At 41.8% G+C, this 66783-nt stretch overlaps 1 protein-coding gene across 1 annotated transcript; it reads left to right on the top strand.

The window, feature by feature from the left end:
• The first annotated feature begins 6075 nt into the window (after window positions 1-6075).
• Window positions 6076-37428, top strand: ACTR3 (actin related protein 3). Its single transcript, XM_075028879.1, has 12 exons — window positions 6076-6266; window positions 22981-23036; window positions 27232-27356; window positions 27875-27985; window positions 29558-29653; window positions 30222-30329; window positions 31492-31635; window positions 32367-32540; window positions 33359-33451; window positions 33924-34049; window positions 36031-36114; window positions 36517-37428. The coding sequence occupies exons 1-12, from the start codon at window positions 6223-6225 to the stop codon at window positions 36610-36612; spliced, it is 1257 nt and encodes a 418-aa protein (XP_074884980.1). The 5' UTR covers window positions 6076-6222; the 3' UTR covers window positions 36613-37428.
• Window positions 37429-66783: the final 29355 nt, after the last annotated feature.

The raw sequence follows: 66783 nt of genomic DNA, 5'->3' as shown, positions 1-66783 counted from the left end.
TAGTCCAAGGATATAAACAAGCCCCAGTTTATAAGTTTCTCTCTCTCCTTACATAACTTGTTTTAGTGTACAAAGAATCATAATTGTTTTTTTTTAATTTGTTATTTAAAAAAATAAATATGGTTGGACTAATTATATTTTGGAAGTTAATGGTTTTAGTTCCTCTAAGTCAGAACTCTTGGAGAGTAGCCACATCAAATGAGATCCTGGTAATTTGCCATGACTTCACCATGTGCAGCTCCATGAAATTACATGCCTCCCATATGGCTGTTGCTATAGCTATGCCAAAATCAACCAATAACACTATCATTTCGCTTGTGGCCCTTCCTGGAAGAAATCTACATACAACTTTTATCAGGGTAACATTTTCTTCCTTAGCTCTCTGTAGTATTCCACCAACTATTGGTAAAACTTACTTATATTGAAACACTCAGAAGATGATGGTTAAATGATGAAGCAATGTACTTTATAATAAATACTTACATTAAAGTGAATATTGTCTAACGGGTAACCTAGACCTGATTTTCCTTGGCTGTTTCTCTAGCTTTCATTGTCAGCTATACCTGGGCTTAAGGGATGTTCATTGTCACGTACTGGATATTAACCTGCCTTTAAATTCAGTTTATACCAACCTAAATGGCAACATGCCGACCTGGGCAAGACTGGATTCTCAGCCATCATGGGCATTTCCAAAATCCCTTCTGTGAGAGACTGAAAGAGTTAATGTCTCAAACATTGTGGTGAGGCAAGTTCTGCTTAAAGACAAACCCTGCACAGCAAGGAACCAAGGTGAAAAGCCCCTCAGCTCAGACACCAGCAACGGGAGGGGGAGGGCGTGCTGGAGGGTGCACAGCTCCCTGTTCTAAGCTGTTCTGATACAAAGATCAAACAATGGCTGTGTCTGCAGGGAAGGAGAAGATACTCCACAAACGACCCCCAAGCCCAAAGGCTCACAAACTGCTCATTAACCTGATGAGTTCGGGTGCCCAATGAAGGAGGGGCAAGGATGATAAAAGGACACAAACTGAAGCCCCGGGTGCGCAAGCCCACCGGGACTGGACCCCTCGGCTGACTGGACCCCTCGGCTGACTGAACCAACGCTGGACCCAGGACCGGTGAAATCTTTCTCTCTTCCTTTCTCTCTCTCTGTCTTCTTCTCTCTTTCCTTTTCCTTTTCCACAATCCCTACACCTCATCTGTTTCAAGATATAAACCATTGACCAAGTCTGAGACTAAGAGTAGATCCAGCCGCCCCTGGGCCCTTCTCTGAGGAGGACTCTGTAAAGCAAGGGGGGCTGCTCTGAACCTCCTGACTCAACGGGAGGGATCTCCTTATTCCCTGAATCAATGCCTATGGTTACCACAGGTTACCAGATTTACTGAGGTAGTTTCAAGACATAAACCATTGACCAAGTCTGAGACTAAGAGTGGATCCAGCCACCCCTAAACCCTTCTCTGAGGAGGAGTCTGGAAAGCAAGGGGGTCTGCTCTGAACCTCGTGACTCAACTTTATTCCCTGAATTGATGTATATGGTTACCCTGGGCTACACAGTTTACAGAAGTAGTCTTATGCCAATTCCTGTTGTGAGAAAACCCTGCCACCTACTACCATGCCTCCCCAGTTCAGCTTGCTTCTGTCATGAATAAAATCTTTAACTGATCGTTTGGTGTCATTTCACCTTAATTTAGCCCGAGTGACTTTCGAATTAAACATGACTCCCTGATCTGTCCAGTCTGGGTCACGACACCTTCTCCCCTGCAGCTTCTACTTCCTTTTGTTTTTTCTTGTTCCTTGCACTTTACTGTGTTTCCCAGGCCTTGATCTATATATGGATTCACAGAGTTCTTTCTGCATGCTCAAGGGCAGGCTATTAACTGCATGAAAACAATCCAGAATGAGCAGGATGCTGAAAAGCTTCCCACATAGCTTAGCAAGTGATTTGTAATGCTTTTATCTAGGTATGCACTTGTTCAGGCTGAAGGACTTGTGAAATTTTAATATGTAGTATAGCTGGAGCTAGTAAATCATACCTCCATCACAGAAAAGTTTGGAGCCCCAAGACTTATTTATATAAAAATTGTGGAAAGTTGTCTGAAAATTCCCTCCATCCGAATCAAACTGTTAGACTGCTCCTGTATTTATTTGTTGACTGATAGAAATACTTTCCTTCTGAACTTTTATCTTCTCATACCTTATGCATTTGTATTCATCTGCATTCTCTTGTTTTATATTTACATTGTAAACTGCCTGGAGGCAGACAGCAACAGAAGGAGGATGCTCTGCAATGGTAATTACTTCTGTTATCATGGATATTCAGGAAAAGATCACCTGCAACCCAACTGTGTTTATAAATGCTGGACTGTGATGCATCTTAGAATGATGATATTGCTGGATTATGTGTGCTGTATAGGATGGTACCAGATAAAGGCAATTTAGGGTTTTATTCACTCGCATTCCATTGAGAACATGCAAAGACACTGCCTCTACACATTAGAAATTTGATTTCTGCTACACCCTGAAACAGTGAAAAGCTTTGCATAAGTTTGGAACTGAGATCTGGCCAAATGAGGATAAAAAGATTCAGAAGATTACACTATGAAAACAGACTAGGCTTTTCCTACTGTTCCTGTACTGAAGAAGTAAGGAAGGGTTGGAAAACATCTGAATGCAAGAAAGTTTTGAAATATATCAATCAGCACTGCAATCCTGCTGGATCTAGCTGAATTTTAGCTTTATAAGCTCAATTTTGTAATTTGAGTACAAGACTTCTACACTAAAAATATCCATCAGGATAATCTAGATGTCAATGCATGAAACTACAAAGGGTCTATTGAGGAAGCAGTATGGAAATTTAGATTGATCTATTTGAATTTTGATGAGTAATATGCCAAACTTGTGTTTATGGTACAACAACGTGAGATAATATTGCTTAAAGAGGAATCTTGCACCTTCATTTTATTGGACTGATGCCTGGGTCCACAGCCATCTGAAAAACTGCATCTGGCAAGACTAATAAAATGAAACATGAGATCTCATGGCCAGGGAGTTCAGTCTTTCAACTCCTTCCCTTGCAAAACTGTGATTGACTTGGCACCTTGATATTGACAGAAATCCTATGCTTTTTGGTCCTGAAATGTAAATTCCACTGTAATTCAGTAAAACAAAATGCACCAGCACTGCTCTTTTTCAATGTCATTCTTAATGCAGACTCAGGAAGAACACAAACGGATAGCAAGAGATCACGATGGAGTTAGTTACTTAACAGATTTGTTTCACTTTCCATATGAACTGCAGTTTTGTTTTTTTCCTGCTCAGTGTCCTACCATTTCGCAGAAAACACTAGTACTCACAAGGAGGAAAAAAATAAATCCAGCTATGGGATATTTTCTGTAGAGTGCATTACAGTAAGTGCTTGTGGGTATGATTTAATGTTTTATAGTGAAGTGATGCTTCTATTAGCAGAGTCATCCGCATACTTTTATAGCAGTTCTACTATCTGTCTTTTGAGTTTGCTATTAAATCTTAGCTAGACTAATCAGGAGCATTATTTGGAAATATTAGGTAATAAAGAAAAATCAGCTATGGTACAGTACCGATTACACTCTTCAAACCTCATTGCCTGCTGGACATACTAACTTGGTGGTGCTGATCCCCTCTGTGCCAGCTCTATGAGCTGTGTAGCCAGGACAAGACCTGCCAGCTCCATGCTTTCTGCATGCCACAGTTTTTTGGCCCTTCTCTCACGGTCCTCTGGGGGGTTACTTCGACGCCTGCAACTGGAGTGCTAAGCCACTCTCTCATTCCAGGACTCCATCTGCCAGATGCAGCAGTTGAACCTGCTGCATGTATAACCCCGAATACCAGGTAATATAACCAAGAGGAAAGTGAAAAGTCCACATGCTACTTTATATACTAACTGTATTTATTTTAGATAAATATGTACCTATGTACACACACGGGCATGTGCATTAAAAAAAGTTTCTCTGAGAAGCTTTTAGAGATACTTATCTTTCATATTCTAGCACAGCACGTCTCACAGGCTACACAATATCCTGCAGAAATTCCTTTCATTATCTGTAAACTGCCTCGTAATGTTCTATTCATAATTTGCTTTGACATTAAAATAAAAATGTTAATATTTTCAGTATCTGCTTTCCTTATGTTCCTCAGGAGGATCTGGCAGTCCCCAGAAGCCAGATGGTGGCTCGAACTTCACAACTGAACTGTCTAGCTGCTGCTACAAAAAGGGATGTTTTTGCTCCCTTGCATCTCAACCTGAAGGGCGTGTACCTAGCCCTTCCTTTGCACTGACACTGACCCTTGTCTAACCTTACAGTGAACTCAGGAATGAACCTATTAATCAGAGATAGCTTAAATTAAGTGAGGAGGACTAATGCTTGAAGAAGGAAGCAAGACCACCGTGAGGATACCTTGAGGGCTGGCGGCTCCTTATCTTGACCCACAAGCCTTTTGTTATATTTTCTCTCCCCTGTCCAGCTGAGAGGGGGAGTCATAGAGCAGCTGCGCAGTGCTTAGTTGCTGGCTGGGGTTAAACTACAACAGTGGTGAAAGAGGTCCAAGGTGAAGCCAGAATGTCAGTCTGCAGACCAGGACTAGGGCCACTGATGGTAACCAAGGAGGCCCATAGCGACAAGGCAAGTCTAATATTAAGCCAGAAAGCAAGGCTAAGACAACACACACCTACAGCATAATTTAGACAAAAACTGAGGGCCCAGGGCTGAGCTTAAATGGGTCTCCTGTGTCCTTGGTCAGGGAGTGTGGGGTGGAGGCCCCAGGTGAGGCTGATTATGGCCATTAAGGCCCATTAGTGCAGGCTGAACCCTGGCAATTACTCTTTTTGATGGACTACCAAATTTGTCCTCAGCGTGACATTGGATTATACCACAAAGCTTTCATCCTCACATTGCTAAAGCATAGCGGCAAGCAAAGGACTGAAAATACCTGAAAGCTCCAATACCAGGACTGTTAAGACATCAAAATGCTTTGAAAACAAAGAAAAAATAGCGTGTGGCTACAGTACACCATGGGGCAAGAACTGGGCCAGGCCTGGGGGACACAGCAATCTGTCCTTCAAAGTCTGAAGGGCTGTGAAAAGCGGAAAGAGAGAGAAAGAAAAGAGCAAGCCCTTGAACAGTTTTTTTTTTTTTACTTTATCCAGCTGAATGCCAGAGCCCCAACAGCACACACCCTCGCCCCCTTTGGAAGCAAAAATCCTCCAAAAGGAGGATGGGGGCCTACGGCTAAACCCAAGCAGCGATGGATGCCACCGATCCCATCGGTGGGTGTGCTGGGACAGCTGATCGGGGCAGGGCCACACGGGTTTTCTCCATTTATGTGGGAGTGTGGCACAGAGATGGCGGCACAGGCAGCGCTTGGGTGGGCGGCCAGCGCTGGCGGGAGGCTGGGAAAAGCCGTTTGCTCGGCTGGCCTGGCAGCAGCACACCACCCCGCCTCAGGCTGCAGGATTTTAAAGGATGGGGAGCGTGGGGTGGGGGTTTGGTGCTCCCGTGGAGGTCTATGGCTGAGACGGGCTGGAGGATTTCCCTTGAACGCAGCTGAGGGGAACCAGGTTTCCAGGGAGGCTGGGCTGCCCAGGGCTGGTGCTGTGGGGTGCCTTCCCCAGCAGGCGTTTCGTTCGCCAGCTCAACTAGCGTCTGGCAAAGCCAACGAGCACCAGGAGCAGCGCGGCCTCCTGCATTTCCCCCTCGGTGACACGTTTTCTGGAGAGGGCTTTCGGCCCCTCAGCGGCAGGGCCTGCAGGAAGTCGTCCCCTCGTCACGTCCAGCACCCTCCCGGCACCTCACAACCCCTCGCCCCGTCTTCCCTCAGGTTTTCAGCGTTACGGTACCACCTCGGCCAGCCGCGCCCGCCCGCCCGCCGCCCCTGAGGAGGCCGGCGGCTGGCGGGGCGGGGGTTGGGCAGGAACCCGCCCTCCCGCCCGCTCCGCTTCGCACCGCCTCGCAGGGGCGAGGCCGCGAGATCGGACGTCACCGAGGGCCGGGGTTGTCGCGCCCGCCCTCGCCGCCGCGCGCAGGGAGGGGCGGGTCAGCCATCTTGGGCTCGCCGGGCCGTGCCTGCGAGGGAGCGGGCGGGGGAGGGAGCGCCCGCCTTGCGGAAGTGCCCTCACTCCCCGCCGCCGAGCCCAGCCGGAGCGCGCCCAGGGCTGCCCGCCGTCCCCAGCACCGCCGCTACCGAGGAGCATGGCAGGGCGGCTTCCGGCCTGTGTGGTGGACTGCGGCACGGGGTGAGCGACGGCCGGGGCGGCCGCTGACAGCTCGGTGCCGCCCGGGGCGGGGCCGGGCCGGGCCGGGCGGGTTCCGCTGCTGCAGATGGCGGCGGGGGTCGCGCTGCCCGCGGCGGGGCCGGAGCCGGGCAGGGCAGGGCAGCCGCGCCCGGCTCGCCGCGGTGCCGGTAGCGGGAGGGCCGGGCCGGGTGGCGGGGAGCAGCCGGCAGCCTTGCCTTCCCCTCCCCTCGCTCTCTCCGTCGGGCCCTTCGCGGCCGCCCGGCGGGGCGGGGTGTCCCGGCGCGGCCCCGCTCCCCCGCCGTCAGGTCCGCGCCTCCGGTAGCCGGGTCGCACCGGGGCCGCGCCGGTCGCTTCCCCCCCCCCCCCCCCCCCCGCTCGCCCTCGCCGAGCCCTCGGGCCGCCCCGCCGGCCGGGGCCGCTCGGAGCAGCCGCCTTCGGTTCGTCGGCCGGTGCCCGCCGGGGGCGCGGGGGGACCCTGAGCGGCTGCCGGAGCCGGGGGAGGCGATCGTGCGGCTGCCCTGTGAGGCTGCCGGCGAGCTCCTGAAATGCCCTCGCGTGGAGGAGTCACCGCTCCGCCGGGTGCCGTCTCGGGGGGCTCTTAGGCGTTTATTTTTTTTTAATATGCGGATAATGTCATTTATTCTGTGTTACTTCTCTCTGTGGAAGGAAAAAACCCCTCCCCCTCCATGGAGCAAGCGCAGAGGAACTTCCTTAGTTTTGTCAAAGCCTCTTCCTGCTTTCGGGCTTTTATACCTTATAAGGCAGTTTTCAGTGTCAAACCTGAACCAAATCCGTTTTAGAAACTCTTCTTTTTATTTAGCAGCTACCAGATGATGAAGAGAATGCGGTGCCAGTGGTACAGGGCATAAGAAGTGATTCGGGAGGAGGCCCTCGGGATTCAGACTCCCTTTTCCACCGTGGCATGGCTCCTGGGGGCTTTGGGCTGGGGAGCGAGCCCTTAGAGGCGTCTGTGGGAAGCCGACCTGGAAGGGTTACGTGGTACCGCTTGCAGGAGCACACTCAGGAAGCGAAAACCGCTCTGTGACCTGCTGTCTGCGGTGCGATTTTTAAGACGGAATATTTCATTTTAGGCATTATGTATCAGTTTTTCATTGGAAAGTACTGGTATATTTTCAAGGCTCTTCCTCTTTAGCTACTGCTGATGGCATGCAGATTCTTTAACTCATCTTTTGGTTTCACTTCTTGTCCATCTTGCTAAAAGTAATCAAAGAAATCTGTCAATGAATGCGCTACATGTACAGATATTTACAGTGCTCTTCTGAAACGGCATGTTCTTTTGAAAGCCAGGCACTTGTTTTTTTGGAAGCACATGCTCATCTTCCCTTCAAGAGAATCTATTTGGTGTAGAACATTAATAAATTGGTCTTTCAGAAGAGCAGGTATATATGTGTCTATAACGTCTGCATGTTTAACAGTTGTATGGAGAAGTCATACCTGTAGTTAGAGCAAGAACTAAAACCTTGAATTTTGTGGGATGAAGGAAGGTTAGCACAGCAGGAGTGAGAGTGCGTAGCTGAGTGTAATGGAAGCATACGTGAGTTTAACATGATGTGTATATGCACTGTTAATCTTTCAAAACAAAAGATCTGTAATGCAATCTGCTGCATGCCACTAGAGGCTTTTTCCCATCCCACATGTTTGTGCATTGCAGGTAGTCCCATTAAAGACATAATTACTGACTTTATAGGTTTGCAAAATATAGGTTGTGACCACTGGAGTAGAGAGATTCATTTAGAGCCTTCAGTGATGCCAAGCAGGAACAGCATGCTAGCATGTAGCTGTGTAAGAAACAACTTAGTCTTTTTAGTGTGAGAGGTATACAGAGGGACCTGAGTGTTAAATGTTCTTGGGGGAGATCTGTGTGTAAGTTCTCCATTAATCAACTTCAGTGCACAGGGCATACTCTGTAAGGTTCTTGAATATGATGTTAACCAAGTCTTGCTCCCGTTTTATTTATTTATTTCCCTCCCGTCTTCAAAGATCTCTCTAAGATACTGTTTTATTGTGCACCTGTTGGTTTTTTTTTTTTTTTTTTTTTATTTAAACACAGTCCAACCTATTCTGCTCTCCAGGCTTGTCCTTTCCGTGCACTTCATAGTCCAAGGCTGTTCTTCCCTGAAGTTCTGCTTCAGGAAACTGAGGGCAAAGATTTTTAGCATTGGAAACATTACAGAGCGTTGGGGTTGGAATTCCTCGATTTCAGTAGGCAAAAGTATAAAGTGGTGAATTTACAAAGGGGAAAACCTAATACTTGAGATAAGGAACAGGTGGGTAGTCATGCAGTGGGATGTGATAGCATAATCATGCTCATAGCTGCTTTTTTTTTTTTTTTTAGTTGGTGCAGCGCTGCCAGCCCATCTCATTTTGTGTATATAAGTGAGAACATGGCACATAAACTATGTCAGCCGTGTGCTCCGTGCAGATCAGTTGAGGTCTCACCTAGGGTACTCTCTTGTCTACCAAGATGAAAGCAAGCAGACAAATTAAAGATAGCCCCTGAAAAGAGGAAAAGAGAGGTTTTGAAAATACAGCCAAAGCAGAAAGCTTGAAAGGAACTGCCTTGTTTAGAACAGGCAAGGCTTTAAAACTGCACAAACTTTCCAGTAAGTAGGGTTTTTTTAGAGGGAGAGGATGATAATTAATTTACAGTCCAAGGAGAATTTACCTTAATCAGCAAAAGGGCAGATGTAGGAGAGGTATTAAGGGTGTCTTCCTACATGTCTTGTGCCTGTAGCCACAGGTTCAGTTTGTTGATCTGAGTGGGGTTTTTTTTGTGTGTGTGTGTGTGTGTCCCTTTTTGCCAGCTAAGATCGAGGGGAAAGAGATGGGCGGGAAAGGTGGCGGAGTTGTGCTTTTTCAGCATCAACCTGCACAGATTAGATAAATATTAAGAACCCCTTTCAAAGCATAAAGAGACCAAAGCACAGAAGAGGTTTGGGACATCATGTGATCCCTGTCATTTGAGGTTTTAACAGGTTAGTCAAACATTTTTGGGGTCATCCAGGTACCTGTCATACAGCTGGAGCGGGCAAATGGGTGAAGTCAGTGACATGGCAATCAGATTATGGGTGCAGCAAAAATTCTTCCAGTGTTACATTTGTTATCTTGAAATTTGAATTCTTTGCTTAAGCAAACCTGGTATCTAGAAAGTAAGGTAACTGATACCTAGTAAGAGCAGGTAGATACTTAATTGTGGTTTAAAAAAGCTACTTGTCTGAAATAGTGTCCTCTTAACTACACTACACACATGGAAATGAAAAATCTGAAGACCTCAGTTAATTTAACACAATTGTTAAAAACAGGATTATTTCTTTTTCTAATTAATAGCATTGTTTGGTTTAGTTTTAAGTATGTTGTTGTTTTGTTGGGAAATTTATAAAACAACATTGTGGACCTTATTGTCAGGAAATCTCCATCTATGTTAATACTGAATTCGATTTCACTTGGCTGCTGAGCCCCTTTCCTTCCCTTCTTTCCAGAAAATATGGGTACCATGTCCCTCACCAATGAGCTATGAAGTAGCACCTGTGTGCTGTTTCCTTCATATCTTTCAAACACTGGTAGATTTTTATGATGTTCACTAACTTAGTGTGTCTGCTGTGAATGAGACTTACTTCGGACTGTGGTGTATCTAAGGATTACATGCATTTAAAAATAAAAATACAAAAAATAAAAATAACATGGAATTATTTCCATAAAGTATATGAACAATAGACCAAAGAAAGAAAAATGCCCTTACTCACTTTTTAATCTCCGTAGGCTGCAGTCTTTTGCTCTGTGCCTTTTGGGTATTTGAATAGTTCTTGCTGCCTGTTCTACAGGCGAGCACAGTACAGCCTGCAAGTCATGATTAAAAGCTCTTCCTACGCCACTTCAGAATTTAGCTTGATTAGGTTGACAAGTAGATTTTAGCTGTGTCTTTCTGTGTGGATGCGTTTTTTTTTTTTTTCCTTAGTAGAAACTTGTATAACACTGAATTAATTCTTTTGGGATGGCACATAATTGCAAGTGTTCAAATTAATGGCTCTTCAGCTGAGCTGAAGTAAGTGGCTGTGTAACCTACTGCAGTTCCAAAATGAGAACTTAATTTTAGCGATGAAAGTGATTTAAAGAAAATTATTTATATATTCTACACCTAAGCTTTCTGTTTCTATAGGCTTGCGTGCCATTTTTCTGTGGCTTTCAGGTGGATCCGTTCAATACTTGAGTGTCACTGGTGATGAGGTTCTCTGAGTCTTGGTAGGATCATGTATGTTGGTTAGCCTTTTCTTGAGTAAATTGGTTATGTGATTGTGTGGAAAAACTGTTGTCTCGCATCTTGCTTTCTTATATCTCCTCTCATATGCCAAGCTAGGCCCCTTTTTCACTTCCCTTACACAGGTTACAAAAATGGATGTGTTTGGGTGTTTTGGTTTTTTTTCTTTTACTTCTTCTTTCCTGAATACTAGGGGAGAATTAAGGGTTTCACAGCTGGCTGGAGAAAGACTTGCTGTTTGTGATGGGAGCACAAGAGTCCCTCGACACCTTCTGGCAGTCTGGGTTTCCTCTGAGCTGAGAGCCTGGAAAATTGAGGCTGCTCAGGATTTCCAAGCTTTCTCGACATGAAGTTGCAAGCTGGACTCTTTGGAATGAGTCACATGTATGTCTGGGAGTTTCTTGGCTGTTCAATTTCTATAACCAGTTCTGCTGTAAAAGAAGGAAGGATAAACTTGGGCACGTGAAACCTCTGGAGAAGCTGAAGTTGGCTGGTGCTCAGGTGGTGTGCACAGTGGAGCGAGCTTTGTGTTCGGGGACTTCTTTACAAACCCTACTGCTCTAGTTAATCTTCATGCGACACCTTTATAGCTTCATGCTCTTAAGTACAGCAAAGTATTGATGGGTTGAGTGTCTTCTGATGTGAGAAGTTATGACAGGATTACGTTGTTCTGTTTCTCTTGTGGGTTTTGACGTGTAGTGTAAATAAGTACAAGATCCATGAAAAGCTAATAGTTTTCAATAGACAGCAAAGATATGTGAGATGAGAAATGCAGTGCTATAAAAACAAGGTAAGGGGAAGTAACAGCCTGTATTTTGTTTGCTCTGCAACTTTTTAGTATCTTATACTGGACCTTGAAATAATTTTTCTTTCCTAATGTTCCAGACATGGGTTATTTCCACAGATTTTCAAATCATAACTTCCATTTAGTATAAATATTTCAGCCCTGTGATGTTCTTGCAGTTAATATTTAAACTGGATATCTTGTCGTGACCTTTTCTGGGTTCCAGCGTTCATGAAAATGTTCTCTTTTGGGATGAATTTCCTCTATGTTGTGTCATCCCAGAAGTAATTTTTCAGTATGGAAAGCATGAACAAAATAATTCCTTGATGGAATATGGAAAAAATACTCTTCCAGGATTTTGAGAGTATCTTTTGCTTGCCAGTAGCTGAATTGGTTAGGGAGGGAGGGGGAAATACTTCATTCTTAACATGGAAAAAGGAGTTGTGATAGATTGAGAATTGTGGTTTACTAAATTTTTAAAATCGCTGCAAATAGTTTCTGAAGACCCATGATGGTCTGTGGTATCTTGTGTCTTTTAAATGATGCTAATACATCACAGTCCATGTTGCAACACTAAATGCACAAAGCATACAATATAATGAGGAATAATAGGAATTCAGTTAGGAATATATATATATTCCTATGCACACACACACATATATGTGTATTTTGGAATTCCACTATAGGAATCAGTTCATATCTTATTTGAATGCATCTCAGAAGCCATCCAAGATGCACGGCACCTTCCAGTCCTTTTGTTTCTGCTTTTCTTTTCCCGTGTCCCACTTACACTTGACGTAAGTTCCTGCTGATGTGTGCATGGGAAGCTTGCGCAGTCACTGAGGCCAGGGACCAGCCTTGGTAGTGAGGAAAGGTTTGAGGGAGGGTAGGGGTTGTGGGTGTGCGTGGGTGGGACAGGGCAGGTTCCCTTCTTGTTTCTTGGTCGGCGTTAAGTACCTGGCTTGAACGTTCTGCCCAGAAAGTACGTTGATTGCACGAGTCTGGTGGACTTTTGCTTGTCTAAATTAGTTGAAAATACAGTTTCTAGGAGTTCAGAAATACTGTACGAGCTCCTGTGTAGTAATCCATCCTCTGTATTATTTTATAGGCACATGTAAGAAACTTTGCAGTTGGTCTTTTAGTTTATGCAATTTAAAAGTTTCAACATGATGTTTCAACATTTAGTTTCATCATTGTAGTCTTTCTTTGGGAAATGCAAAAAAGGCTTTGACAATTTCAAACAAACTTTTTTTAGCTTTAATTTTGGACAAACATTCTTAATTTAAAGACTTTAGGGAGAAAACATTAAATTCAAAGGTGAAATAATGAAAAACATATTTCAGTTTGTCCCTAATGAAATTCACGAGTTCTTTTCTGCTCTGTGTAGGAAAAGGAATCTCTGTTACTTTGATTTTTAATTTTTAGTTTTAGTCACTGAACTAAAATATATTTAGGTGTACCAATCTAACAAAAATCATCCTTGGGTAGATGCTTAAAAATACCAAGTTAACTGCAACCTTGTTAGTGTCCGTAGCAGGATTATTTTAACCATCAAGATGAAGCATCTGACCTTTCCAAGTGCTAGTACTGATGTACTGCTTGCTTTTTTTTTTTTTTAATCAGTTGTCAAGGAGGATTATATCCAAAATGGAAAAAGTCATCATTTCATCCACTGACTTAATGTAGGCTATAACATAATTAATTTTTTTCTCTTTTTGTTCAGATTGTGAGTTTGCATTTTTGAGACTAGGCATGGAAAAACTCTGGATAAATTTAGGTTTTTTTTTTCTTTTTTCTTTTTTTTCCCTGGTGTTTCCTTTTTCTCTTTATTATTCTCTTGTGGTCATTGCAAGTGGTTGCAGCTGTGCACAGGATGTGTTTCGGCATGCTCAGTCTGTAGAGAGCAAGATGCAGACAGGAGGTTGTCTGTTGATACTTTATTTTGATTGTACCCTGCTATCAATGAATGAATCCAAATTTTAATTCTTTAGTTGATGCAGTGTCTGTTACCTATTTTTTCAGTATTAGCATTTTATTCGTCATGACTTGCCTTAGATTTATCATGCTGTTTATCATCAGCAAGAACTTTCACAATATGACTGCTTGCATATTTGTAGTCAGACTTCAAAATCTTTGTGATCTTATTAAATGAGACCTGCTTTTTATACTAAACAAAATTCAGTGGTATGGTTTTGTCCACAGCTTTGTGGGGCATTTTTTTTCTACAAGACAACTGTTTCTAATTGGAAGCTGTCTTTTATTAGAAACATGGTGTAAAATGATAAATATGTAAACTGGTGTTTTAATGCAAGCCTGTTCTTGATGGAAGACGTTTGGTTACCTACTGAACTGCTGGAGTGGTAACCAGTGTGCTGGGCAGATTGGAATTGTGCTGAGAGTCTCCTGCAGTGCCTGCTGTGTGCTCCTTCTCTCCTGTCCATGCTCTGTCTATTCAGTTTTGTCTTACTCTCTGCTCGGATTGGTGTGGTTGGGATGATAGCATACTAGCTATTGGTTCAGAGCTGGAGCTCTCAAGTGCTGAAACTGCGCAAATAGTAAGCGCAAACGCTCAACTTTTTTTTTTTTATGTGGAATAACTTACAGTTTTAGCCACTGTATTGCATTTGTTTGGAAAAACTTCCAAGTTAAGTCACGTTTATATCAACTATGGCTCTGCATCATATGACTCAGATTTTGCCTATTTAATTTCTCCAATTGAAAGATTTTGTTTATTTGGAAATTATGTATTTGTTGATTCAATTGATCCCTCCTTGTTTTATCTGTTGAAATGTAGGTACAGTTAATCTATTCTCCTGGTTTTTTTCTTCCTGTTAAATGTCTGTGCAATGTTCACCTTATTTTGGGCAAATGATGTAGAAAGTTGCCAGATTAATCTCCCCCTCATAATAAGTAATTTATACTATTAAATAATTGGCCATGCAGACTTCCAAACTTTTGGGGCATTCTTTTCTCATTATTTGGAAATATCACATGGAGTAGTCAGGATGTGGAAAATGCTCAGAAAACTTGCATAAAAATTAAATATAAATTTATTAAAAAAAACTAGCAGTGTAGGTTAGTATTGTGTGGGTGTGGTGTAACACAGAGGCACTGTTAAGACACTTGTTAAAAGGAATTAGTCTAGAAGTCTCAAAGGAAGCAGTAAGTAAAAGGAGAGCATTCTGCTTTTGCCAACACAAACTACTTTTCATTATACAAAGATAATATCCAAAGCCATTTGCTCTTCTTACTTTGAGGAAAATGTAGTCAAAGGAAGGCTAACTTTATTTTCTGTGTTAAAGTACGTCAGCATTAAATATTTGAAATGGATTTTACAAATATAAAATTGACTAGGATTACAAATTTAGATGGTAATATAATCAGGATGCCTGAACTGGATTTTGTTAGTCTTAAACCCTTAAACATGGGCTGGTTTTCAAGTACGCTTTTCATGACTCAATCATATGCTAGAGTCTTTTGGTAATAAATGCATCTTATCTTCCTGTTTACTTATAGGAGAAGAGAACTTTACCAGAGTAAAGCTATCAGTGCTGCTGTTTGTTTGTTTATTTTTTTAAGTTTTGATGCAAGTAAACAGAGCAAAATTGAAAGTAGATTTTCTTCTACTCCATCCAGATGTTAGTAAACTTAGAAGCTGCACAATGTGGTTGCTTCCTCTGTTCTCCAGACTGGTGTAAAAACTGTCACCTGGAGACTGTTATTACAATGCGTGTTAATTTCTTCTGAATGCTGTGTAGCAGAGGCTGCTATTGCCTCTATGTTCCTCTTAGTCGCACATTTCGAGGGTTCTGGTCTGACTATTTGTGACCATGACTTTGCGTTTTTTTGCTACCCATTTTAGCTAGATTTTAGTAGCAAGCATTAGTCATGTCTGTGCTTTGAGTTGTAGATGTAGCTGCTGATAAAAAGCAGCACTGGATAAATATTCTAGAGAACAATATAGATACTTTTAAAGATAAGTTAACCTTTTATAGAGGGATTTTTTTTCCCTATTTGGGAAATAAATGTTAGAAGCATTTGTCTTTCAAGCTGCTTTTGAGCTCACTTTTCAAATTGCATGGCTTATGGTTTGTTTCACTGTGACAGTTATAGTATGTGGCAAAGAAGTATTTGTTGTCAAGGTGAAAGTTCTTGTTGGAGTGGACTGATATTTTGGGGGGAAAATATTGTAAGAAAATCGTTTCAGGTACATAGTAATGCAGTTAATTCCAAGGCCAAGGTTGCAGACTGCCAGATTTGTAACATCTCTGGTGTCTAGGGGTCCCGTATGTCATTGAAATATTCGCTTTGTACCATCCCTTCATGTGTTTCATCTACAGTTTAACAAGATTCTTCATCTGAGACCACTTCTAATCTTGTGTGCTTTTTCCATTTATAGAGCTAATTCTTTGACTTTCACTATTGATGACTTAAAACATTTTCGATCAACAAGTGTTTTAAAACTTGACAGAAGCAGTTGCTATTTAAAAATGCAAACTAGTGATGGGTAAAAGGTAATATATATATATTAGCTAAAGATAGAAAAATATGAAAAGCATGACTCATTTCAAAGTCTTTTGCTGTCTTACGTTTTATCAAGGACGTTTGAAAAGAGATAGTAAACTGATTTATTAATACAAGTCCCATTTTCCTAATATAATCAGTTCCTTTGGGGACTTCTGCTGCTGCTTAACCAGTTTGCACCTGATGCTAGAGCTGGGACCTTTTTTAAAGGGGCAGGATGACTTTCCTCTTTCACCATTTTCTTATTATTTCACTTTATGGGGATTTGAAAAGTAAACACTCCCTAGGCTTTTCAGTCTCATCTGTTGTACAAGAAAGATGATAGAAGAAAAGCAACAAATAAAAACAAAGGCCTGTTCAGATTTTCAGTAACATGAGGCTCTGTGTGAAGACTAAGGGCTCATCCATGTTTCAGAAGTTTTCCACTTCTTTTTAAAGCAGTTTTATTATCTTATGACATCAGACAGTAAAACCACTGTATATATCTTATAAATTTTGTCTATGTAGAGTTTATTCAGTTAAAACAGGAAAGGATATTAAGCGCTTTTTGATGAAGCATTTGATGGACAGACCATCTGTAAGGAGCTGGGAATTTAAGAGCAGAATCCCTTTCCATTCTGTTTAAAAACTTGAAGTTTTTCCCATTTGATTTATTTCATGCCCTTTTGAATATATTACCACATGTGTGTGTCCTCCTTAGAATCTTCCTACTTTCTGAGCTTCTCTGTAGTGCCTTCTACAACCTGCTCACTTAATTACAATTTTCCTAGAGTTAAGGTAGCTTAGCCAGCAATGAATTTTGCTGCTGTATGCACACCTGTAACAAAGAATTTACATGCTTCAACGAACTTAAGTTGCATCTGCACTACCTTGCATGCCTTCACACAGTGGCCTGCTGTGAAACTGTGAAATTGTGAAATTGTAAAATAACCTTTCTTGGTTTTGTATCTCCTGTCTTGAGCCATTTGTAATAATGCTACTTACTTAGTAATTTATAAGTAATGCTTGAAATGTCATAAATTGAAATATTAAAGAGAAGTACGCTTTTGTGCAATCATTTTAACTGTTTCTCTGTAAAACTTGTTTTGCAGCAAAGTGTCAAGCTATGATGGAGGAGATCTGCATAGATAAAAGTTTATTTTAGCAAGCAGATTCACTTACAAATATTGTAACAGTCCTTGCTGGTGTCCAAGTAGTATATATGGAGAATACACTGCTGTGGTGTCTTGAGAGAAATGAGGTTATGCGATTGGATTTAAATGGTGAGATGGTTTGCAGACCATGCAAATGAAGGCAATTGATGCGCAAAGGCAACATACTTAATAAGATTCTTCACTATTCTTTGTTTTACATAATTGAGGCCTCTGTTTCTGGAGTTTCTCTTTGCTCTTAGTTGCTCTGAAGAAATGGCCCCATGCAGCCTTTTTCTCAGTTGAATTCTTTGGGTTAGACCCATGAAGGAGCTTCAGAAAGCTGTGGAATGAAATCCAGGTTGGTGCATTTGGCTGCTCAGCACAGGATTTGGAGATGCTAGCATGTGAGTGGGAATTGTCTAAGGAAGACAACAGAAATGCCAGGGTGCATTTAAAATTTCCAGGTCGTGGGCATCCGATTTCAAACTGTAGGAAAATAGTTTAATCAAATAATGATTCCGAGGCCTGAAACTCCTGGGCTCTGGTATCAGTATTGCATTCAGAAATTAGCAGGAATTACTTCTTTTAAACCACTCAGCTGTTACTGTTTCTTTTAAATGGCTGGTGTGCCATTGTGTGCAGCTGTTAATGTGTGGTGATAATTTTTGGACTCCTCTTGGCACAATATCACTTGGAAAACTCAGAATTTCTTCCAGGAAGCAGTACATAGCATGTCTTTAATGTATCTACATCCATGCCTGTATGGTCATGGAATGAAATAATTAAGCAGTCTTTGGAGTAGGGATCAAAACTCTAATCGTACCTCTTTTAAGATGTGTGTACTGGTTACTGGGCAATGATCTTGCTTTTTGTCTTTGGCCCTCATTTCTTAGAGTCTTTTCCAGATGGTTTCAGGAAAGAAATGCAAAGCACTCTTGCCTCAGGAGAGTTTATAAGCAAATGGCAAGAGGCTCTTATGGAAAACAGGAGATTGGCTCTAAACCCATTTGGATGGAAGAGGATACGGACTGCAGATCTCCTGCTGCCTGGGCAAGTGTTGCACCTTGCAAAAAGGCAGCATCAGTTTACTTCTAAGAATAAATGCAGTTTAACTTTGTAGAGCCTAATATCATCACTGAATGTTAGACCTGCTTGGATCATGACCCCTTGGAACAGGTTCTGCATAGATAGGACTTATGCAGAGGTGTGTTTAGTTAGAGAAACCTTGCTGGGCTTGGTGCACCGGCTGTGGTATGTGCCAAAGCAGAATTTTAGGACTTAACACATACAAGCTAACATGTATGCTGTACAAGTTATTGTATTTGGGAAGCCCGTTGCATCTGCAAGGTAAGATACAAGGCAATGGATGTGTTGCATTTTGAGTGAAAGCTTGCACAGCATTGCTGTGGCTCAGATGATGTACAGTAATTCAGAACGGTCATGAAGAGACAGCAGTTGGACGAGCAAAAATGACAAAAAAAGCCCCCTGAAAAAAATATCCCTCTACATATATATTTGTTTTTTTAACTTTATGCACCTTGAAAGTAAAACAGAAAGAGACCATTTTGATTTCAGTGTAGTCCTGACTTTCTTTCCAGAGAGTTTCAGGTTTGTTACTCCCGCTCCCGTAACTCTTCTCTCCCCACAGAAAAGTGGTTCTTCTTTGTATGTTTGCTTTTAAAGTTGCATTGCGTCTTTCCAGTGGGGCCAGTGTTGGAGGTACATCTTATTCCTGTTTGTGTGTACATTTAAAAAACAAGTGTCCTATGCATGAAATTACTTTTAGTCCAGGTCATTAGGAGTAGCTGAGGGGTAGACTGTAACCTGGATTTGCCCTACAGAAGTTGAAGATGAGGTGACATTCGTCCTCTAGTGCTCTTCTCTGCTTGTACTTGGCTAACTTGTGTCTTTGCACGGAGCTGTCAGCAAAATTACAAGGATACAACTTGTGTTGGGCCATCCCATTTCTGTTGTACTTCTCAGAGCAGCTGAACAAATGCATTGCCCACGAAACAGTTGTCCCCCTATTCCTCACCCTTTTGTTAAAATTGCAGTTGTGCTAGAACTAGGGTGTATAACTTGAGAGAATATGTACAGAATGACATCTGTTGTGGACAGGAAAGAAGTGGAGCAAAGGCGCATGGTCATGGTTTGTGGTTTGCAGGCGGGGGTTCTGTTAATGACATTCTCATTAGAAGTTCTTACCCTAAGTGCTGTTTCCTTTTGGCTTTAAAATTGTCTGCATGACTAGTACGTAAATAACCTTCAAGTGACATTGCTTTCATGTCATAGCCTCAGAAACATCTATTCTAGGTGAGAGAGCACATACAAGAAATCCCATTAGTGCAGTTGAGAACATTGTGGAAGGCCTTTTGGCTGTCCTTCCAGAGATGTCTCAGACAGATCAGTACGCAGCCACTTTGCAATTTCAGGGCGTGAGTTTGAGGGTGTGACGCTAGAGATATTTCTCCATTGATAGTTGACATGTGGATTAATAGAGTTATCTTAGAAGGAACCTTCATTAGTTGCTACCACCGCCCCATTTGTGGTATGAATGGCCCCTACAAAAAAATCGTGTTTTGTTTGTCACATCATTACATCCGCAAGGCCAGAGGATGGTGTGTGAGACCCCACTGCCTTTTGAAGAAGTTGCGGGGAAGTCACTGGGAAATACCAGCACCATATATATGTATATTGATAAACAGTATGGGGGGGTATGTATATGGTTCTCTATATACCTATATGCACACATGTATCGAGACTCTGTGGACTGCTTTTGGATGCTTTGTAGCTTATCTTCTAAAGTAAATCTGAAGGTCCTGATTATCCAACAAAATTTTTTGCCATGCTTGTTTTTTGGGTGTTTTTTTTTCTCCTTTTCTACTTAAATGAGCTGATAGGCTTGCAGAAACACTTCAGGTAGCTGAATGTGGAGAAATAAAGGAAAACACCTGAATGATCAAGGTTGAATTCAGGTTTTCACCTTTGGGATTTTGTAAATCAGTTCTGTGTTACAGATTTTAATAGAAATCTGCTTATACTTTTATACCCATTTGTGCAGTGCCTTGCTCTCTTACTGCTGAGTGCCCCAAATTCAGTGTGGGAAAGCTGAGTTCATGTCTCATTAAATGACACGTGCCTGCCTGTCTCCATGGAAGTCCCTTCTGCCGCTCTTCAGTGCTATCTAGCAAGCAAGACAAGCTGTGATTTAGTGGAAAACTGTGATCCAGTATTAGTACTGCCTTATGATATCTTTAATATCAGGATTTTTTTCTGTAGTGGCAGTGATTGCTGCTATGAAGAAGGCAGGGTGTGCCTCATTCCCCTGTGAATCATACATTAGTCAGACATGCTTTGCCCTGTATGAACTGCTTGTGGAAACTGTATACTTGTGAAATCTAGCTTGCCCATGGTATCGTTTTTTTCGTGTGTGACTTAAATATTTGCTTCAAGTGACAATGGTAGAATAGATCTGATCAGTCTGAATAAAGCCTCATCTTTGCAAAAGTTAATTTTTAAAAAACCCTACTGTTATTAGATTGTGCATTTGGAAAACTGAAGGTTTTTATCAACTTTTATTCATTCTTAAACTTACTTTTTTGTCTCACCTATCACATTTTTAAACTCCATTTTAACTGACCAATGGGCAAGCGGTGGTGGCATTCCTGATGCGGAAGGGAGAGTGTGGCAAGGAGGTCTTGGTACACTAGAGATGTGAAGCATTGTGTTGGAGACTACATTGCAGACTTGCTGATATAATACTTTAATATTCAGAGACCAGAAGCCATGTGGGTCCGTCCCCCATCCCCCCCCCCCCCTTTTTTTTGGAAGCCTAAAAATGTGACTTTCTTTTTTTTTTTTTTTTAATTTCATGACTCAGGAAACTTCTTGCTGAGTAGGCCACAGTATTTTTAGATATGCTGATTTTATGTCTGAATATGGTCTTTTTATGTAAAATGCATCTTTCATTTGACTGTTTTTCTTTCAGTCTGCTGGCTGTGTGTGTGTGCTGGGCAGTCTCCCACACCACAAGCAGCTAAGCAGCCTGTTATGTGCAACAGTTTAGCTTTTGTTTTCTTTGAAATACTGAGTTTAATAATCGAACAGTTTTAACTTTTTTGCTTGTTAAGGCACTTCTGATCTAGTTGTAGGTTTATGTAGCCTTCGGGCTCCAAAGTTCCTGTGTAGATTTAGCTTTAAAATCTACGTGCCACAGTTCCTGATTTGCAGGGGAAGGTAGAAGGAGAAAGTCAGTACTTGCTGGTTTTCTTAGTAATTTTCTTGTGGCACTAAAAGCCTCTTAAAACAATATAGATACAGTGAACATTTTTATTCTACATGACAGGTTATAGAAGCACCAGTTTGTGGAATTTTTGATATTTCTTTTAGGAACTATTTAAGAAGAAAATAAAAAAACCCTTGTAGCTTGAGTCTGCAAAATCCGAGTTGCGTGTCCTGAGTTCAGGCACATACAGTGCATAATGCTCATCTCTTCATGATGTGTGGATTTCTTTCTCATATTTAGTTTCTTTTTTCCATTATTTATCTTACTTTGCCTGTGAAGCTTTCTTTTTCAGTAAACATTCCTGTTGATCAACATGAAGTCAAGTTTTTTTGTATGGTTACTGTCAACTGCTACAGTGTGTTACAGACAAGATCAGATTTACAGCTTCAAAAATGCTTTGCAAGAGAAGTATTTTTAGTGTTAGATGAGGTCCTGTGCTGACCACTTTGTTATTTAGAGAGAAATATACCTTCCTTTTGAGGATATGTTTCTCTTGGCCCAGCACTAATGCGTGTAATTAATGTCAGCGATAGAAATTGTGTAGGCGTTAGCGGACATGTGAGCAACTTGTGAACCGCTGCATCAGTAGCATCACAGCAAAACCTACTGCAGCAGCACTCCTAGCCTGTAAAAACCACCCTCTTCCTATGTTTATTGCCAGGCATTTTGCTGTGTTATTGACATAAATTTATGGATTGTTAAAGTTAGTACTGCCTTATACTGCCTAAGATCTTTCAGGTTTATATCAGAGTGCTGAAATTCTAGAGGTGCTACTACAGTGTTTCATGCTTTTGCTGATGGTGCTAATTTAGTTAGTACAGCTGTCTGACTGTATGAAGAAAATGAGAACTTTGTCATGTCTGTGTTAACAACTTGTGCATAGGCTGTATCTCTTTAATGTAGTGTGTGGTTTGGTCTGCATGTTTTAGAATTTGCCTATGCTACTGTTAACTCTTTTGTAGCAACATTTCTAGCAGCTGGATAGTTTTGGTACTGTGAGTTTTGTAGTTATTTTTCATGAACGCATTGGTAATTTCTTAAGTTTTCTTACATCATGACAATGAAAATGCTGTATATATCCTTAGTACGTTCTGGAAGTTGGGTGAGTGAAGGTGTGTAGTTCTCTTCCTCTTGCTTCCCTTAGTCTTATTAAACACATTTTCAAGACTGTTTTCCATTTGTTAAATGGAATTTCTTTTGCTACCACTGTCATTATCAGAAGTCAGTACCTGCCACCTACGATAGTACATCTTGAGAAATGCTTGTGAAGTAATGATGGCCAGCCCTGCCACATGCCCGGTTGGCAGTCCGGGGGCAAGGGAATTTTTTCCCCTGTAGTTAGCAGTTACAAAAACACTTCTACCACTAACACTTATATGAAAATATTTCTATAGAAATGCTCACTGCTGAGCAGGGGAGAACTACTTTGACTCTAAATTGCACTCCTAACCATTGATAAATTGAACTACATACTATGTGTTCTGTAGTAAAATTTTACTTGAATAGAAGTTACAATGATGCTTGATTTGTGGTAGGGAGCATTGTTTTATCTTTTTTAAAAAAAGAGAAGGTCTTTAAGGGTTTTTGTTTGCTTTTTTTAAAGGAAAGTCGGTGGGTCTTTTTGATACGGGAAGAGAGGTGTATTCATTAAAAGAGGGAGATGTCTTTGATATTTGTAGTATTAAATATTATAACCTTTTTTGTCTCAATAGGTATACAAAGCTCGGATATGCCGGTAATACTGAACCCCAGTTCATTATTCCTTCATGTAAGTATTTGTTACCTGTGTATGAGTGCTGAAGTTACACTTAAGAATTTCTATAACATGCTGTGTAAAAAAAGCAGTTAAAAACGAGTGACTTGAAAAAACCTGAGTGATGACAGAGTGATACCATGGTTCTGTTCTGTTTTGCTATGGATGCTCAATTTAGAAAGATACATTCATTAAAATAGTATCCTAATATTTGAAGTGTGGTTAATTTGTTGGAAATTGAAATCATATTAAAATACAGTAGCATGACTATATTTACTTTTTAGAAGGTTCTTCCCCTATTAGTGATTTATCAGGTAAAACTTTAGTTGATTATAACTAGAAAAAAAAATTGGATGGTTTGATGTTTTCAGGGTTTAAAACGTTATACTTGCCAGGTATTTTTCACTATTACAGCTATGTTAATTTACTGTGTTTTGCAAATAGAGCAAGAACCCCCCCCCCCCCCCATGTAAAATTGCTTATTTATTCGCTTCCTGTCTTCTGAACTGTTTCTCCCAGTTAAAGTGATATGGCTGTACTCTAGAGTGGAACTCATTCAGCTTCCTTTAGAAATGCTTCACCTTTTGACCTCCTACACCACTTTGCATTTTGTCATTGTTCATCTGTGCCAAAGTAAGCACGTATTACATCCTGGTAAAACGGAGCAATTAGTACACCCAGTTTTCCTTGTAAATGCCACAGGAAAAGAGCTAGCACTAATAATACTTAAGCACAGTCAATGTAAAATAAAACTTGGTAGTTCAGGCTCTATGTTAATTTTTCCAGAAAACATGGTTCAAAAAGCAATTTTCATGGAAAGCTAAGGTTAATTCACTTAATGCATTCTCCTGTTTTCATAGAAGTGAGGGAATCCTTTCAATCTCTTCTATGTTGGCTTCTAATATGTAGCTCTTAATTTGTTTGATTTTCCAAAAGAACTTAATTTCATTTATCTTAGTGGCATATAAAATATACTCCTCAGTTTTGTTTTTCACACAAAAACTGGTTTTAAAATTAGATTTAAAAAGTTACTGAACCATTGGAAAACAACTTAACATTGCTTTTTAAACTTCATAGCAGTATTTAAATTAAAAATGGGCAAATGGTTATTTTATTTAATTTCAGATAGATGGAGTTTACATACTTTTTCTACATCTTCAGATTTTGTTTATTCATTTTTAAAATCACTTTCTTCCAAAAAAAGAAAAGAGATATCACGACGCTTTAAACAAAATCTGGGAATGAAATGACCTGTCAGATCATTAAGCAGAGAAATTTATACAACAGGGCTGCTATTAAAGTAGAAGAGAAAGGGGGGAAATGAGATTTTTTGACAGCTTTTTGATAGTGTGATGTATTTAAAAAAACAAACAAACACTCTAGTCTAGATGCTCCTACAGCTAAAATGGTCCTTGACTGCAATTCTCTTAATGAAAAAGGCATTTTTCTCATTTGTAGTGTAATTCAAGTTAGATAATTACACTAACTGCATGAGTTTGCATTAATCCTCAGCCTCAAATGAAATATAATAGTACTGGTGTAATCTACATTAGAGAAATTAAAATAGAGTATAGCAGTACCTAGTTTCAAAGTAAAATGTTACAAAAAACTGTGGATCTTTTCAAAGCACTTTGGTGTCTTTAGTTTCCTTAATATTATCCCCAGTGGAAAAATTGGTTTGGTTTCTCCTTTGACTTCTAGCAATGGTGGTTGCATTTTATCAATTTGATTCTCTGAAAAAGGTTTGCTGTTAAACAGGTTCGAGCAGCATTCCTTCTGCCTTGTTCACTTGCTGCTTATCTTATTCACTCCTGCTCTTAACAAATTTTTATCTCCTTATGTTGTGTTCTTGATTTTATTCTGAATATGATTCTGTAGAGATGATAAATGCTTGCTTGAAAAATGAAGTAAATGAGAATATATTGGGCCAATTGTTTGAAGAGATGTGGGTTCACTGCTTTCTTCCCTGGCTGCTTTTTAGATCTTAGCAGATCTTTAATTTTGCCCGATTTTTATTCACTTAATCCTTTTTTTCTGGCTGTATGTTAAAATAGGAGTCAACTTCTTTCCATTATTCAGTAGTTCTGTTGATTTGTCATCTATTTTGGTTTATCTTCGTTAGTTTATGTGTTAGGTGAGTCTTTCTTTAAAAGAAAGAAAAAATGGCTTGAGTAATTGATTTGATGCAAGTATGTCCTCTGTTTTCTAAAAGCTCTTAATTCTTGTGCCAAGCAAACCAAAGGCAAATGCTCTGAGATACCACTGGAGTGCTGCCCATCTTCAGCCTAGCTCTGGTTTCAGCAAGATTTATTTTCCCATTTGTGTTTTCAGGATATGATTCTTGATGCAGGTTGTTTCATTCTCATTTCTGACTTTCAAAACCAGGACTGAACAGGCTAGTGTTAAGGTCAGCAAAATATTGAGAGCTCTTGTTTTAGGCTTTTAACAGGGTGGAACCGCTTTGACTTGAAAGTTTCTATAATCCTGTGACAAGAAATAGTATTTTACTTTAAAATTCTTGAAGATAACACCCATCTGGACAGAAAAATTTCCCCAAATGTGTAAGCTCTGTAATGATGACTTGAAAAATATTCGGCAAGATTCTTCTTTTCACTTGCAGCAAACGCTGGCCTTGTGACATCTCCTTCCCTGTGATTTTAGGTTCTACTTCCTATTTACCCCCCCATGCTATTTGGCTTCCTCCAGACTTTTGCTTCCTCTCTGCTCTCCTGTGAGCTGCTACAGAAGTTACAGTATGATTCAGTTTTCTTCCTGAAGAGCTCAAAATAATGTCTCCTGTTTTATCCTGTTCAGTCTTTCACAACACTTAACTTTTTAGTTTCTCTGGCTGCACAGCTCTGCTTTTGTTGCTCTTTATGGGAAGAGAAGGGGGAACTATGAGGAGCATCAGTGAACTATCGGTGCTTTACCCTAGCATGCTATTGATTTCCAAATCCAGTACCTGTGCCGCCCCATGTCCGGTGGGCTTGAGGCTGCAGCAGCCGTTTTCATCACTTTTTTTAATCTTAGTCATGAGCAAACAGAACCTCTTACTGAAGGTGAGAATTAGCAAAATAATTCTGCCTTTGAAAGAGCTTGTGGATTACCACCTTTGAATAATTGAGGCTGATATTAATGCTTCTTATATATATGAATTTCGTTGTTTGTGTAAAGGATTGTGTTTAAAGGCAATTAGTAAGACTTGAAAAAATACAGCAGGTATTGCTGGCGCTGCAACCCTGGTAGCCAGGAGGCTGATGCAAAAGATGAGGAAGGGGAACCATCTGTGTTCCTGTGATATCTAATCACTGATCGTGTGTTTAGCCTAAGCCAGTATTTTTCTGATAAAAACTTTTTTCTTTATTTATGATGAGTAATTATCCTGGAAGGAATAAATTGTCAAGATAAAGCTCTTAACTTTTGCCAGTTATTCCCTGAAGTGAAGGAAGAGATTTATAGTCTTTCTTAAATGAAATTCTCCATCCTATTCTTAATGATAAGATAGAAGTAGGATTTAAAGGGAGAAATTAAACATAGGCTTTGTGAAAATCTGTTTTAAAGCATCTAAAGGTGCATCATATGGCCATACAAATTTCTGTCCTTTTAAAAATACTCCTTTTATTTCTGTCCAATTTTCTTTTTCTGTATGCCTTACATTTTCTCCTACTTCTTCCTTCCTGCCTTCTTTTGGACATGTTATTTGCTTACTTAGTTGCTATTGAGTCCCTTTTGTGTGCCATATCTCACTTTCATAGTATGTCCAGAAATCAAATTGGTGCAAGTGAAGTAAAACATCTATTTATATAATGGCAACATGTTTTCTTTCTTGCTCTTTATACAACTTCTATGACTGCATTCTTTTTTTTTTTTTTTTATTAGTGGAGTGTGCAGAAAATTAGCACACTTTTGAATAAGATGTGATCTGTAGGGATACCCTATCTTAGTGATTCTTTTTATATTTTATCTCCCTGATTGCATGTTGAGTGTCTAACAATTAAATCTGTATTTGGGTCAGTACTTTATAAATCCTAATTCTGTTTACCTATGATTGGAATTCAAATTATCTGTGTTTTATTTACCTCTTCTGTGCTTATGCCTGAAACAAAGGATGAATACAATTACCTTGTGTTCCTATTTTTGGATGTTGGGGTTTTCTCCTTTTTAGTGCAGGATATATGATCTACACTATTGTTTGTGTTCTCTGTTAAAGGTATTGCTATCAAAGAATCAGCAAAAGTGGTCGATCAAGCACAAAGGAGGGTTTTGAAAGGTGTTGATGATTTAGACTTCTTTATCGGGGATGAAGCAATAGAAAAACCAACTTATGCAACCAAGGTATTAAGAGAAATGTTTTAAAATAATTTTCCAATACTCTTCAGAAAGCATCAGCTATACAGTAAACAGTTTCTTAAGAATGCTTTTTGGTTAACTTTAATCTTATTTTCTTATTAACTCTGTTTTAATGGAAAATAAGGTTTGGTATTAGTTTTGTTGACCTTCTGGAGCCTGTGGGAATTTGCAAAACAGTACATGAATGTGTATTTCTTCTGAAGTGAAGGGAGGCTAGGACAGTGTTAAGCGGAAATAACCACATTCTTTCATGTTCTTTGGGATCCTCTACCAGCAATGTCAGTCAGGATACTGGGCTAGGGGGAACCTTTGGTTTATCCTAGTGCCACCATTCTGTTGTACTGAGAAAAGTGCAATGTATTGTCTCTGCTATTGATCAGAACAGGGAAAACCTAATGCAAGGTTTCTTGCGTCTGTAGAAAATATGCTTTTACTGCAGTTGAAAACACTGAATTTTTTTTTTCTTTTGTTTCCAATTCTATTTTGATATTCTTCTGCGACAGTGGCCCATCCGCCATGGTATAGTTGAAGACTGGGACTTGATGGAGAGGTTTATGGAGCAAGTAATCTTTAAGTATCTAAGGGCAGAACCCGAGGATCATTATTTTCTTTTGGTAGGTAAAACTGTGTTACTTATGAAATTGCATATGACTAGTAGGAATATTTGTGCTGATTTATGTAATGATTCTTAAATATGAATGTGCTTATTTTGAAAACTAAAGCAAATATGAATTACCTGGAACTTTCCTGATCTGGCTTATCCCATCCAGGTTCTTTACTTTTCTAAAGATGTCAGAGTGTCTGAACTGCAAACTTTTTCCTGTTCTCTACTCGTTTCCCTCCAAACTGTGTCTCCTTCATCACTTTTTTCTATTGCTTATCCACTGAATTCAATGATCAAGTTTACATTTTTGAGGCAAAAAAGTACTTGTATGTTTTGACTTTAAAAACAAAATAATTGCAATTATGTACAATGCTGCCACCTGGATGATGTGTCTAGAGTGAATTGGTTTTGGGTTTTTTTTTGGTGAAATCCAAAAGATTGATTGTCATATTTGGGCAGATTAGAACTGAATTAAGGTCAATGTTATTGTGAAGTATCTGCTATTCCTTAGTATTTTATTTGAGGCCATTGAAATAGGCAGTGTGTTTTAGTGTGACGTTTATAGAGCAAGTTTGGAATTAGAGGTGTTGGTCATACTTGTTAAAAAACATCTAATGCAACGATCTTCTCGAAGCAGGTCTAATGAGGTCCAGTTGCTTAAGGGTGTGTCCACCTAAGCTTTGAATATCAACAAGGATCAAGATGCCATAACAACTCTGGGCCCCTTTTCCAATATTTGACCACCCTCACATTACCTTTTTTCCCTCTTAGTACCTACTTAGGATTTTGCATGTTGTGGTTTGTCTTCATGGCCCCTTGTCCTGTCACCTTTGTGAAGAATCTGGCTCCCTCCTCTTTTTACCCTCCTATTACATAGTTGATGCAATGCAAGAGTGGTAATTTTTTTTTTTTCCTCAAATATTCTGTAGCACTAACCAAAATCCTCTTTCAGAGCAGAGACTTAATATTATGTTTGGTATTTTAATGGAAATTATAGCATAGTATTGTAGCGTATTGTATGTTATTGTTAGCTTCTCTCAGTTGAGTACATTTCTACAGCTGATCATGTCAACTTGTTTTATAGTGATTGCCATCTGAAGAAAACCAGCTTTTTTCTTTGAGTCGCTGAAATATTTTTAAAAATAATTGTCATTCTTTAAATGTGCTAAACTTCATCCTTTGACATATTTAGATTGATAGTCCTTGGTTCTTTCAAGTGAAATCAAAAGTTGTAATGAGCTAACCAACCCACAAAGGGGACCTTCGATGTAAATTCTTAAGCAGTAATTACTATAAAGTTTTTATTGCACTTCTGTTTTTCTGTTTTCACTCAAACCATCATGTTTTTGCAATGCAGTTTGCATAAATTCTGTTATTGTCAGATAAGTTTATAGATTTTCTTAATTGCACCATTTGTCTTTAAAAGCACCCTTTTCACATTAATATTTTTACATGCTATTGTTGTTGAGTGACTTATCTTCAAAACTTAGGATTTGGTGATTTTTTTTTTTAAAGTCAAGTGTTTGATTTGAATGTAAGTAAAACTTGGCTGCTTTTTTTTTTTTTTTTAATTGTCTCGCAGACTGAGCCTCCATTAAATACTCCAGAAAATAGAGAATATACTGCTGAAATCATGTTCGAGTCTTTCAATGTTCCAGGGCTATATATTGCTGTTCAGGTAAGGGAAAGGCTGTTGAAAGTTAGAGCCTACAGTATTTCTCCTTGAGCTAAAATGAATTTCACTATGAAAACTGTATGAGCGGTGTTTGGAATACTTTTATGTCCTTTTGGTTAGCAGTTTCACCACAATATGTTTGACATGCATTGATTCTGTGGTCTGTTAGCTAGGTACTGTTCTTCTGTTACCTGTATAGAAGGCCTCTAAGCAGTAGAGTATAATATCTGTTGCATCATAAATAAATAATAATAAAAAACCAAGCAAGCAACACACCACATCATAATAATGGTATTAGGCCAAGAATTGAATCCCTCTCATTATGAAGTAACAAAAAATGGTGTTTGAACATGGCTAAAAAAGCATCAGGCAGGAGTCAAAAAACTACATTTATCCAGCCTCTTTTTCATAAGCTCTTGTGTACCATATATAATAATACTATATCAGTTTCCATGCTGTAAGTGACCGTGAGGGTGTCAGTCTGGGTATTCTTGGGAGGGGTAGTAGAAGGTGGAATCTGCAATGCAGTGTTTTTATTAAGATCTGTTTTCTGCATGTGTTCTTTTACCAGGCTGTCCTTGCCTTAGCTGCGTCTTGGACGTCAAGACAAGTAGGAGAACGAACGCTGACTGGCACAGTTATAGACAGTGGTGATGGTGTCACTCATGTTATTCCTGTGGTAAGTATACATCAGAACTATAGAAACAATTTAACTTGTGAACAGTTTGTCCTGTGATTTCTCTGAAGTTTACACCTACACAGACTGAAGTATAGCTAGGAATGTCAATAAGATGGAGGAAACAATTGATAAGTTAAACCTTCTATGGGTAACTTTTTTTTAATTGTACTTATTAGTTCAAATTGCTGTTTAAAACAGTCGAACTTTTCCTGATTTGTGGGTTTGTTTTTTTTAACTGAAGTTAAGAGTAGGTATTCTATATCACTTGAAGCATTAAGCTCCTTTGTAGAGTGACATTCACTTGGCTTCTGGAATTTTTAAACATGTTGAACAGATTGACAGCAATAGCATATCACTTTTATAATGAAATAGATAAAGAGGAATTAACAAACACCTCCGTAGTGAAGCTAACAATAGTGGTACATTTTTACTGACTTTATTGTTTTCTACGTTAGAAAGAACTTTTTATGGGAATGTAAGTTGTATATAGGAAATTCTAAGCATTTAATATTAATGTGATATCTGGATTTATCTGTTTGAATGTAGCAGGTCTGGTGAGGTTGAAGGCCAGTCTTGAACACTTGGTTTCTGCATTTAGACCAGATATTTTTAATGCCCCCAGGATGAGTGTGACTTAAAGGGTAGACTGATGGATGAATACGGGCCAGTCTGATGTTCTAAGCAGTCTCAATGTGCTGAAATGATGCATTTTCTCCCTGCTTTCAGAAAATTAATTTTGGTTCATGTGGATTGTAACGTCTTACATCAGTGGCTGTGACTGCAGAGCCACATCATTTATTCTAAAATAATATTTCACGATACAAGGTTCCTTGACCTTTTTGGTAAGAGTAACCTCATTTTGAAGAGAAAATAAAGGCCAAGGAACAGTGAGTATAGCTATTTGTCTGCCTTATGTACTAGTGACCTTTCTGTTCCTCCTAACCTTGTAAGAACTATGAACCAATGCAAAGCGAAATACTTTAATAAGTAAAATAAGGCTACTGAAGAATTGGATTTCTGGTAATTAAATGAGCCAGTCTTAAAGGGCTTCAATCTCACAATCACAGGTAGTGAATAGGAGTTTAGACTCCATGTCTTTCTCTCTCCTAAGCTTTGGAGGAGTTTTTGTCAGTATCTTTCTCCCAATTAATTTTATTTATAGGCTGAAGGATACGTGATTGGCAGCTGTATCAAACACATTCCAATTGCTGGGCGAGATATAACATACTTCATTCAGCAGTTGCTGAGGGAGCGAGAAGTAGGAATTCCTCCTGAACAATCTTTGGAAACAGCTAAAGCAGTGAAGGTAACGTGAACATTGCAGATGTTAATGTTATTTTAGATCAAAGCTTGATATCTATTTTTAAAATACAATAATCTCTTAAAATCATCATCCATCCAAGTAATGGTGCTCTGTTTCTAAATAATATAAAAATGTCTAGATAATAAAGTAACATGAAATACCTTAAACTTAAGGTTGGGTTATACTCAATTTGGCCTAGAATTTCACTCTTTAGTCTTTCACTCTTCACTTCTCCCCTTTTTCCTCCACTCCCTTATTATTACTATTGTAACATTCAGTAGGAAGTGTTCTTGGTGGGATGTGTAATGTAAAGAGCTGTAATTACTTTTTTATACTTTCTGAATGTTGATATGTTCTTTTTTTTAATGCAAAGCTATTCTGAAAGACATTCAGCTTGAAGTACACTTAAACCTCATTTCTATGCCAGTTCTTCAATATACTTTAGAACTCATTTCTCACTGTTGTAGAAGTTTAGAGGAAAAATAGAAGAAAAGTAATTTAGCTCAGCAAGCTGTGCTGCTTTCAGTGCCGCACAGAAATGATTTGTAGTAGCAGAGCCATTATCTAACTGTATACAGTAAATGTCAGTTCACCCGTTTTTGAGGCCTAGTCTGTATCTGCCAATTTAAAAATCTTATTTTTTAAAAAGTGTAGTTATTTAAACTTTTAAGTTCATACCATCTTCCTTGCTCTACTTAAGATGATACTTCTAACTGTACATATTCAATTTTCAGGAACGCTTTAGTTATGTTTGCCCTGACTTAGTAAAAGAATTTAACAAGTATGACACAGATGGTACAAAGTGGATTAAACAGTATACTGGAATTAATGCTATCTCAAAGAAAGAATTTACCATTGATGTTGGCTATGAGAGATTCTTGGGGCCAGAGATTTTCTTCCATCCTGAGGTAAGTTGATTTGAATTGTCTACACATTTTGTTTTAGGTGCATTTTAGATGATAGCATATAAATATTTACAAACTTGTAAAGAAGTGGTTATCCTGACTTATATTTCTCCTTATTTGTAAATAGATATCAGCTATTGTTGTAAGTCAATGTGGTTTTGATCCTTGATTGCTAGTAATCTTTACACAAATTCAGGTTGATACCTAAACAAAGCACTATATTTTAAATTTTTAAAGTAAATGGATTACTAACCCCATATTTTCATCTTGCAATTTTTAATAGAATATCCAGGTCTCACCATATTGTACCCTGTTTTCTTACCTGTCTGTTGAAAAGTCAAGTTTCTAAATATTCTGTCTTCTTGCCTATATACCCTCAGTCTCTCTTCCAGTGTTGGGAAAAATTAAAAGGGAATAAAGCCTTTTTTTTTTTTTTTTTTTCTTTCTCCCCTTCTTCCTGCCCCAAATCCCTATACATTCTTCTGTTGCAGTGTTTTTTCATGTTACACTGTTTTGCCTTGGTGCTCAGCATCTGAGAAGGGCGTATATTCTTTGACCTATTACAGCTAACAAAAACTATCTAAGAGAACAGCTTATAGAGCTTATATAAAACCTAAAGAGATACTTTAGGTTTATTATTCTTTAAAATCTTTTATAAATGGCAGCAAAAATAGCTAACATAAGTATTTCTATTATTAGTTTTCATGATGTCTCTAGTATAATAGGATGGTTCTTTCCATTCCCTTTTTCTCTCTGCCCCCTTTCTTTTGCAATACATGGTCCTACATGTTGACTTGTCTTGATTTTATTCTTGATTGTAGTTTGCTAACCCCGACTTTACGCAACCAATCTCAGAAGTAGTAGATGAAGTTATTCAGAATTGTCCCATTGATGTTAGACGTCCTCTGTATAAGGTCAGTAGCTATAATGATTTTTTTAATACTTGTTTCAGAAAGATTGTGTTTTTTATTGAAATATGTATTTGAAACTCTATTTAAAAAAACCAAACCCCAAATTAACCATTTTTCTAGAAATAAGTCCAATATGCAGAAGGCTTTATGTTGTTCACTTACACTTTTTCAGAATGTGATGTTTCATTACTCAAACTCTTATTTAAAAGAAAAAGAAGTAACGGAAACATAAATCTGATTACAGAAAGTGAGATGTATGTAGGTATAAATGGATTTTAAAGCACAGCCAATTTTAATGTGACAACCTCTTTGTGAATTCGTATTCTGTCATGCTGAAGTGTTAGATAATTTAAAACAAAGTAAAAGCATGCCTGCTAACTGTAGTTTTAAAAACTATGTTTAGAATTTAAGAACTGGGTAAAGTTGAAGACTTGTGTTTTCAGAAGTGGTTAATAAGTTTTGTTACTCAAAACAGAATATTGTCCTCTCTGGAGGCTCAACCATGTTCAGGGACTTTGGTCGCCGTTTACAGCGAGACTTGAAAAGGACTGTTGATGCCCGACTGAAACTTAGTGAAGAACTTAGTGGTGGCAGACTGAAGGTTAGTTCTTGTAGCTAATGCATTTAACAAGCATCTTTCTCTCCCTTGTTACCTGAAAAATGCAAAAATAAGATTTTGCAATGATGTTCTTGTTTGTTGAAATGTCTTTATTTTCATTTAAGGTTCTTAAGGAAGCTTTTCAGAGATTTGTATGTTTTAGAGAAATATAGACTGGTATTGGAAAATATTTATATAATCCTTTCGTTGTAGGAAGCTACAGTACTATTTCCCCAGGTATGCACTTGTGCTGCCTGTCCCTTATTATTGAACTGAATCAGTCTCACCTAATGAAAGGATGGGACTTAGACCTGTTATGTAAAAGCAGTTGGTCACTCCCCAGCTTTTTTTGTGCTTAGTGCTTATTGCTTAGTTGCAAATCATTGTCCTCAGTCTTTTGAACTTAATAAGAGAGATGGAGCAAGCTCATTGTCAAGCCACCAGGGTAGTCAGAGGACTGGAGCACTTGCCCTGTGAAGAAAGGCTGAGGGAACTGGCTTGTTTAGAGAAGAGAAGGCTTTGGGAGTCCTAATAGCAGCCCCTCGGTATATGTGGGAAGATTGTGGAGAAAGCGGGACCAGGCCCTTGACAGTGTTGAGTGGTGGGTGCATGAGAGGCAAAAAGGTATAAATTGAAACAAAAGAGGTCCAGCTTGGATAAAATGAAAAACTTTATCACTGTAGGGATAATCAGGCATTGGAACAGACTGCCCAGAGAGGTTGTGTAGTCTCTGTCCTTGGAGGTTTTTGAGATTCAGCTGGATAAAACTCTGAGTAACTTCCTCTGACCTTGTAGCTGATTCTGCTTTGAGCAGGAGGCTGAACCAGACACATTCTGAGGTGCCTTCCCACCTAAATTATCCTATGATTCTATGAAATGACTTCATATTTTCACTAAACTGTGTGATCCTTAATTTATGTTCTTTCCACGTTTGTCCTCTGATCTAACTTTTGTGTTTTTTCTGTTGACTCTGCATACATAAAAGATACCAGCAGAGATAAAAATTTTGTGGTTTTTTCCTTTTAAGGCAAGATTGAAGTGATTTCCCTCATTTATTTTTTTTTTAGTAGTGATCTAGCTAGATGAGCTCAAACAATCCTTAAAACCCCCAGTTTAGCTTCATAACATGCCATGTAAACAACACTGAAATTTCAGTTATATACAGCTCTCTGGTAGAGGTAACCTAGTTTATTCTCAGTTCTCCTTACTAGACTTTTACCACTGAGTAAGGAAGCGGGGTATGAATAAGGAAATCTGATGCGATTTTTCCTTGTTCAGAATACTAGGCATTGCAAGTAATCACTGGCTTGAATTTTGCAAATGTATTAAAAAAGACGTTTAAATACTGTTTCAAATTGTTCAGATTTCAGCAGGTTGTACTGGAACAAACAAATTATTTCTGAAACTGTTACATATGCTGCCATTTTTGATAAGCACAAGTAAGGAATGAAGGTTTGTGTGGATATGGAGGGAAAGGGGCTAACTGGAATGAGTGTTGTAGTTTTGAAAAGCATGACTCTGTGTTGGTCCTAGATAAACTTTCAATCTGCAACTGATGCTTTATTAAAATAATGATATGAAACTTAAAAATTAGCTTTCTAAAGTGCTTTTTTTGCAAGGGCTAAGTAGTATGGATCTATTCTTACAACTGCATAAACAAACAGTCCGTCAAATTCAGCAGAAAATAGAATGTGGATAATTGGAGAGGAACACTGTAGTGGAGCTCTTGGGAGAAAATTGGTGTGAATGCAAGTATCTCTTAATGTCTGATAAAGTAGGTAACTGGCGATGTATAAGCAAGAGCTATTTCTTGGTCTGGGCTGTACAAGAGAAAATCTGATGCTATAATTGTGAATTTACATACCTAGCATTTAAGAAAATACTAATTTGTGAAAAGCAAGCTTGGAATATATGCTCCTTTTTTAAAAGATCTAATTTTTACTAGCAAAAGTGACTTAATGTGTTCCTCTTTTTCCTTTTATAGCCTAAGCCCATTGATGTACAAGTCATTACACACCATATGCAAAGATATGCTGTTTGGTTTGGAGGATCAATGCTGGCTTCCACAGTAAGTTAGCTATAAAGCTGAGCATGTTTTAGTCATTCTGCCTATGCTTTTGGAGTTCTCATCTCTGCTTCACTTCATATTAAATGTAGTTGGGGGGTTTCTGATAAGCCTCAAGTAGGAAATATACCCTTCCTGCCCCCTTTGAAGTTTTTGCATTAGACTTTAAAGATTTGAAAGAGCAAATGAGAGCTGAATTACAGATTTGAGTTGTTAAACAGTGCATTTTAGTTTTGTGGCAAAATACACTGTTTGCATTGGTGTTTAGCCATGTGTGATGTAATGTTAATTTCAGGATTTCCAAGTTATCTGTATTTGTTTTTTTCCACTTGCTACATAAATGTTAATATTGTTAAAATAAGGTGTAGTACTCTTGACTAATTTTTTTTCCCCTTCCCTTTACAGCCTGAATTCTACCAAGTATGCCATACCAAAAAAGATTATGAAGAGATTGGTCCTAGCATCTGTCGTCACAACCCTGTGTTCGGAGTCATGTCCTAAAACTGACCTTGGAGGGGTCAGGGATAGGGAGGTGGGGAGGAGGAGGAGGAGTAGGAGTCTTTCTGATTACTTGTTTGTCTGATGGCTGGTATTAAGATAACAAACATGACTTGACAATAAGAAAAAGACCAAACACAATTAAGCAGGATTATTTTAATAAGTGTCTCAACATGCGGATGTAGTGGAAAGCCAAAATGATCACGTTTTTTCTTTAGATTGATTATTTGAACCTGTGCGTAACAAAACAAAAAAGTGGATTTTAGTTCTTTCTGTGCCCTGATATTTTGTATATTAATGAATTATCCAAGATTTGATGGGATTTGATGGTGTGTAGATAGTCAGCTCTCTAATGCTTCCGTTGTACCCTTTCATGGGTGCAATGCAGGAGCTTGTTTATATTTCATACTTTTTTATACTTTGAGGAAAAATATGAATTAAAGAAACTGTAATATTTGAGGTAAAAAATTTACCAGTGACCAACTTGAAAGTAAATTAAAAAAAAAAAAAAGTCATGACTCATGCAACTAGTTCTTGCAAATCATGACCAGTCTAAATCCTGGGTTCCATACAATGCGAGTGCTTTTGGAACTAAGAAGCTAGTATCTTGGATTAACCGATGCCTGCTAGTGCTTTCTGATTACTTGGTGCATTTTCATACTATCTCTTGCTTTAAAAAAAAAAAAGTAAAGACAAGACTGTTGGACCAGTATTGCAGTTCTGTAGTGTCATTTCTAATTAAACCAAATAATCAGGTTATCAAAATTGGTGTATTTAAAGCCTAACACCATTCCAATAAAGGCACAAAATTTCTTTTTATGTTTGTGTCAGACTTGTTAATCTCATTACATGGGAAATTGTGAGCATGGGTTCCTACATATCCGCTGTGGTTTTTGAAGAGTAAGATTGGTCTGTAAGGTAGAGATCATTATGTGCATTGTGTAAGCTGAAGTGTGAGCATTTTAGAACTGCAGTTTATATGTTCATCTAGATAGCACTTACCTATATAAACCTAACATCTCCTCCATTGTTAGGTTTGTTCATCTACTTTTTTCTGTAACTTCCCCCCCACATACTTTCTTTCAAGTGGTGGTATACAGGGGACAGCACTGCGTTTTAAATCTCTGGTTTTTCTGCAAGAAAATACCATGTAGATAAAAATAAAGTGAAAACAATCTCTTTCTCATTCTTTCTAGGAAGAATGCTTCATCTATTGAGTGGAATTACTTACAATTTCTGTTAATATTTGGTGAAAGAAAACTTCTTAGACACTTCTGAACTCACAAATGTAGTTAAGGTTGTTTACATAGAAGACCACAAGAGGGAGATCTCTGGGTTTCTACTGAGTTGTAAAGATGCCTCACATTTTTTTCAGACAAGTTTATCAATTGCCAGAGCTTCTAGTTGCTTCAAAGCGTGATAAATGAGACTCCAAAACAAGGATAAATATGGGAAGGTATTTTTACATCAAGCATTATAAAACTTCACATGCTGGAATCAAATAGAATCTTAGTGCAAACAAGAAAATGTTAAATAGTTGTATTACAAAACTGTATTATTAACATCTCCCTATCAAGGATACAGTTTTTTAGAGTTTTTCAAATAGTGACTTTTTGAGTCATAACTGCTGACTGATTCATGTGGTAAGAAAGACTGATAGGCAAATATGTGTAAAATAAAGAAGTTAACTTAAGCTGCGCTTTTCCAACAGTCCTCTGGTTCTGCAACTGTATTGTGCTCTAGTGACTGGATTTCTTGATACACTGCAATGGCCTGAAGATAAGACAAGGTTATGTTTTTCCCCTCTAGGAGGTAGAGTCTTAAAAATTCACTTGAAAAACTCAAAAATTCCTGATACATAGATACAAAGCATAGTGAGGAAATGTAAAGAAATGGAGTGAATACCGGTTCCTGTCCCACACAGCTATATGTAGATCTCTAGAATTATGTGCAAAGATGAACAGAATGTATAGGTACGGAGATGCACTCTTAGCTGAAGGACAGGGCTGGTGTGTATTAGCTGAAGGTTGTACTGCAGCTAGACCTAGATGTAATCATAGCTCTGGCTTGTGGATCTTTTGGAACCCTGATTTGGATGTGTTTTTCCCCCATTTTGTTTTGCTGTCACGTTCAGGCCTCTGCTGCTGCATCTTGGAGGGGCTGAGGCAGTCAGTGAAAAGGCACCAGCAGAATTCAGTTATGTGCAAGGAGCCCGAGGGATGGGAGCTGGGGTGCAGGCGCTGAGTGAGTGGTCGCGGATGATTTGGGGAGGCTCTGAGAGGCACTCCAAGGGAGGCTTTCTAAGCAAATCTGGTTTCTTACAGATCCTTTAAATTGTTGAGATGCCCTGGGCTTGGGTGCTGGGTGGATCTGCTCTGCAAACAGCTGTCTGGATTAGAGGGATGGTGTCCACAAATACAATTTGGCTGCTCTTGGGTATGGTGGGTAACAAGGGGAGACAGGCAATTCTCCTGTGCTGTTTCAGCAGCTGGGCTCTTGCAGGAGCAGGGAGGGAGAATAGGAAGAAAATGGGCTGCACAAGGAGGGGACGGTGTCCGACGGGCTTGCTGCTTCAGGCAGGTCTGTTAGGTTGGTGTTTTATAGAAATAGGCACTGTCTAGCAGCGGGGACCCCTCTAGAGCTGGACTGTGTGTATCTGGCACAGTCATAACTGGGTTAGCAAATAGTTGGTATGTCAAGGAAACAAGCCAGCTCTTATATGAGCTCTTTAATGGGGGGAAGAGTTGACATTTGAGCGTGAAAGCTGTCAGACTGAGAGCAGGAGTTGCTGCCAAGTGTAAAATAAGATGGGTTTTGCATTCCAGCTGTATTCAGTGGGGGAATCGTAGGCACTACTTCGGGTTTTTGTCATGAATTCAGTATGTTCGGGAGTAAGGCCAGGAGCTGCTCTTTCTAGGTTGAGGGATCCCTGCTGCCAAAACTGAATAAAAATAGCTAAGCAGCCCAGGACAGTGTGGTTTTAGGCACCTTCTGTACCAAACTCTCGATCCTGTGTACAGAACTGGAAATCTCATGCTCTGAAGAGAAGGTGTGTTGTCTCACTGATGGGCCTCAGCTCTCAGAAGAGTTGGTGTGTGTGCCCTAAGTGCTGCAGAGCAGCCCATATGTTGCTTGACTTGCACAGGTGAGACATGTACAATTTTATCTAGCTACCTGCACATTAATTACAAAATCAGGGATCTAGGAGCTTAGTCTTCCATTATACTTAAATGTTCCAATAAGTGTTCATCTTCCTGTGGCTCCAAGAAAGTTGCTTTAAACTTCTATTAGTCATTTGTGTAGAAAAGAAAGGACGGAAAAGTACCTGTACCCTTACACAACAGTCATTTTATTGTAGCTGTAATTTAAAATGTTGTTAAGCTTCTCCTAGAATGAAGTAAGTGGGAGTTTTTTTGGAATGTGTTTTCTATATTTTTATGCTGTAGAGATCATTTTGGAGGAGGTATACAGCCATGGCTGATTTTTGATGTGTTAGGGAACTAAAAATTTATGACTTGGACTGAACAGGGAGTCATCAATACTTAAATATACCAGATATAATACTCAATTACAGTCTTGTATGCTGGGAGTAACTCTTTGGGAATGGTTCACATTGGTGTTCTGCACCTGTAACACCAGCTCTGAATCTGAGGTGCCGTTGCTGGTGGAGGGGCTTAGCAGCCTGTGGGCAGGTCATCTCAGGGCTCATGTAAGACCCCGTACGATGTGAATAAAAGGCAATTTCAGAAAAACCCTTTGCTCTCCTTAAACTTGTACCTCCCGTTGTTGTTCTGTGCTGGGTTGGGTTTAAAGCATCCAAGAGGTTAATTGCAAAGGCAAGTGTTTAAAAAAAAAACCAAAATCAAACAACAACAACAAAAAAGGAAAAATAAGAGGTTAGTGTTAAATGATATTTTTTCTTCTAAGGCTCGTCATTGGGGAGATAACATAAAGAAGGCAATTACAATTTGCACCCATGTACACATTTAACTTTTTTTTAAATGTCTTTGTTTCCAAATCCTGTTGTGTTGGTAATTAACATCCCAAGAATACACAAAATTCTTTACCTAGTCTCTCCATGTTTCTTTGATAAAGAAGCACAAATGGACAACCTGGCTGGAGATGGATACCGGGTGCAGCCAGGGCAGAGCTGTGGCTGTGGGACATGGTGGGTGACTAAGCTGGAAGCATCCAAAACACGTGGAGAAACATGAGGTGGTAAAAAAATCTATGTTGGTGTTTCTTCTTAATCATTAAATGTGCCACACAGTCACTATGCTTATTGTGTAATGGAGGATTTAATGGGACTGATGTTACGAAGCAGCATAAAGGAGACTCGTACTTTCATTGTCCTGGTGACTGCTGGGTGACCCGAAGCAGTGCTGTTTCTGCACAGAAAATTGCAAGGAGCACTAAAAAGTTGCAGACTGGCCGGCCTGAACTTGGCTTGCTTTTCTGATCTCCAGGAGTTTGATTTTATTCTGCTAAACAAAGTAGGACTCTGGGTTTAATTGGCCCTGCATGCTTAAAAGCTTGTATTTTCATGCAGCTGAACTTAGAGTAAATCAAAGGTCACTGCCAACTCAGTTTAAGCTCATCTCTTCATTTTGTGAAAACATTTATGGCCAAACATTAAGGTACTGTTGGGATGAATGAGTTATTGAAAGGCTGACCACAGGCAACTGCTGGGCATGCTGAGCCGCGTGTGCTCCTGCTGCCAGCTGGTGGGATAGTGCTGTTTGTTTGCTGCCTGATAACCATGTCATTTTTTGTGTAGGATGAAAATTTTTTTGCGAAACTTTTGTGGCAGTAAAGTTAAGAGAAATACACGAGTTGTTATTGTCACTTAATTCATTTTTTTGTTATTTTCCCCTGCAGAATCAAGTGCTGGAAAAATTGGCTCCACGTGCCAGTCACCCTCCCTGTTCTAGTATAAGCCTTTGAGTTTCCTCTTCTAAACAGCACAGAGCTGCCCAGCTCCTATGTGGACACTGCAGATGTCACTTTTGCCTCTTAAAATTTTTTCAAAAACTTGATTACCAAAGGCAGGGCACAGCCCAACCTGTGCTAGCTGTAGGTGTGCCTCACCTGCACAAGGACCGATGCCCTGTGTTTGGGCGTACTGCTCTCTTGTGAATGCCCATACCAGCGGATAGGTGGCAATTTCTGGAATTTTGCTCTTGCTACCCTAGCTGCTTTTTCCCATATTGTATAGATGATATAAATTTTCTGGTAATTGTATTGTGCATTACTCCAATGTCTTTCATAGATATCTTTCATAAGTGATGTTACTCCAACTGGCAAACACCTTCCTGTATTTTTCCTGAAGCTGGACTAGAGGGAGACCTGTGAATTATGTTTTGGATGGAGGTTGAAGATGTTTCCTGGGTTTTCTGTTTCACCCCAGTGGTTTGGAAAGCCACCTCGTCGGCTCTTATCCACAGTAACGTGCAGAGTGGCTGCAGGTTTTGTCCCCAAACTTGCAGGGTTTTTAGTGCAAATGCATTTAATGCTGGAGAGAGACCCAGACAATACAATAATGAGTTTATAGCAACTGAAGATGGGCTTGATATAGAACATGTAACACTGATATGCTTGAGAAAAGAAAAGTTGTGTGAGGGTTTTTTTTTTTTTCTTCTTCTTTTCATGAATTAAAAGATCAGGAAAGGTGTATTGTTTGAAAGGCAGACCAGCACAGAAGAAGCCATTTTCACTTTTCCGAAGCCTGGAAGATGCCCTGCTTAGTGGGCATCCAGGACAAATCTTTAAGATCTTGTTGAAATTGTTCCGAATTTTATAAATAAACGTTAACTGGAGCAGGGGCTTAAATGCATCTTTCCTTCCTAGCTAAATGCCCTGGCTACCAAGCTATATGGTAAGTTTTCTCCCTGGTCCTGCTGTTTGGGTGACTAATCCTGGGAGACAGCTTACACCTCACGATTATGGAGTCCAGGCTTGCATCTCCCTTGATTTTGAATTGGGTGCTTAATCCCTTTTCACCAGTGAACCAGAGGACCGGCTGTTCCTTCTGCCCTTCCCCGGCTGCCTGGGGTGAGTGGCTCCCTGCTCTGCTTGCTGCCTTTGGGGGGGATCGGCTTGGCACTGCCCGTGGCGACGGATGAACCTGGGCAGATCCTCAGGGACCCAAAGCCCCCCACAAGGCAGAATTTAAAAACTTGGGAGTGCAAGAGCAGTAACACCCCACAGGTACTGCATTCACCGCTGCTGCCATTCTGCTTGAGGCGTGAAATGCATGGATGGCAGGAGCAGCTCTGCAGCCCTACCTGCATCTGCTGCTGGGACATCAGCCTCGGCTCCCATCCCTGCGCCCTCCCGGCTAACCTCCACCTTCTTTTGGTCACATATATTGGATGCTGGCTCTCTCTGCTGTAAAGCGTTGCTGGAAATTTGGTGGTTTAGTGAGTCCTGGCAGCCTCAGGCAGAGGCTTTGCCGAATCCTGGTGTGTCTGTGCTGTTCGTTGTTCTTGTGGTTTAGTGCATTTTACCTGTTGAAATGTTCCAAGCGTAGGTAGCTTCAAGGTTTAAATAAACATGGAGGTCAGTTTAAGATGTTCTCTTGATCTCCTTTCAGATGGAAATCCTGTAGATGTGGGCTCAGTACTCTGCAGCAGCGTAGAGGTGTCGTGTCTTATGAGAGGTATTTTTGATGTACTGATATCTAAAATTTAGTGATTCGAGGCGATGACAGTCCAGCTCTTCTGAAGATGAGGTATTTCCTGAGCTGTGCTGGGTGCCAAGGGGAGGAGTAGTTTCTAAATTGTCTTGAGTTGGGAAGGCAAAAATGTGTCTAGCTTTGCGTATCTGGGCAGGCATATCAGAATTCTCCCCATCCCTGCCTAGCGGCAGAACCCTGAGGCTGGCTGCTACTGCCCATGGTGTGGCAAGGAGTCTGTCGGCAGCGGCTCTGGTCTGAGATGAAAATCCCTGAAGCCCTCCATTCGGCAAGGTGGTGTTTAGTTTTGGTTTGGTTTTATTGTTTTCTCCAACTTCCAAACTCTGGGATTTAGCCAGACCCTGTTAATGGTGAAAATAACAAAAGTTGTGCCCCAAAGAATACTAACTAACAGATGACAAATACAAAGCATCGAGTAAAACTCCCAAGGAAGCCAGAAAATAAGTAAGGTGCAAGACTCTTATAACGCAGATTTGCTGCTGAAACGCTGTGGGGGTGGGAGGTGGGCAATTGGCCTTACTGCAGCATGGCTGCGCTTAAGTATGTATTTACTAGTTATATTATAGGTGTCTGAGGAAGCTTTGCCTGGCGTGAGTTTGCAGGCACGATGCAGGCAGGGTTTCACACTTAGCCACGGGATGGCACTTTCCCACAAGAAATCCTGCATCGCTGCAGCCTGGAAAACCCTTTGGCACAACCTGCCTTGAAAAAAGCATCTAACTGAAAGCATCTGATGGCAAACCTTCATGGAAAGGCTGACACCTTCTAGTCACATCAAAGTGAGGAAGATTAGAGCCTTGCCTTCCTATCTGGAGCCAAAAAATCAGCGTCTCCCTGCAGATGTGGGTGCTCAGACACCTGCACAATGCTCCAGTCAACAGAAGTGGTGTGAGATCACCTATGGATGCTGAGCCGGACCGAGTCCCTCAGCGCAGGGAATGTCAGGGATGCATTGGAGGAGAATCAATGTGTGGGGAGATGTCACATGCAGTACACGAAGCCACTTCAGGAAACAACTATGAGGAAGTTTTTGTGCTCTTATTGCAATTCACATCTGAATTAATTCAACCTTTCTCGTACCTGGTCATAGGGAGTGCACGGGAGACAGCCTGCGGATGCTGTGGGCAGTGCCAAAGTCTTGTAAGACCTGATCCACCCACAAGCAGAGATAAAGCCAGGCAGAGCTCTGCTCTGTCAGAGTCTTGATAGAGATTTGTTGTAACTAGGTGCCATTAGCATGTTGTACTTGTCATCCACAAAGTGTAGATAATGATAATATTACCCTAATGTGATGATACTTGCTGCATGGATGTCACAGCAACATTGTCAGTATAGCTCGTCAGGCGTTTCTGAGCAAAATGTGGTTTTACCTGAGAGCTGGTTTGTAAAAGAGGAATGTTTTTGCAGACATTTACCATCAGCATGATGTTTTCATCAGGAAGGTTTTTCTGGTGCTCGATCAAATGTCCTGCCAGCATCCAACCCCAGCGCAGCCCCCAGCCCAGATCCTGACCTTATGCTTCTTAATTCAGGTTGACGAGTGATGGTGGGGAACCTGTAATTTCTACTTTTGTTCTGTTTCTGACTAAATATCTTCTCTGAATGCCTGAGAAGTGTTCTGGGGCAGCTGTGAGGCTTCTCAGTTTTGCGTAGGCTGCAGAGAACCTCCCGTGGACTGGGAAGCACCAGCCCGCCTGCCTGCACGCTCATCCCGCAGGCAGGGTGGGATGCTCAAACCCTGGGGCGGGTGGGCATCGGGGATGGGGCTGAGCCTCCCCAAATGCAAACAGCATTGTGCGGCGTAAATACGTCCAAACTGTGCCAGCCTAAGCCAGCTCAGTTGTTTTTGCTGGAAAGGGCGTCATGAGTGGGATGGGGAGGTATCTCCCTGCCCATCGCTTTTGAATCTGTTCTAGGCTCTTGCTGCCATAGCTGCTGCAAAGCCACAGCTAAACGTCACGCTCCTGGTGGGTGCAGGGAGGAGACACGGTGGGGGGGAGCCGGTGCTGGTGGCCCCCGCGCAGCTGAGCTTGCCCGGCTGCGGTCACACAAGCCTGGGAGCCAACTTGGAGCAAAGGCACTGGAGTCGCAAGGGAGGGTCAGAGGTCTACAAAAAATACATGAGGACTTGCTCAGCAAGAAATGCGGCATTAAGGAGCCATGTGCCAAAACAGTCTTCACCCTGCAGCCCTCTTTTGGGAGCTGAGCCATAACCAGGCTGTTTGGGTGTAGTTACGGTGGTCAGCCTCAGCAGACGCCCTGGAAGTGGTCCTGGGCTGGGGCTGGGCAGCAGCCGTGTGCGCCTCTCGCCTTTAATAGACCTCTGAGTATTTTTAGAACTCCTCCTCTAATTATTGCCTAATGCACTTTGATTTTATTAAAGTCATGACCTGAAAACCTTCTGCTCCTCTCTCACCTCCATTAACTCATCTGACTTACAAAATGTCAAACGTGGCTTATTTGCCAAACCGTGCATGCTGACAGCAAGGTTCAAAACTGGAAAATACACCTTCCCTCAGCTTTGAAGCACCTTGAGGTGGGGTATGATTTTGCTACATCTGTGCCATTGCATGCAATCGATTGTCCTTCAGCTCCCCTTTCGCCTTCTGCAGGACACAGCTCGCTGCAGAACCCTGGAAGTTGCTGAAATCTGTCAATGTGAGCCAAACGGGGGCCCGTCTCCACGGTTAGGGTGAGAGTGCCTGACGCCTCGGGAGCTGAGCTGGAGGGGCTGAAGGTGGGTTACGGAGTGGGCAAACGGGAGCTGCAGGGACGTGGTGCCGACAAAGCTGCAGCCCCTGCGTTTCCCCGGGTGATACTGGTGGTTCTGGGTGCCCACAGGGGTTTCTCTGGTGGACTCAGTCACTTGGTAATTCAGCTCCTCGCTGCACGGACGTGCTGCACTGGCAAAAACAACTGAGCTCATGCATTGGGAAACTGCAGTAACGGCAGCTCTCTGATGGCACAAGTACCGCCTGTTAAATACCTACATTCCCTCGCTCCCTCTCCTTCTTCTGTAGTACCTAGGGAAAGGCTTTCTCATTTATCATCTTTGCCCTACAGAGCTAAATAGGTCAAAATTAATGATCGAAGGGATGATAGGAGACGATGCTCTACAACCTGTGGGTTCAATGTCTCATTTTGTAGCACTCTGCAAATGCCTTTTTCTGTGTTTTCCTTTTTTTTTTTTCTTTTTCCTGTATGCCCGTCAGTCCCTTAATGAGCAGGGTGGATTTGCTGTGGCAATGGCATCAGAGCTGAGCACCGGGCTAAGAAACTGGAGACAGTGCTGAGGACCAGGGGGCTCTGTGTCGGTTGTGGTGAGGTCCAGGCCACAGTCACCGGCCAGGCACACTGGCTGTATGCAATGTTCCCTGTCACGTCCGCTCCCCACCTCCTATCCCGGCTGAAAATCCTGCTGAACAGCAGGGCTATTTAAATACTTTCTGCAGGTAGTGGCTGTCAGAGATCACATGCTGTGACCCAGTCCAACCTTAACGAGAAATGCAGCGGAGGCTTTTCCACTCTTTAAAAGACAGAGAAACCAAATGTCACAGTATTTTCCAATGCTCTGAAAGTTTAAACATGTAAAAGGGGGTGTTAGAAGGACAGATAAAAAATATACCTAGGGCTTGTGTAGGTAGAGAGATTGGTATGCAGTGAAATGGAATTTGAATCGACAGCCACCCAGCTGCACGGCTCCAGCGCTGGCAGCTGGGCTTTCCACGGTTTTCCCAGCCACAGCCCCCGTGTGCAGCTTGGACCCCTGGCTTTCACCCAAAAGGTTAAGTATCCTTTAAATGAGAAATCTGTTTGGCCCCCCCCAGCAGTCAGAGCAAGATTAAGAAGTTGCACGGGGCTGAATCCTGCAGATCGATGCAGCTGGGTGCTCAGGGCCAGCCTGGCAAGAAGGGGCAGATTTACTTGCTCACTCCTCAGACCATCCCAGCTTTCCTGCCAGAGACATGCCAGCTTTCCTGACCAGAGACATGCTTTCTGCTATGTACGCAGGATGTTGGTCCTTTGGAGTGGAATTTAATTTTTTTAAATGCGTAGCCAAGTAACAATTCATTAATTTTCATGTAATTCTTGGACTTCAGGACAGGTTAGTGTTAGGAAATCACTTAAGCGAGTTGGAGTAGCTTAAATAAAAACTGAGGGAATATTCACTGGAAAAAAAAATTGCTGTTAAAAGTTTCATTCAAAACATACTGGAAATCTGAAATGCTGTTGGCAGAAAACACTTGCACCTGTCTGATTATAGCTGCAGGATTTTTCTCTCTCTGGTGGGCAGTGCTGGCTGCTCCCAGCGGATTCAGCCCTGATCTAGACGGAGGAGGTGCTGCTGCTGCAGCAGGACCGTGGGCCGTAGGGCTGCCACGAGTCCCCCGGGGCTCCTTGTAAGCGTCACCCCTGCCTTCTGCTAGGGCAGCTAAAGCGAAAAAGTAATGAAAGTCACTTTGCTTCTTTTTTTGCTCTCTTTTCCCCGAGGAAAAATTATTTTATTGTTTTATAGTTCGAAAACTTCAGGGGAATTAATTATAATGCAGGATTTATTTTCCTCCATTGTGAAAATTTTTTTTTTAGGGATGGATAATGTTTGAAATCAGAGAATTTCCTTTTCTGGGAGCAAGGCATGTGCATATATCTGCCATACGGCTTTCAGAAAGTGGTGGCTGTGCAAACTGTGAGGGGCACTTAAAAGGATTTTAGGGATGCCAGCTGAGCAATCAGCTTGGGTTTGGCTGCAGGGGCAGCAGCATACACCAGGAGCTGGAGGCTCTCTGTAGGTGACTTGACTTACCCCCGATCCAGGGCAGAGACAGCCCCTCTCTCTTTTTGGCAGAGTGGATGGGAGCCCCCAGGATTGTCTCTTTTCACCTTTAAGCCCTGATTCACATCAGGTACTAGGTAGGTTTGTTTTTTTTTTTTCCTGCCTCAGCTCAGAGATAACTTCACATACTTTGTTTTGGGTGCGTTTAGCAGTGGAGGAGAGGAGAGGGGGACTGGGAATTCCCAGAGACCGTCCTGAGGGTGGGGAACAAATGCCCACACATAAAGAGGAAATAATAATGGTACAGGAGCTCCTGCTCACCCGATTGGGATGGCAGGTCAAGAAAGGCACTTTTCCAACACCTGGGAAGTGATCAATATCTGCTGAGGAAGCAGAAGGCAGGGGCTGCACAGCTTCAAGCCGCATGCCTCCAGCTTTCGGACAGCAAGTTAGTGTGGCACCACCGGCCCAGCCCGGTGACTTCCATCTCCGGCCACCCTCTCGCCCAGCGCTTTGCTAGTGACATCCAGAGCCACCTTCTTGGGGCTTTTGCCTTTTCCACTGCAGTGAGGTTATAACTGGAAGTGTCGGTATTTCAGTAGAGGAATGGTGCTCGACACTTCACATGGGGAATAAAAAAGGAGCAGGAGAGCATAAAATAAGATGCAACTGCAAAGACATAAAAACTGAATTAAGTTTTTCTATAATACTTGTACTTGTCTTAATAACAGCTTCAGCTTGCCTCTGAAATAGCGTGCTGGCTTAAGTGAGCATATAAACTGCGCATGTTAACTAGGTAAACAAAACTGACTTTTCAATATTGTCTTTATATTGATATGAAAACAAAACTGTGTACAGGCAGTACTGAAGTGAAAGGACACTTTACTCATTCATGGCTGGATCATGCACCATGAAGCTAATCATGTATATTAGACTTTAGACAGCAGTGACTCTAATAACTCTATATCAGTCCTTTTAAATTAAAAAATTAAGATGTGATGGAAAAGACTATTTAACAGCCAGGTCTTTACATGATGAGCACAAGTCTTCTATGACTTGCTGCATAATGTTTATTTGCATGCTGCCTCTCTACCATAATTTTTTAGCTATTACATAGAAATAAGGTGATAATTAAAATCCGGTATGGTTTTTTAGTAAGTCACGTGATAGAGGACTGGGACACTTATGGCACTGAGATGCCTGAGCTCTTTATACATGAGTGGGGATGCTAACCCCACAGCATGGACGGCTCTTAGGCTGGGAGCTTCATCCCGCACCCTTGATAGCAGAGACCTGCTCCCTGCTTCGGCGTGTGCCCTGGCCCTGGTATCAAACAGCACCTTGAGGTCTTTTGGGAGGAAATGCTGAGAAAAGCTAGCATTTGGAGAAAAGCCCAAACCAGGTCATCGGTTCTTTCTGAGGTTTTTCAGTAGGATTTTTGGTTGACTTTTTTGGTTTGTTTTACTTTTTGGTCGTTCAGTGCAGAGGCTGGATAGTGCATATCTTCAGGGGTCCCAAGAAATTCGTATTTCTCCAATAATAGCAGCACGTTTTCCCATGTCCCAGCAGCACTGCTAGAAATTTCTGTAGTATCTCCTATGCTGCATCACAACCAGGTTTTAGATTGTTACAAAGCAGATCTGCCTAAGGAGAATGCATCACTGGCACCAGCACTTCATCTGTTTTCATACTGTTGCTTTTGACAAAAATTTTAACTAAAAAACTAGGGAACCTTGCCAGTGACATATGCCAGTGATAAAGGAGAGCTCCCCCATGTCCCTCATGCTTGCTGCTCTGCTCTCCCACCAGCGGGTAAGATGCAGCTTCCAGACATGAAGCAGACAAGTAACTCACCCGAGGTACCAAAACAGCCCAAGGTACTCTTGGGTCAGCTAGATTTGAGATGGAGTTTCAGTTAAGCAGCAGCTCCACAGTAAAACCGTGAAGGCAATCAGGAGGAAAGGATGGGAGGGAACTGGCTGTCATTGTTCTTAGTGGCTATAAAACAATAACAGTAAATAGAAATTTCAATTAGATTGCTGCCCAAGATTACTACACAATAATTGGTCAAGGAGCCGCATAACTTAGAGAAATCTAATTTTTACCTTTTATGTCTATAAAATATCTATTGATGCATCTTCTCTCTACTCTTATCTTGCAGGAACACAGACTATTTTATCTGTTAAGTCTTATGTCAGATACAAACACTAATACCGCTTGGGTCGTTTGTCTGTATGAGTTCGTTGTGCAGCACTGTTTTGGGGAAGACCACAAAGCCTTCAGGATACAATGTACTGCAACAGCAAAACTTCCTCATCCCTTCCTTGGCTCACCTGAGTTTAAAGTACAATCTTCTCTTAAAACAACCCTGTAGACAGCTGGGTGTAATTCAGCCCACAGCTTGTACTGCCGTAATTCACAAAGATCAATTTACAGAGCCCAAGCCTACAGCTAACGTATTTCAGGTGGTGGCTTCCTGGGGCGGGGGGTGACAAATACAAGTGGCCTGAAACAAATCAAAGGATAATGCTATGCTGCAGGACAATGTCGGATGCCTTCTGTCTGCAGGTATCTAATACAGCTAATAAGCAGCTAACGTAACTGCCTGATCTGGCAGGAATTATTACCTGCTGAATAACTTAATAGATTTCTAGTCCCTATGTGTATAATTTTCACTAGTCCCCAAAGGAAAGCTATATGACGTTTGCCACAATTGTTTGTAGAATTGTGATGCACCACAGGTGGACTTTGAACTTCATAAACTGCACTAGATTACAGCCCATTATGCCTCTTGTGGGGCTGTAATTACTGTGAGCTCTTCTGGGGCAGCGGTGGCTACTTGCGATGTGATTTTCCAAAGCAGGACCTTAATCTGCCTGGCCTCTCTTTGTCCCTGCAGTATTTGTGTTGATTAGCTGTAATGCATGGGCATTATTATATCAGCCCAAATAACTCCTGGACAGCTTTGAAATATGTTTAGTGTTTTCATTCAGAGGTTTTTATGAGGGCTATGCTTTTAAATAAAGCAGGATCTTGAAAAATGGTCTTGAAGTGCTGTGGACCTTTTTCAATAGCTTTAAAAAATAATATACTTAAATAAACAACATGGTCACAGGTTTAATCATTTAGGTAGCCTACCTTATAGGAAAATAATTCACTATTTTAGATTCTAGCTCGAGAAGAAGAAATAGATTTTAGCATTTCATAGAAATCATAAATTAGATTCTGACAAGATGCCGTATATATCCGTCCCTATATTAAAGGGGGAATGGTGTGATGTGGGTGTGAAATGAAGAGAAGGACCCAGTCATTGAACAAGGAGGGGTCCTGCTCACATTCATTAATCAAGATGATTGCAGCAGCCAAATATTTGATTAAAAGAATGTATAAAAATAGACATTGAAGAAAATAAGCCTGCTCGGGTCTTTGGGTGCGGTGTCTGGGAACACCATAACCCTGGAACTGCGGTGTGCAAAGCAAGTGAGGACGCTCTTAAGTGCCCACCTGAGGGACCAGTGAAAATTAAAGGCACAGCAGAAAAGCTCTTTAAAGGTCAGCCAGAATTACACACGGAGGCTTGCATTTGAAAGTAGTCGTTTAGCACAGGACTGCCTATTGCAATTGTTTTTCATCAAAGGGGTTTTAATTACAGTAACACTTGGCTCATCTGATAGCGCTTTTTGTCTGAGGAGCTCAAGGAACTCTCCACCTAACGAATCATCCCCACTCACTGCCTGCTCCACATTGGTGCATTGCTGCTATTTACCAGCGGTTAAGCAAAGGCGTATTAGGACTCATTGACTTGTGTAGCCTCACGCACTGTGAAGGAGGGTATGGTTGCATCGAAGGGGATGCAATGGGGGGGATTTGTCTGCTCCGTTGTCACCATCTGCAGTGGGGCTGGGGCATTGGGGTGCCCCATGCCAGCTCCCTTTGCAGATAAGGGAGAGAAACGGGGCATAACTCGTCTGATCCTAAAGGAGCCATCTTATACTGCCCCTGCAAAGTGACTGTAAGGGAGGGTGAGGGGCTTGGTTTGTGAGGGTACCCTGGCTGCTGCCCACTGAGGGCTGATGATGGCACCCATGAATCCTACATCTCGGATCCGACTGCTCTGGCCAGGCTGTCATTCCTGTACCCCAGGTGGTACCCCCCAGTACCTGGGCTACTACCAGGTACAGACAAAACTGTACTTGTACAAAATGGATACTGCCATGACCTGGGGATGTTGCTTGTGAAATGACTCCTTAAAACATACCAGAAGTAGTCCTGAAAAATACTGCCTTGAAAAAACAAGCAAGCAAAAACATTGATGCTCTAACGGCAGAAATGAGGAAAATCAAAGAGCTGTAAAGGGTCTTTTAAAGCTTATTTTTGTTACAACTGCTACTATCATTGCTAGAGCTAGCTTAAAAAAAAAAAAAAAGCCCACATCCAATGGTTTTTGCAAGTAAGAAACATAATGAAAATCCAAACAGCCATTTAATGGTGAGGACAATCACTATTTCTTGTAAGGAAAAGCATGTTTTCTTGCCATGGACAAAAACTAGAAATGCCTAAGAAGATGTCATTTCTGTAAGGGTTTTTCACCAAAACTGCAGAAAAGGGCAAACAAGAATGTTTTCATTTTATCTTGAGATAAGCGGGAAACTGCCAGAGCAGCATTGGCTTGGGAGGGCAGGAGGTTATCTTTGTGGCAGACTGGAGGAGGTGGCTGGGCCAGGGCTGTGGCTGTGCCTGGGTACCAGTGACCACGGGGAGATGGCTCGTGCTAGCCCAAAATGAGTGCATGATGCTCCCATCCCGCCTCTTGGAAGCTGCAGGACTTCAAAGACAAATTGATCTGGCTGTCAGGGAGGTTTTCCTGCTCTTCCAGCTGGCTATTTTACATTCTCTCCACACATAGCTATATTGAAACCTGCTGGCATTTCTTTGGATACTCCCATTTTGCAAAATCTTCAAGCATGTAGCTGTCATGTCTCCTGCCTAGCCCCTCCAAGACCATTCTTGCTGCCCCTCAACAGTCCTTGCCATCCTCCTCCCTAATCCTACCAGTGTATCCATGCAGTGTTTGTACCGTCTGCCTGTATTTCTAGTGGGGCAGCAGAGCCTGCAGCTATTCCACGGAACAGCCCGGAGGCACGGTCATGTTTTGGTGACATCTACCATTTTCTGCTTACACTTACTTTATTTATTGTCCGTTCTTGTTCTTGGACTACTTCTCTGTTACTGCTTTCCAAGCTTCACTTTCTTTCTGAATAAAAATCCCACATTTTGGATTATACTTCCTATATATACAAGGTGGCCTTTTTCCTTTCTCATTTACCTGATATCTGCCTAACTTCATTATCCTCTCTGGACTTCTCCGCCTCTGGATTAGTCTCTTCTACAAATGTCATGAATCTGCCACTAACTCCACTAGCCACATGGCGAGGGAATGTATTAAATAATGCTGGTCCTAAGCAGTCCCATTGCTGTCCCGCAAACGGTTTAGCCAGTACTATTGTATTAAATAAGAGGCAATGAAGCAACCCAGGGATGTCTTGCCCTCCATGGGAACTCAGCAGGTGCTGGAGATGCAATGAGAGCAGCAACTTTTTCTTTTTGGGGCCGGGGTAGGAGGCAGCGTATTGATGTAGCTCATCCTGCCAGCACTTTTCCTTTTCTTAAATGGGTAACTGAGGTCTAAAATCCACACTCTGCTCAGAGACCTGGAGCAGGGTGCCGGGGAGCCGCTGCCTTGGACTACGTGTGCAGCATTGCTTCACGAAACCTGGTGTGCAGTGTGGTGCCTTGCAGCTCTGTCCCCACTGCTGGGTGATGCTCCCTCAGAGCATTGCTGCCAGAAGGGAAAGCCAGTTTTTATTTGCATCTTTTTGTGGTTTAACCCCAGCCAGCAACTAAGCAGCACACCGCTGCTCACTCACTCCCCCCAAGGTGGGATGGGGGAGAGAATCGGAAGAGTAAAAATGAGAAAACTCATGGGTTGAGATACAGACAATTTAGTAAGTAAAGCAAAAGCCGTGCACGCAAGCAGAGCAAACCGAGGAATTCATTCAGCACTTCCCATGGGCAGGCAGGTGTTCAGCCATCTCCAGGACAGCAGGACCCCATCACATGAAATGGTGACTTGGGAAGACAAATGCCATCACTCCAAACGTCCTCCTCTTCCTTCTTCTTCCCCCAGTTTTATATGCTGAGCATGACGTTATATGGCATGGAATATCCCTTGGGTCAGTTGGGGTCAGCTGTCCTGGCTATGTCTCCTCCCAAATTCTTGTGCCCCCCCAGCCTCCTTGCTGGTGGGGTGAGGTGAGAAGCAGAAAAGGCCTTGACTCTGTGTAAGCGCTGCTCAGCAGTAAGGAAAACATCTCTGAATTATCAATACTGTTTCCAGCAAAAATCCAAAACATAGCCCCATGCTAGCTACCATGAAGAAAATTAACTCTACCCCAGCCAAAAGCAGCACACACCTTTAACCTCTAGGTCATTGTTTCTTGCTTTTCTCTGACCATTTCTAAAGATTCCCTTGTTTATCCCAGGCGAAAACACTGAGAACTCCTGAGGCCTCATTAATTCCCTCAGAGGAAAAATGCCAAATCTGTCCTGCAGAGAGAAAGGACGTGAAGAGGAGATTATAGCGTTAGGATGAGGTTAAGAGATGGGATATCTGAGACTCATGGGGGGTGGACTGCTCTTCTCTACAACTATTAACTGACTGCATTTCACATGTAGTTGAGCTAGAGGAGAAACCTTAAGTCTAAATAATAATAATAATAATAATAAAAACCTAATAATTCAACAAGGAATACAAATCATGGGAGTGTGAGTAAAATGTAAAGCCTTTTTGCTAGATGGACTGCAAAGCCTCAATGTATCCTGGAGAATTTCATAAATCTAATGAAGCTTTCACACCTTCGGGGACAGAGCTTAAGCTGCCAGGCTTCCTATCCATCTTGGGATCAATAGCGCAGTTAAGTAAAAATCACCTGCAAATAAAGAACACAGAGCTGGGAGTGCAGCTCATCTCTCACAGAGGAAACAGAATAATAATCAAAAAGCCCAAGCCAGTGATTTTCAAATTCACAGCTTCATCTGTGATGGTACTTTTTCTGGGATGACCCAACAATAAATCAGGAAAATGATTGTGGGGGTGCAGATAATTTCACATGTGGTAGGACCCTCTACTGACACACGAAAAAAACCAAGTGTGAAGATGTGTATGAAACACAAAGGCAGTTTGCAAACTCCCCCGTTCTCCCCTCTCACCTGCCACTCGCTGCAGCCTGCTGATCCTGCAGTCCTCCCTGTGCAACTGCTCGTGGGGCTGCCTTGGAAACAGGCTCCTGAAATTGCTTAAATGAAGATCAATTCTTGCTTTCTGATTTTGCAGAAATGGGGAGTCAGAGCTCTCCGCCCCTCTGGTCTTGCCCACCTGGTGACCACCTGCTCTGGGAAGTCCAGGGCTTAGCTCCAGTTTAGGGATGGGATTTGGCTCACAAGTCATGTTTACCCAGTCCCAGGTGTGCTTGCAAAAAGGTACTTACCTTGTTAAGGTGTTTGCATGGTAGACTTGCCTAGCCCCTGGCTTTCAGGCTCAACTGCTTTTCCTTGGGGTAGCAAGCCCTGTACACCCACCTGCTTGGGCAAAGCTAGCAGCTACAGCCCCATCCCCAGAAAGGGAGACCATGAAGGTGTCGGATCATGGAAACCCTTTGAGGTGGGACATGGCAGCGGAGGGATTGCTAGTGGGTGTTTAGGGGCAAGTTTCCTTCTGCTCGCCCATCTCCCTGTTGGCACGTCAACTTTGGGGGCTACGTAAAGAGCGAGATCTCAATTGAGTCACCAAGCCTGGCAGAGCCGGTGGGGAAGTGAGAGACACGGGCATGTGTTTGTTGTTACCTGTGTAGGTGCTAGGTGTGAACCTTAATGGTGAAATGTCTGCAGGCACGGGCAACAAATCTGTGGTACACAAACTTTCAGAACTTATTGAGGTAGGACTCATCCTTCCATTCCAGCCCAAACACAAAAATAACTCAGATTAGTTACCTAATGACCAAGGTACCTTACAGCACAAATTATTTTATTTCCTGTGACTCTGGAATTGCTTTTCTTTCTCTCACGCCGTGCAGTGTGGCCCTGACAGTGGGTAAGTGCTAACATAATGGAGTGGGAAGAGTCCTGCTTTAGGAAAGCAAATTAAATTTTTGCTTTTGCCTTGCAGGGGCAGGAGAGCTATAAATTTACTGATCTCTAAGAGGTCATCACATGCCAATGTTCTGCCTTCTGCTGAAAAGAAAAAATAAAATAAAAGTTATGTTCTAGAGGGTGAAAAGTAAGGGAGCTGACTGTACTGGTTAAATATATCATGCATCCCTGGGTTATCTTGTTGTCATGAGCCTGTGTGATGCCCAGAAGTGAAATCACAAGATCCTCTTAAGGGAGAAATCAGCAGAAAAAGGGACAGCAAAGTAGGGGACAGGGGTGGTCAGCTTCGGGGGGCAGGTAACCATGGGGAGGACATCAGCGAGGATGCAGGGACCTCCCACTGGGCCACCTGGTTTTCTCCTCTGGGCTGGCAGCCCCAATGAAAGGGGATGTTAAGCTTCAACCATACTGGTGTCAGGGAAGAGGAAGGGAGAGCTGGTTGTCAGCCCACTCACATGGGCTTTCAAGGAAGCAGATATGCTGCAGGAATGACAGTCCTGTGTCTCCTGGTGAGAGGTAAGAGCTAGCTGGGCTGCGGAGAGTGAAGACAGCTTGAAAAGGAGGCAGAGGTGTGAGAGAGGGCCCTGCTCAGGGACCTTGGAGGTCTCACTCTTTCCTCTGCATGCTTTACACCTCGCAGGGAATGAATATCTTCATGCTTTCTGCCCAAGTAATAATCTTGTGTTGCTTTAATCATCTCTCAGGTCCTGAATCTCTGTAGAAAAAGAGCGGGTGGGTAAAAAATTGGCCCTTTTCTGTTAACACTGGCTTTGTTTCTGTTTGCTAACTGCAAAACCTGTCCTTTATGAATTATGTCTATCTGGAACTGGAGTGAAGGATGGGAAATTAAATGTATCATTGATACAGGCTCAAATTTCATGGACCATCAGCGTCCCTTGGTGCGTAGGGCTGCATGTCTAAGGTTGTCAGTGAAGTGGCTGTTCATAGAAGGAAATGGGGCTTAGCCATCACTCCTTCTGCCGGGCTGGGTCTGTCTGCAGGCAGGATTTTATCTGAAGACACACAGATTTAAAGATAACTTTTTCCCCCTCCTTTTTTTTTCTTTTGCTTTGGCTTTCAGTCTGGCACCAAAGCTAAAACATCTACAGCTTGTCACAACATACAGGGAGAGCTTGTAGAAGACTAATGACCAAAGAGCACAAGATCTGCTGGTAACTGCTTAATAACAGAGTGTTTTAAAATGCTTCTGTGACGCTTCCATTTTTTATTTATAGAATGCAGAGCACATGCAAATAGAGTGTCTTTGAGATTGCATGCTGAGCCCTGGGGCATTCACAGATCCCAGCTATAAATCTGGAATAAGGCAACACATACCGACTGTGGTATCATTACTGTTGTAATAAACATGATGTGTTTGCTCTTTTCATTCTTTTTCTCATTCATGATACTGCAGATTTCTACTGCCCAGTCCAGTACAGGCACCCTTTGAAGACTTCAGGCCTCCCAAACTGGCAGGTCAGCCCTGAGCTGCTTGTTTCCCCTTAAAACTGATGGAGATTAGGGCTCAAGTTCTCAAAGGTACATGGTCACCTAACCCATGTTAATAGCAGGTGGTGGCAGCAGGAATTATTTGGTGAATTGACACCAAAACCTTGCCAGCAAAATAAGTTAAAATGTAAAATATAAGAACTGGGGAAAGCAGAAGGTGAAATATAATCAGTAGGAAGATCATATAGTCGTCAGGAGGATAATGTAAAACAATGGGACTAACAGAAATGGCAACTGCCTGGAAATACAAATAAAATGATGTGAAATAAAATGAGAGGAGATGTGTAGGACTGTGTAAGGCATGATAAAGTCCTGCCTAGCAAACTTAAAGAGACAATAATATGTAGCCTGGTGTGGACATGATAAAGAAAAGTGATGGTGGAAGATTAAAGTGAGGATTTCTTGGGCTGCAGTCATAATTAAGAGAGATGCTGTAGCTGACAGAATGAGATAGAAAAATTATATAATGCAGAATTATACAGAAAGCGGTATATTATTCTGCCCTCTCCCAACTATGAAACAGACTCAAACTTCACACCTGATCACCTCCAGAATTTGAAAAACTTGTCTCTGAACTCCCCTCTCTACAGCCAGCTGAAATAACATCCAGAAAATCCTAAGAAGTGATTTGTAGCATTTGATACCACTGCCCACAGCATGGGCTGACTAAGGTGCAGGTACGAGCAATGGGCAAGGTGTGGCATTTTTAATAATCCCTATTGTGCCTTTAGGTTTTTCTCTAAGCAGTTTCATTGTTTTTTCCCACTTGAAAAGGTGATCTCGAAAGCAATGCATGAAAAGAAATCTTTGCTCAAGGAAGACCTCAACTGGGACCTCGTGTCTTGGCTAAGTCCCCTTTTCCTTATTATCTGCCTCTTTCCCAGCTCTACACTGACCAAGTGCAGTGCTGGTGATTAGAGACAGCTAGTGAAGGCTTTTGGCTTTTAGTCACTGAGACATATCCTCTTATGGATATCTCCTCACCCTTACAGAAGAAGTGAGTCGGTCCATGTTACAAAGAAGCTGCATGTATTTTATAGCAGTAGGGAACAGGTTGCAGGACATCTGTGCCATTTATTCATATTAAGCAAATGGATATCAGGTAAGTTAACAGTGAAATTAATTTGGAGTTTAAGTAACTAGGAAAAAACCCCCACAATTCAACAGGCAGATTTTCTTGAATAGTGAAAATTATTCCATTTAATAAAAAAACTTCAAGAGGTAGAATATGTTCAGGGATCTATTTAAATAATATGTCCAAAAATAGCAATAAACTGTATATCATGTCATAGTTCTGGCTGTTTTCCTTCAGAAATGAAACTGCCGACAACATTTCAGAGAAAAGGAGGGTTGTGTCTTTGAATGGATTATTGTTCATGCCTTCACAGGGTGGCTTGGATCATCAGAGAATGCCTCAGCTTAGAAAAAAGTGCTCAGAAATGTCACTTGGCAGCCAGGCCCATTGCTGAAATCCTAAAAGAAATGTCGTGCAGGCAGTAACCAGACGAGGCCTTAATTGGCCCAGCTGAAAGATCTTGCCTGGGAATAGTGACAGGCAAAGTCATCACTTGGATCTGTAATTTGTATCCCAGGATGACTGTTGAATGATGTTAAGGTACAAAATGTGCATTTTTGGAAACTGTGCTCCCGTGTTACAGTCCAGTGGGGCAGCAGACATCTGCAAGGTGGCTGCTCAGGTCAGCTGCTTCAACACGGGTATCTGCTGCCATCTGAGATGGCCCACGGAGCACCCTGCTACACCTTCAGCAGGGTGGGTATCCCTGGCTCCTGTGCCACATCTGCCTTGAGGATGTCTCAGATGCCCCCGAATCACCCCACAGATGGCACTAGCCCTTCAGGCAGCTGAAGGGAGCCCTTGATATCATTGCCACATGGAGTAGGCTCTTAAGATGACAAGACACCAGTGCATGATACGCCAAATCTGTTCACACCGAAACAAGAGTGGTGAATTACTGGCAGAACTGAAGAAAGCAGGTCCAAGCTTCTCTGTACCACCTTCCCAGGACGCTCCCTGTTTGACATCGCTCTGGCTGTCCCCAGCACTGGGTATTGAGCCTTTGTGCTTGGCCCCTCTTCATCGCCAAACCATCCTGCTATCAACCAGGGAAGTGTTAAACCTGCCTCTGCCCCTCACCTTGAGGGAGAAAGCAGAGGAGAAAGACCATTTGAAATGGAAATGGCACACACAAGGATGCTGTCTTGCTTGCTGTAAGCTGTGCATTATTAAAGGCCCAAGTAGTGTTTGTCCCAGGGCTCTTTGCTGGAGCTGCAACATGGATAGACACAGGAATGAGGGCACAAGAAACCCTTCCCTGAGGCAGCCCTGGGGCTGTGCGTCATCTCTCCTCAGTCAGCCTGTGCCCCAGCACTGACAGTATGTTGAATTTCTCTAGTGCTTTCCAGGCAAGTCTTGCAAAACTTTTGTTTGAGGCTTACAAACACGCCCACGGGGGTAAGAAAACCCCCTTCATTTTCCAGTGCTCTGTGACAGAGGTGTCCGAGGAGCAGGGAAGGCAGCAGGGGGGGAAACATAGGGGCAAAGCCTCATTTCTGCTGCCTGGGCCACCTTCAGCAGCTTTCAATGGCCAAAAACATTTCTTCGTGCGATTTCTGAATACTTAGAGATAAACTCTTAAGTAGGAAGAAGCTGATGTCTGTCTAACTGCTACCCTGGGGCCTCTCCTTCACAGTGCTCTGGCCCTTGCGAATGGGTCTGGGAAGTGTAACTGAGGAGAGAAGGGGAAGCTATTTACCCTTTTCAGGTGTAGACACCTGCCCATGGCTCTAAGTTAGACAGAGTGTCCTGGGGCTCTGGGGCTTGTGGTTGGAGGCATGTTTTGGAGCCAGGACCCTCCAGGTGATCATTCAGAGCCCCTCATTTGGTTTCAGCTTGGAAGTGCTCACCTGCCTAGAAACCTACAGAAAGCTTAAGCACAAACGTATATTTAGTGATAAAACACAATTAAGAAAATATGCCCTATAGCCCATCCAAAATGTTCCATCTGAGTCAATGGCAATGTGGGGCTCAAGGGCAGCAAAATGGGAACATAAATGAAAAAGTTGCCATGCCCAAGCTGACCTGTGCCTATGGTTTGTGTGCATGGTCTGAGTCTGCAGGAAATAACCAGATAGATGGACTTTGCTCATCTTTCCCTCTTGTACACAAAGCTAAATCAATATCCTCCTGTTTGACTCATGCTAAAAGCATGGACATGGACAGTTCCTGCAGCCAAGCTGTTCTTTGTAAACTTTCCAAGCAAGGGTACCTTGTTTTTGTATCTGAACCTCTATTTAAAGTCTGATGTTTTCCGCTTACTTCTATTTCTCTAAATCTCAGCATGCTGTGTGAAAGGAATCAGTCTACTTATCTATAACTGAGGTCTACAGAGTGAATTAAGTGTGCTGTGTACTGATTGGTGATCTTGCTGAAAGAAAAAGCAGAAAAACATAGAGAGGATAAAGAATGATCAGGCTTGGTATTTTAAACAATTAACATTTTGAGGCCCTTTAAAATGGAAGGGAACATCTGTTAATAAAAGAAGAAAATGAGAAAACCAAAACCCCTAAAAACAATTATGTGAATCAGCAGCGAAGACTCAGATCTGTCATATGTTACTTTGAATTTTCTAGTAACTTTTAAAATCCTGAGTGCGGAGCCACAAATCAATTTATTTGCATCTAAAGCAATTTCCAAAATGTGAAAGGTGACCAGCATGCACAGAGGCAGAAGAATAAATGGGAGCTAGACAGGAGAAAACATGCAGCGTTTGGAGAGGCAGCGCTCTGGCCACATTAAAAAACAAAAAAAAGGAGAAACTCCAAGTTCATCGGTCCAGCAGAACTGATGGAAAATGTAAATTTCCATCCCAAATGGAAATCAGATTTTCATGGAAAATCTGAGCTGGACTGGGTTAAAATAATAATAAAAAGAAGTGGAACTACCTGCCCGAACACAGCAAAGTATTGATCTAATCATTGTATCCAAAGGGAAATCACAGCAAATCATTGTCTCTGCAGTGTGGCTGCACCTTTAGAGACCCATTTTCCCCTCACTACAGCCATCTTCCCCCATCCCAGGGAGCTCCCTGAGTTTTGGCCCGATTAGCTACAAACAGACAAGCTGCCCCAAAACACAGCAGTGGGGCACCGGTGCACTCCCGAGGCTTTCTGTCAGGGCTTCGGTTAATGCCACTTTTTGCTTTTCTGCTGCTCAAGATGTGCATTTCTTGTAACCGCTGTTCTTCTGGCAGCAAAGAGAGCTAATTTCTATAGCTGCAAAATGAAAAATATGTTCCAAACTTGAGAAGGCAGAAATGTAATGGCTGCACCTCTCAAGCTGACAGGATGACCTAGAGGTGGAGTAATTTGAATTAAAAATCAATTCCAGTAAGTACCAGACAGAAGAGTCCTTGTCCGGGAAAAAGAATAAAACCAGAAAGAAGTTTCAAAACCGTTAAAAAAATATGTTTCATTTGTATTTGAAAGATTAAAACTGTTCAGACTTCTATTGCAAAGTGATAGGGAAAAGGAAAATATATTATCTGTCAGCCCACACTTTTCTAGCCGTGGATGTCAAGTTCACTGCACAGGTAACTAACAGAAAGACCGACCTGACTTTTAGCGTTCCCCCGTGCTGTTTCACACACTCAGCACTCCAGGGGAGATGCATTTCATCGAGCATTAAAGTTTCTGCTCTTGGTTGCTTTAACTCCATTAGCAAATAAAACAGTAAAATTATTACAGATGTGTGGTTGGAGGGGGAGGGAAGGAAAGAAAGAGAGTTAAAATATGTTAATACTGTACAGTACTTCAGACCATCTGCTTTAAAATTGCTTGCCACACTGAGGGCTGAGTTGGCTGTATCGTGTATCCTCCGGCGCTGTACCAGCGCTTTCCCTGCATGGTGGAAGTGATGGACCCCGCGCCTGCTGTGCTGTGCCACATAGTAGTCACACCAGCCAGCAAAAAGGCAAGAAAGAAAACTCGGCACTTGGCAAGGGTTTCTCTGATACTAAGTTTGCCTCCAAAAAGATAACTCCTAGAGCATTAACTCCCTCCCTCCCAGAAGGTCAGGTGAAACCTTCTATCCTCTTTAGTTATAAACCACTAAATATTAACTCAGGCTTTTCTTAGTGTTGACCCCTGTGCACCACTAAGGAGGCTGTGCATGGCCAGAAACCAGCCACCGCTGCCCATTTTCACACTTGCTGTTTGTTACCTGCTTCTCTGCCAGCCACTCAGCTCTGTGCACACACGATCCTTTATTTGCCAAATTATAAGCTATGACAGGTGCCTGAGTAATGGCTGACCTAACTTAAGACAACATGAGAAACAAGGAGCTGTAGAGAGCTTCCTACAGAGGCTGTTTCCCAGATGATTTCAGTGATGGAAAGATGCTGTCCTGTTATTTCCCTGAGGAAACCCAGCAGGCTCTGCCTGGCACTCCCATTTACAGGAGCTGCCTTCTGCTTAGAATGGCAATAGTGTCTTTCTGGCACTTGTTTTATTTTTATTATTTATTTTGGCTCTGGTTTCTAATTCTGCAGCTGCAGATCCCATAAAATGTAGAAGCTAAATCACATTGCTCACTCCTGACTCAAGGAATGCATAAAGGTGAATCCTGGGAGGGATTTCACACGGCACATTCTGAAAATATAAACAAATCTTTCATTGTAACGCCATTTTCCTTAATTCCCCCAGAGACAATCAAAACTCCATTGAATTATAAATACAAGCCACAGTGGGATTGTGACTGCAGCCCTAGAGACATTAGGGTGTGGAATCCACGTTTCCTCTTTTACATAGTTGGAAATACAGAAGGTCGAGCGTGTAGCCATGGCCACCACTGGGTCTGCAAAAACCACGGCCGCAGGTGCAGCAGGTGGGATTGCACGAGGTGGTGGAGGTGAAGGAGAGATGAGAGGCAGAGAGCAACGCTTTTGCTGCCACCCCTCTGCCACCCCCAGTCTTTGTTTTCTTGGTGTCACTCTTGTGTTGTAAATAGCAATTTCAGCTAAGCTATTAAAATTAATCAAGGAGCTATTTCTGAGCCTTTAATCTTGAACGAGCTGGACACACCAACACTACTTGAAAGAAAAAAAGATAAGGCAGCTGTAAAGGTACTGTGATGAAAAAAATATGATACCTATGGTGGTTTAAAAAAGGAGATCTCTAAAATGTTGAACAGCTGAAGTTGGTCTCAGCTTTACAATTGCTCATTTCACATCTCCTCACGGGTGAAGTGGTATTGGTATACAGCAATGGGAGCTCTGACTGCACCAAAGACCTATCAGCAAAAACCCTGTGTAGCGTGCCTTGCTTGTTTTGTTTATTATGCTGCCTGCATAGAAAATACCTTGACAAATGTAGAGGAATGTAAATACCATTGTACTACATACACCTAATGGCTTTTGTGAGACAGGAGGGATGGCTGGAGCTGATCCAGAGGGGTGCAGGGGCCGCAGCTCACGCGACCCAGCCAGCTGCACTCTGCAGGGTCAGGTACAACCCCAGGCAGTCCCTCAGCTCACTGTCATGGGAGGGATAAGTCACAGGTTTGCAGAATCAGGGAAAAAGGCAGGTGTCACATGGGATCTTATTAAACGTGCAATGCTGCAGTGCTGCATGCAGAGCTGCCACCTGCCCCAGGTGGCTCTGGGGTCAGCGGAGAGGAGCAGCCCCCAGCATTACTGCACTTGATCAAAGTAAATATCAGAGCATGATATAATACAAGCCACATAAACCTGTGGCTGGTGCAAAGCGAGAACTAACACGAGGAATGGGAAATCTATTACAGTATTGCAGATCACTTGGGAGGCAGGGCTTATTTGGGCAAAATGCATTTTAATCTGATTTTAATGAGACTGATATTTTAAAAAGGATGTTGAAGAACACTATTGGGGATATAGAAAAAAAAGCTGTGCACAGAATTTCAGGCTGCAGTATTGTTTAGGCTCCATCTGAAAGTGGCAGCCTTAAAGAGTTTAAATTGTTTAGAGTATCAAAAAGGAGATGGAGAGGTAATTTGATTATGGTGGAAATCCACAGGGAAAAAATAATGGTTACTATAGAGTTAAGTGGCTCAGGGAAAAAAAAAGGTATAAAAAGAATGAATAGCTGAAAGCTGGAGCCAAATAAATTCAAATGAGAAATCCAGCACAGTTTTTAGCAGTGAGGATGATTAATCACTGGAACAAATTACCAAGTGAAGCAGCTGATTCAGTCTTTCAATGCTTTCAAATTGCAACCAGTTGTCTTAAGCCCAGAGTGGACATCTTTGGTTAAACAAAAAGTATGGGGCTTAATAGAGAGGTAACAGAGTGCTATTTAATTACTCACAGCATGAGTGATCAGGCTGGACCTGCAGACTTTTGTAATCAGATGTGAAACCACTCTTGCCTCCATCCTTCATCCCAGCACTGAACTCTGCACGCACCCAGCCACACTGCTGACCAGGGATGGCGGGACCAGGCTGCCCTCCCCGTTCCTGCGAGGGGTCTGGGGATGGGGGCTGGCATTGAGACCAACAGTGCTGGAAGCAGGCACAGAGGCTGCCAAAACTCCCCTTAAACCTTACCTCTTGCAGTCCCTGGTCCTGCCAGGGCCCCGCTCACCTCCTGCAGGCATCTCACGGCTCTCCGTGACACCCCATCCTGCTGGACGCATCGTCAGGCACCTCTTAAGAGCTGCCTGGCTCAACTAGTCCAGCGCTTGTTTGGAAACAAGTCTGGGCTTTACCTCACTGTTGCATTGCTTGCCACTTTTTGCTGGGTTTGTTAAACACAATTATGTTTTAAATATTACACAGAAATTTGGACTGGAGCTCGCTCTGGCAGGAAACCCGCCCAAATGCACTGAAAAAGAGAGATTCTCACATCCAAGGCAATAACAGACAACTTCCATCCTTCCTCAGCTGCAGTGCTACATTTATAATGTTAGGTGAAGTTATGCGAGGAAATAAATGCCAGAGCCATCCTGCCACAGCCCAGCACAGAGTCCATTAAGAAATCCCGTTGGCTCTCTGGAGAACACTCAAAGCACAGGCACTAAGATGCTGCTTTTAGAAAGATAATGGGTAAAGATGAAATCAGTTTTTCAGATGAGTCTTCCCTTTCCATAGGGGCCGTCTTTATGGTTTCAATGATGTAGAATAAAAAGAAAGAGTATTCACTTCCTAATGAAATGAAAAATTTCATTAATTTTGGGATATTCATTCCTTTAAGAGCTTCACTCCTTGAGTTCATTAACTCTGCGGATGTGGCTTGCGCTGATGCTGCCCTGCAGTCCTTGCCAGCATTTGCTTTCTGTTCTCTGGTCTGGGCCAAGATGTACAGTTTGCCAAGCCCCAACATAATGCCTGCGGTTACTCAGCAGATACGCAGAGATATTTCCTATCGAACGATGAGAGAAAAATTCTCTGATATTCTCAATTGCTGTCAATCTCAACAGTTCGATCTGGCTGACTTCTGCAGCAATTACAGAGCTCCTCCTGGTCTTGCAAACTGTCCAGAGCTTGGTAATTCATGAAACTTTCAAGGAAAGTTTTGTAAGCTCGTTTGCCGTGAACCATGCAAGGTGTGGCAGCAGTCTCAGCCGAGCAGCCCGGGAAGCCTGTGTGCAAGTGCTCTGCAGATCTGGGGAGCAGCTCCATGGGGCTCCTGGAGAATGCCAGTCATGCAGAGCCCCATTAGCAACACTGAGCAGTGGCTTTTTGGTTATTTGATGTAAGTAGCCTTCAGTGTGTGTAAGGTTTCAGCAGCAGCATGAGATTTGGAGAGTTTTTCTGTTTTCAGCATCAGGGCTGGGCCATAGGATAAGCATAAATATTTCAATTACAAAAAATGATATGTGAAACTGTTTTCTATGTAGGTGAAATGATGAATAAAAAAATGGTGAAGAAGAAGGCGTTACGGAGGCTTAAAAGTTAACTTCTGATCATCACATTCCTCTCTCTTTTTTGTCCCCCATT

Source organism: Buteo buteo, chromosome 5 (assembly GCF_964188355.1).
Source record: "Buteo buteo chromosome 5, bButBut1.hap1.1, whole genome shotgun sequence".
Lineage (NCBI taxonomy): Eukaryota > Metazoa > Chordata > Aves > Accipitriformes > Accipitridae > Buteo > Buteo buteo.
This window is presented reverse-complemented; position numbering and strand designations above follow the sequence as displayed.

Coding starts and splice junctions, on each gene's coding strand:
- ACTR3 (XM_075028879.1), top strand. CDS start 6,223: ATGGCAGGGCGGCTTCCGGCCTGTGTGGTGGACTGCGGCACGGG. Junction 30,330..31,491: donor TCACTCATGTTATTCCTGTG/GTAAGTATACAT, acceptor TTTTATTTATAG/GCTGAAGGATACGTGATTGG. Junction 34,050..36,030: donor TTAGTGGTGGCAGACTGAAG/GTTAGTTCTTGT, acceptor TTCCTTTTATAG/CCTAAGCCCATTGATGTACA.